This window comes from Haliotis rubra, unplaced genomic scaffold, assembly GCF_003918875.1.
Source record: "Haliotis rubra isolate DU_JTF1 unplaced genomic scaffold, ASM391887v1 Scf50, whole genome shotgun sequence".
Classification (NCBI taxonomy): Eukaryota; Metazoa; Mollusca; class Gastropoda; order Lepetellida; family Haliotidae; genus Haliotis; species Haliotis rubra.
In genome coordinates, this window is record NW_025767191.1 from 2,713,304 (window position 1) to 2,785,392 (window position 72,089).

At 39.2% G+C, this 72,089-nt stretch overlaps 1 protein-coding gene across 3 annotated transcripts; it reads right to left on the minus strand.

Annotated features, from left to right (window-relative positions):
- Positions 1 to 3,235: 3,235 nt before the first annotated feature.
- On the minus strand, positions 3,236 to 49,204 carry LOC124291837 (C2 calcium-dependent domain-containing protein 4C-like). Of its 3 annotated transcripts, none has more exons than XM_046728909.1 (4): positions 48,960 to 49,204; positions 10,128 to 11,588; positions 9,619 to 9,733; positions 3,236 to 4,128 (listed from the first exon to the last, which is right to left on the minus strand). In XM_046728909.1, exons 2-4 carry the CDS (start codon positions 11,562 to 11,564, stop codon positions 3,794 to 3,796), a joined length of 1,887 nt encoding a protein of 628 aa, XP_046584865.1. In that variant the 5' UTR covers positions 11,565 to 11,588; positions 48,960 to 49,204; the 3' UTR covers positions 3,236 to 3,793. The 3 variants fall into 3 exon arrangements, with proteins under 3 accessions (XP_046584865.1, XP_046584866.1, XP_046584864.1); XM_046728910.1 differs by lacking the exon at positions 48,960 to 49,204 and adding an exon at positions 19,092 to 19,314; XM_046728908.1 differs by lacking the exon at positions 48,960 to 49,204 and adding an exon at positions 19,325 to 19,909 and having other exon boundaries at positions 3,237 to 4,128.
- Positions 49,205 to 72,089: the final 22,885 nt, after the last annotated feature.

Consider the following 72,089-nt stretch of genomic DNA (forward strand, 5'->3'; position numbering starts at 1 on the left):
CATCCATACTGGGGATCATTGAAAATGTCGTCTGCTAGCAAGTAAACAAAGGGGGATAACTCTTCACAAACTAATGAAAAAGGATTAACGGAGTTGTCTCTCTTGAATGAAACCAAGCACTTGATAGCTGGTCAAGGTTGTTTATACTAGAAATCCAATGAAACATATTCCTAAAATTCTCAATCATGTCTGGTCATACTAGATATTGTTCAGCTATCTAAAGATATAGATTATAAATTTCGACAGAATCATTCAGCTGTACCTCTTTCATATTACCGCTATGGTTTAAGAGACATATTCCACACGAAACAATCGTGGTATGGTGATTTCAAGTAGTCTGCATATATCATAAGTGACGTTCTTTTTCTTTAGCACCTGTTTGTGATGGGAACCACAGGTGCTAGCAGAATTAGTTCCCCTTTACTCTAGCACCTGGTACTATCACTATTTCATTGTGATTTATATACACATGCTCGTGAATAGTGCAGAATATGATTATCATTATGGAAATGGGTTCTGCTGCTTATATTAAAGTAACATTATAGGCCATTATTATCATCTCGACACTAGATGCTGGAATCGCACACAAGCTACAAGCTGAACAGGTTTCATGCCACATGTATGCACTGAAAGGACAGGAACGTGATGGATGACGTGTGATACACACAGGACTGACTGACGGACAGAGGTGAATTCACCTGCACTTTGTCATTCATTGGCGTGTTTCACACATAGCAGCCAAGTGGAGAATGGAACCCCGGAATTCTGTGCTACATGTACGCACGCACTCACTAGGTCTGCTGAACTGAATCATGCATGAAGCGATTACTAAATACGTCAGTTTGTATAAGGTATTTAGCTCTGGTATGTGATTGAAGGTTGCAGTTCAAGGAAACGACTTTCCGTACATATAGCTGCTCTCCAAAGCGTTTAATCAGATCAAAGAATTACAGAATTACACATCAAGTCGTACAACGGTGGCCCACTGCTATTTCATCCATAGCAGGACATCCGTTCCAGTTCCAGATTCGACCACGTTACAGATCTCGTTTTGTGAGCACCTTACGTTCATGGTGACTTTGTAGAAAACGTCAACAACATGAATCAACATATACTTTACATGAAATGAGGAACAGCCAAACTAGGCTGTTTGTTTTGTTTGTTGTTTAACACTGTACCCCGAAACATTCCAGTTATATGGAAGCGGTCTGTAAATAATCGAGTCTGGACCAGACAATCCAGTAATCAACATCATGAGCATCGATCTATGCAGCTGGAATAAGATGACATGTCAACCAAGTCAACGAGCCTGATGACCCGATCTTGTTAATCTCCTCTTTCGACAAGCATGCCAAACTCTGGACTGGCAATATCTGTGTAAAGCTGAATCTATGTGCACGTCATATCCTTACGTGCTCATGCACTTAGGTGTATGGAGGGTGAACATAAACTGCTTATTGCTATTGCGTGCTTTGAGAATGTATCTTCGTAAATGAGCTGGACTTGAAAAAAAATACAAAACATTTCCGACCGAAGGAAGTCTTATGTACACTGAACTTGTCAATAGGAGGCAGTCATGGTGGATCATTCAAAAGGTGACAATTTGAAATGAGAACAACTTCTAGGGCTGCATGGTGTGACCAGTATACCGCAATACTCTTTTCAATCTTGCAATATCTTTCATGATAACCGGTATAAAGGGTAAAGGAATGTAAGACGGTTTGTGACTTTCATTCGCAACTGATGTTTCTCTGAAAGCAATTGACAAAAAGGCATGCTGTACATACAATAGTATATATGTTATATATAAAAAAGAATCCCTAACTACTCAACCTAAAACTGAGATCTTTTCCAAGCATATATTTTAGGACTTGATGTGTAGAAAATAGGATCTGATTGTGCGATCATTTTCCTTCCTAGGTATGCATTCTTGGATGACCATGTTTCCGATACTGAGACTAACGGCAAGTTAAGTAATGAAGGTTCTGTTGTTACGCTGTCTGTAGTCTGTCGGTAGTATGCACTTTATTCGTGTAGACTTTGATTTGATACAAGACCTAGAACTTGTATTTCACTAATTCAAGTCACGAAAACACCCAGTCACCGTGATATCCACAGAAACAAAGCTACCTGGTTGTGTATTTGATTCCAATGGAACCTGTGAGCTTTGAAATACTGTACTTCAATACATTCTTCATAGTTTGGCTCACACGTTTTAAGGTATCTGTTGACGCTAAAATAAGATTCTACTGTAGTTACAGGTGATGTGAACGGTCTGTCTGTCTACATTACATTATCAAACAAGAAATTCATTAGTCTACATCTCCTCGTAATGTCATTGGAGAAATTAGATGGAAATCATAAAACACGAAAAGTAATCCAATATAAAGTGAAAAGGGATCACATACAAACTTAATAAACTACACGTAACATAAGTGTTTAGGTGCGTTTTTACATATGTATTGTATACTATATTTACCGTATGATGATAGATATGGATCATGACACTACATATGCACTTACACCATCCAACGTTGAGAGTCAAACAGTACCACCCTGGTACGGGTATGCAACTCTTTTGCAACCATGGGCACTTTGACGTACATTTTGCGGTCTAAATTCAACACACGAATCAATAGATAATCATTGGAGGAATGGGACGGCATTGTGATGTGCTGTATTTAATTTTTAATATCAGTGTATATATCTGTACAGATCTCTGCACTTGTGAAGATCCGGGTACGAATTGGTCTTCAGCAACACATGCTGGTCGTAAGAAGCGACTAACCGGATGTCATCGTATCCCAATGTTTGTGATCACTGGATCGTCTTGTCAGTGAACATATATCTGTACACATTTCACCCGGGATCTGGTGGTCTGTCTCGCTAACCTGGTTGACATGGCAACGTATTGCAATTGCGTAGATATTGCTGAGTGCGGCGTTAAACAGAAAACCAACCATCACATTTCTGCCGGGATGGCGTGGTCAGTTTTGCTGACTTGGTTGACATGTCAACGTATTCGAACTGCGTAGATCGATGCTAATGCTGTTGGTCACTGGGGTCGGTTTGACATGGTTGACGCATGTCAACGTACTCCAACTGCGTAGATCAATATTCAGGGTGTTGATCACTGGATTGTCTGGTCCAGATTCGATTATTTACAGAGAGCTGGAATATTGCTGAATGCGGCGTTAAACGACAAACAAAAACAACAACATCTCTACATGATAAATAATAAAATAGTTATAACAGAGGATGACTTTATGAATATAATGAACAGATAAAGAAACATTGCCTGAAGCCTCATGACGTGCAATTCGGCTTTTACGTAAGTGAATTAAACAATAATACAAATGACCTTCGCGGTCCAAACATTGACATTTCATTGTTTCATCCATTGTTTCTGAATTTGTCGAATATATAGCATATGATATTTCGGGAGAACGCATTTGTATTATTAAAGTACACGTGTAATTATACTAATTATACTGTGAACCCAATATTTGTAACAGTGAACATTGTCAGTAACAAAACCCAAAGAGACAATCGTATGACAAAGCAAGCATTGTGAGTAGCTAAAAGAGTATATCATCTTGCATTTGAGTGATAGCTGTCCCTCTAAAACGAAGACGAGGTATAGGAAAATATCGCAGTGTAAGAACAGTTCTTACCTTAAGGTAGAAAACTTAGTTTACTGTTCACAATATTCATGTAGAAAAATATGAGAAAGCGGTATGATAAACCTTTGATACAATTGTTCGGCTTTTACTCAACTAAAGGCCGGGATACTTTAGTAGTATTCTTCCGCCGATTCCATAATGTAATGCCAACGAATCACCCCACAACCCATGTTCTGTGTAATTTCTCGCCAGTGGAGAATTTCGCTGTCTTCCGTTGCATCACACCCAAATCGCACTTGACCAATGACACTGTCACTTCGAATACGGTCATGGTCCAGGACTGTTACACAGACTGACATGCAACGTAGGACATCGGGTCTGACGCTGCATATGTCGAACGTCAACGCTTCTTTAAACACCGGATGGGACGTCTTGCGTCGAACGCGGGTTTGGAGACGTGTTGGTTCCTCACCAGGTTGGCTTAATTCCACTCGAACATAAGGATCTGGAAAATTAAAAAAACCGTTTGCAATTTATGGTTTCAGAGAGTGCTGTTGGGCATTATACCCTTTAGATAAATATTAAGACATTTAATTGGTTAATAGCCAATGCATATGAAACTGTAAAGTTTCACGGGTAGTATGAAACCAATCAATATCGTCCTGTTACAAAATGTAGCATGGACGATCTTGACATAATGCGACCTTTGGCATTGAAATCCAACTCACCTGGAGAAGTAATACATTATTATCCCTAAAAGTCCTTTTTATCACACCTTTTTTTCAAATATGTTACTTTTTATCTATAAAGTGGACGTAGATTGGTCCTAAAGATGTATCCTAAACGGTGGTATTATTTGAAATAACAAGTTCCTTAAAATATAGTTTTCATGTCCCTTCTAACATCGATCGATAATGTTCGTCTGCGACTTGCGTCACAGCTTATGACGAAACGTTGTGCCCCCCATACCTAGGCAGAAATATAAAAGAAACGGATGACAGAATTTGGCACCTGAAAAATCTAAAATGAAATTAATTCGTTTACACATTTTTCCAGATGCTGGAATACCCCGCCATTCTAAATGTTTCAGAGAACAGCAACATTTGGAGTGAGCATACTTCTCGCCGCTTTGAATAGGCTTTCTGATCATTATATATCGTGTCAGTTTTTTATGGGAAGTAAAACCGAAGTGAATCCTTACTTAGACCTTTATCATTTTGGAACCCAGGAGCACGAATATATTACAACATACCAGGGGTCATAATCATGAAGAATCTGTTATTCTATCAAAAGGCATTGGTAGGCCTAACTAATGTACAATGCCATGTAACACGGCAATTCAGACGGTTAGGTCACCTGTGTCAGGACATGATAATTACAAGGTCTGAATGGAATGGTTCAGTACTATATCGAATGTTTATTAAGACCTTTCATACATGGAACACTAATTTATTTGTCCCGTAGGCGAAGTCCCCATATTACAGAATTGCGAGCAATTGCAAATGTCAAAGGTAAGGTGGCCACAGTGACCTGTCCCTTGAGATATTTGCCTCGTTAGATGCCCTGTTAACGTCACAACTGTCTGGATCATTATCCTGAGGACGAAAGTACAAAGTACTTTCTTCTGCCCATGCCTTTCATCCATTTGAACACACATGGCCATTATGGTTGGGAGGTAGTCTTGAAATGATTTACGGGATCTTCCCACGATTACCTCATATACGTACAGTGTTTAAATTATACACGCTTCAAGGACGTTCTTTGATTAGTTTAATATGGGAATGCATATATATTTGATGCATCATCATGTATAATTCACAGACAATACCAGTACAAAAAAATAATTCTGAAGAATTTTAATAATTCTAAAGTGTAATGTGGCTGATAAAATTTGAGAACAATTTTGCATATCTTGACGCAAATGATATCTCATGTCTAACAACACAAAAATCCCTTCCTACATTCAGCCTATGATATTTATCGGTTAATGATAATAGATGCTCAATGAGACAAATATTCGAAAGTTATGACCTTTTGACATTTGAGGTCCACAGCCTCAAGAACATGAAGCTTGATCTTTATTTATAATTGACAAACTACAACAATCGAATACGTATCCTTATATTCTTTAGCTTTACACTGAGTTAAACTTGTAAATTACTGCAGTGGTAATGCTTCATTCCACTTCAAACCTGTCTGATATTGCACAATAAAGACGCTCGTTGTGGTAATATATCACGGAATGTTTCGATAAAACCATTCCGGTTAGTTGCCAGAACCCGCTGAAGCCTTCTACGTTGTAATCAACTTTGGACTTCTATTACACCTTAATTGGTTAACGTGCACCTAATGTTCGTATTTCTGTGGGCTAGAGTGACTAAACTTGACAAGATTTCATTTCAAGTTCACTTAAATTGATAGCGTCACTGCCAATAACTGCGCTATTCTTCCCTAGCATAACTAAGGGGTTCTGCCCAAAGACATAATCAACCTTCAAATTTCACAGAATCTTAGTCGGTTTATCCTTGCTCAAAGGATCACGGAGGGGTACTCCCAATCTCTACACTCACATATGACAGTTAATAATGTAAAATCTCACAATTACGGCAATGTAGGATGAAATCGTAGCCTCAAGGCAGACCGTGTTTCAGGTCGTATCAGCTGTAAACAGACCAAATAATTCGTCAAGGATAATTGCTTGGTAGTACTAGAGGCAGTGTTATCTATAATTGTGCCTACGGTGAGCATAAGGACGAATACAGCCTCTACAAGGTGAGAAGGACTCATTTCCATAGGATGTGAACACGAAAACCGTCGAGCCAACCTGACCGAGATATACACAACGTGGGAAGGTTTTCTGGACTTCGTGGAATCGATTTTTATTAGCTGATGGTCTGAGTCGCCATGCTGACAAATGGACAGATCCAACAGTGGACAAATGTGGTGCGAGCACGATAGCGATCCAGGCGGTATTTCAGATTTATAGATGTGTTAATATCAGCAAACTAATGGAAAAACTACCTATCTGTCAAAGGTAACCCAAGATGGCATTCCCAAAGCCTGAAAAGTATGACGATTGGATAAGACATTGTTGAAGAAAGTCATAATATTTCGTCTTAATTTGAAATCGTCTCCGTGGCTCAATTTTGCTTGTAATTTGTCCGTGGTTTGTTTTGTCATCCACAGATCAGCAATATTCTGTGCTAACTAATGGCGACCATTCACAAAATGGGTTTTTGAATAGACACATCAGGGTTGATGTTGGGTATTGGGCAGTGTAAATCGTTTAATATTGTTTATTGCTCTGTTGTCCAGAATCACCTTGACACTTCTCCACATGTAGGTCAACCACAGCATGGACATTAGGTTCTAGACTTGGGACAATCTCATATATGAATTCAATCATGTTCTGTCACACGATTTCGTTTTGAAGTAAATGAGATCATGATTATTGATACTTCTCTGTATTGTCCAAACTGGAACGTTGCATATTTGAAAGTATTTTACCACGAATATCGAACTGTTTACCTCAAGGCAAATAATTTATAGCAATCTGGAGATTTGCAGCTTGTCAATTGTCAACTACGGATTGCGTGCTTGTGTGAGAACTGTAAAATTGCCCCGTCATCTTATCGAGGGGAAGGTGGCCGTGTATTCAAGTCAGGAACGGATCTTTCGCCATTACTTTACAGTCATCCTCTCAGTGTTTCCGCGAGTGCAGATTAACACACGAGGTATGCTTCGTTTCGCAAATGTATGTTTGTGAACCTGCCATTTACACAAACCATGAAAGTGTTAGTATGCCAAAATGTTGAATATGCATTCACAGCAATGACTCATATGACATCATTATATACGGCATACCTGACACCGGCATATACGGTATGTGTAACATAGTTATATAAGGCATTCGTAACTTGATAAATGCGTTTGTAAAGATGCATTGTCAAAGTGCTAAGAGAAAACTAAGCCTTTGCTTCCGGCCACAATAAACATCTGTTCCTGTCAGCACATCCCCTCAGTAGATGGTCATTCTAGGATCCACAACGAGGAAAGTAATACAACTTAATTCAAAGGTGTACAGTCGAGCTTTCATCGAATATTAGCTTGTGAAACAACAAAAGCTGGCAAACAAATATATTATAATATGATATGTAACGTTCATGGATGTGCAGGTGTTCGTCTGGGAAACATACTTCAGCATCAGCATCAACCATTGCCATTCAATCTGATTCCTTCATGTCAAAACCTTGTTCGAGGTTTAGTTTCCCCTTGCTGTAAGTGGCCAGCATTCATCAAATTCAGCCGTCCCCCGGGGCTATGTTAGATCCGTCAGTGATCTCGACGATTTGCAAGCCATGCTCAGATTCCCTTGAACTCATAGATGTCTGTCCAGGGACTAGGTCGGCTTATGAAAACGGGGAACCATTTCACGACAACACTTACCTGCCTAACTATCAACATGAACTCCATCTTTATATTTTGTATAATTCAAATTCATGAAACATCTACTCTGAATATCAAGAAATATCAATAGAAGTTCCGAAATGTGTAAGCTGCTGATGGAAGCCCTACTCACGGTTTGATGTCATGCGAAATGAATAAATGATTTGAGAAGGTCAAGCAGTTTTTATCTCATAACTTCAAACGATTCCATTGCTTTAGATGAATATGCGAACAATCATGACCTTGATGTGCCAAATATGATAACGGTGTATCTTTTAGCTCACTACGCTTGGTTTGTCTTAACGTGTTACAGAAATTGGTTTTCAGTAACGAGATTGCAATTCGAAAACGATATCGCAAATAATAATGTCTCTGGGCATCACGCTGCGCTTGCACTTGCCTGGCTTAAGGGTCAATACATGGATGGTGTATGAAGCCAGTATATCAGACAAGCCGACACTGATCAATTGTCAGGAAATCACCACAAGATGAAATTAATTGTTTTTGTTGCCAAAATATGATGTCGCCAGTAATGTTAATTATGCAGCTACCTAAAATATTTCAGACAACAAATAATTGGGACAAATAACTGCAATGTCTGGCATACGTTATTTTCGTTGTAGATTAATCTATCAAACCTTATTAGGAATGATGTACCGACCCTCAAGATCCATGGATATCAAGGTACTTGCTAAATGGGCCTGGTTATTCTCTTGCGTTGACGTTTAATGTTTGACAGAAAATCTTGAAGAAAATGCTGATAAATGGTCTCAGGTTTTATCCCCAAAGTAATGTGCTGGCTGGATATGATGGAGGTGAAACAAACATGAGCTGTTCCAAAACGGCTCGTCCTTTCGGAGGATAACATTTATGTTTTGACCATCTATGTACGAGGGACATACCAAACACCCGCACGAAAAGTCCGGTTTGAACGTTGACAACATATAGCCTTGAGGGGAAAACGATTAAATGAAACGTCATTTAACACGGGTTCGATAGCCAAGTTGGCAAACATGTGTTACGTACAGCGAAAATGCTTTAGTTTTGCACACGGCAAAACCCTTAAATTCTCTTCCTCTTTGACAGTAGAGTCAGGTATTGGATCCCATATTTCAGTTTGTCAATGCAATTCTGGCCTTTTGGTTAGATTACCAAGACTGGTTGTTCTTTGGCGTTGACCTTCAACGGTAGATTTATACAAAAATACACATTGGCTGCGTACGCAGTACCCCGATTAACTGTATACATGTAGATCAAATATGATTGTCCATAACGACGTGGAACGGCTGTGAAACAAATGCAATTTGTAGTTACCCTGAAGCTATACTTCATCATGCACCAACGTTTACAGATACACAACTACCACTTTAAAGGTCACTCTAATCAGATTTAGGGAGTCATTGCTACCATACCTAAATTAGACATGAGATGTGGCTGCGTATGAATGCGGGTCAATTTCGAAATCCAACTTGATATCAAAGTGTAAAGGTGACTAAGGTCACACGATGGTTCCACAACACATTTATGTCAACCATAGGGCATTTGTTACCTGGAGGTCCTGTGATCTGATGATGTGGCAGACGTGTTGCTTGACCAATTGTCACCTTTAGCTGTTTTTGCTGGGCATCGATTTGCAAAGTCACTTGAAGATGCCCTAGATCCTCCTTGGAATTGAGACGAGAAATCAATGAATTCGCATATACAAATGTATAAAACCCCATCATTGTCATCGAAAATAAATATCATTTCACAGACCAGCCTTATCGATGTGTTCTTTATACAACTTAGAAATGATATTCACAAACGAGTGTCAAGTACGTAGAAAGGCTTATACTCGTGATGTATAGCTAAACTCTGTCTTTTCAAACAATAATTTGATTTAAAATATTATTTTAATGATTAACTGTTTTGTCAATCGTCACTAAGATCATCCCCTTGTTCTTCTTAAGCCATCTGCATTTTCTATATTTTGAATGTAATGATGACTTGTATTATTTATTAAATGAGAGTTTGATCAAATCGGGTTATTCTTATAAATAACAAATAACAGTGAATTACCTCGCCTTCCCGTTTCGGCTCGATGTCCCGCCACATCCGATTTTCTTGAAACAGATCGAATTTCCCAAGAGCCATGTTAAGTTCCCCCAGATACTCATTGGGCTTGAGATGTCCTTTGTTGTAGAGTTTAATTCTTAGTGTCATCTTCTGCAACACTTCAAACGACTGATCATTAAAGAAGATCTCTTCGTTGAAAACAGGGTCTTTGGAATGTTTAGTTATTTCCGATGTTTGTTTCTGAACTTTGCCGGGCATAAGATATAGCTTAGCAAACACATTCAGATGACAGTCAAGTCGATGATGTCCTCCGAGGTTCTCGCCTCTTATCAATAAAACTTTCAGTTGCCTCGTATCTGGCAAATAATGGAACGCAAATTTAAGCTCTCCAAATACAGGTTTCTGTTTCAAGGGGAATGAGCTCCCAGGCACAATGAGACTGTTTACCGAGGACGATCTAGCTTGACCGTCATTGAAGAAAGGGTGGTGAGTGGTAGTGGGTGAAAAGTCAGGCGAGGAATGGCGTTTGGCTGTAGAGCGATCTTTCGGTGACAGGTATGTCGTTCCTTTGCTTTGACATGTTGGAATATTTTCGTTTGAGCTACTATCCTCATTTGAGTCATCCATTCCATCACTAGATTTGGACTGTTCAGCCAATCCAGGTAAAGAAGACCTTCGCCTATAGTACTTCAGAGAGCGTCTGCTACTTTCCCTCCTCGGTAGATTATCCTCATCCACACAAGCAAAATTCACAACAGTAGGCCGAATGCTATGATCCACTGAGTTCCGCTTTAAGTCCTGGAATGTGGGGCCAGTTGTGTGGTCTAAAGAAGCTGCCTTTCGGAATCCAATTACTGGCATGAAATGTAAAGACGATAAATCACCTGTGTGAAATAAAGATTCCTTACGCCTAGTGTGGGGAACTTCTTTCAAAGTCGTGAAACCATAGGATGTGTTGGTCTTGAAATGGGACAGACTCATAGCTGCTTTCGACTGAGGATCTGCATTAGTATTAACATCCACATACACAATATTTGACAGAGACCTTGCCCCAAAAGCTTCAGCTATACGTTTGCTCTCATGTCTAGGAGAGACAGGGGCAGACCGAATATGAACTGGACTCTTGCTTGTTGGTACACCAAGACCAGAAAATGAACCTCTCGGGGATACCCCTGGACTTGTTTGAGCCGAACAGGGAAGGCTGTTCTCGCTTGAGTGACTGAACAGCTCGTCATCATTGGATATAGTGCCTATACTGGGATGACGCGAAGAGTCATTGGATCCAGGAATCACAAACTCTGGTATTGTTTGAGGAGTAACTATTGATCCAAATGATCCCAAACTTTCTTTACCCGGTGGTGAAAGAGGCACTTGTACATGGATATTCGGTATTCGGCATTTGTTGATCAACCAGTCCTTTATGTCTTTAATTGACGTCATGGTTTATTCATTCGTGGATAACATCTGAAATTAAATAAAACAATAACCAAACGGAAAGGAATGAATTTAAAAAGTTAAAATATCACCTTAAATTCTGATTATATGACATTGTTAAAGATGTAGTCATCGAATTCTTTAGGGTGTAAACATGTATTTCGAGACCCATATGAGTGAGTGAGTGAGTTATTATTTAACGTCACATCGGCAATATTGCAGCCATATCGTGACGAGAACATTTGACATGGAAATAGAATATATATAGATATTATAAAAACCTGCCGACGAAGGACAGTAAAACTACTAGAATATCACAATTTGAAGTAAAACTAGCGTAGAAAGTTAAAACAAATAGCACTATTTGGACAATACAATATAAAAAAGTGGCTAGAGATCGCCAACAACTGAAGGGAGATCACCATACTAGGGACCATGAGACCCATATGAAACAGTATCGTTATGTACGAGGATAACAGCTTTTCTTTTCACGTCCATCAAGTGGATTGGACCTTAATGCATACTCGTGAAAGTAATGATACAAAGACAAATATATGTAACACAGAAATCAAGTAAAACATGTAATGGCTACAATGTTGTCACCGAAAAGTATATGTCCTTCAACAGAATCAAAGGAGGAGCAGACGCCTTTGGCAACGTGTGTCATTGCCTGAACAATCTTTTCATTCACAGACAACAAAGGGGATACAGAAAGTGAAAAGTTAAGTAAGAATTTCATACTGTATATCCACAGCGAACGCAATGTGCTAACTTCGTTCATTCTGTCAACTCCATCTGTGTATTCTGTGTAGAATGAAGACGAATGATGAAATTTGTAGATAAATGGTGACAGGTGCCTTCGACTGCAACAGTTTTAACAATTTCAAATATGACCATTTGGCTGTTCCTATATGCTAAATAAAGAAGGTATTGTGAAGACTATGGGGGATTTGTTATGTAATTGTGTGTTTGCATAAGAAATATCGAGATCCGATAGGAATAGAAGTTTGTCTGGAGCATAATGAAAATCATTCAAAACATCTGCATGTCTCCACACAATGCCCTTGAATGTATTTTAAGTTGTGTAATGTATACTTTATGAGTCATTCAGTAAGTGTCTTTGATGTGTTATACATGGGGCGTTCAGGCACAAACCTATGTGGTAATTACACGTTGGAATGGGTCCCCACAGACCTATTGTGATCATTAGAGGTGACACAATGGATCAGATGGTCATTATGGAGTGATTGATTGCATGTCATTGTAATCTGTCCGCGTTTAACATTCCACATTGTTACCACCGGTTTATTTGGCAGAGTCACGATTGTTCACAGGGCCACAGCCGTATGGCTGAGTGCGGTGAACCACTACAACTAGACAAATGATACAAATCAGGAACAGACTAAGTACCCTGTAACTGATGATATCTCCCCTCTTAGGAGCTCGGTAAGGTTCCCCATAGAGCTGTTATCATTAGTTTCGTTTTAAGAAACCGAAATAGTGTAGATCGGATGGTTAGAGGGTTTAGTCTGGCTGATTGTGTCTCATTGTACCTCTACTACATGAATCTTTATCCACGTTATTAACCACTTTCATGTTCTCACACCGAGACGAGTATCTCCCTAATGCCCTAATATTTTACAATTGATAAAAGGAATGTCAAGGGATAGAACACGTCATAGTTAAAATAGCCAACATACGCTTTTAGCTATTTGACAAATGACAAGAAAACTAGAGCTTAAGCATTAGACGCTGAATCAAACTGTTTTTGTTACACTTTTTCCATTGTGAAATGAATTCACGAACAAGAATTTAGCCATTGGCACAAAAGGACCCAACGTGTATTCATTTGTCAGTGTGAATCTGCAATCTGATATTTAACAATCTTAACTGTCTGTTACTTTATCTGTTTGCATATTGCACAGTTCACTCTTTTCGTCTGGGTTTACTGAACACAATCTAGGAGCAACCTCTGTTTTCGCAGACTTGCATAATTGATTTCTTCGTTTGAACGACATGAAGTCCGAAAAAAGTAAACTTAATATCACTCAACAGAAAATGAAAACAAAACTGCATCGAATTTGAAACGTCAGGTTCACCACTTTCTACTGCAATCTCACGTAGTGTACGTTTTCGAGGAGATGGATGTAATATACCTGAAAGAAACTATATTATATTTAAATGACATTCCCATTGGCGAGGCGGTGCGGTAGCCTAGTGATTAAAGCTTTCGCGCGTCACGCCAAAGACCCGGGTTCGATTACTGGTGTCCCCCGCAGTGATATTGCTGGAATATTGCTAAAAACGGCACTAAACCATACTCACTCACTCCCATTGGCGAAATGGCCGCCTCCGTGGTGTAATGGTTCGAGCTTCCGCCCGGAGAGCGGAAGGTCGCGGGTTCAATCCCCGACAACGTCATACCAAAAGACGTTAAAATATGGTACTTGTTGGTCCCTGCCTGGCGCTCGGCATTAATGGGTACAACAAGGACTGGTCGGCTCGGAGTCAGTATAATGTGTCTGAGTGGGTATTCATGCTTCACTGCGGAGTGGTATCTGAGTGGGCTAACACTATAAAACCAGCTTCAGTCTGGGCTAGTGCAAGCAGCCGCACATACACATACACACGCATGCACGTCGTCATATGAGCGAAATATTCTCAAGCACGACGTTAAACCCAATTTCACCTCACCTCACCTCACCCATTGGCGAAATCAAGTTGCACTGGCTGATGCAGATTTGAATACCTTTCGCAAACTTGTATTGACAATAATAGTCAATGATGTAAGTTCTCGCATTACCAAGTAACGAAAAACACAGTCAGCGTTACGATAGCTTTATTACACTACCCGGAATAGTTTACCTACCCATGACATGCTCATGTAGAGAGGACGCTGAAAAAGACTCTTTGATGAAGTCATAACCAGTTAAACTCGTGTCACAGGCCCGTCTATAATAATTTTTCCTCTGTGTAAAACGCTCCATTCTTCTGCATATATAGACCTGCGAAATTTACAAATGTCTTTGTGGATGTATGTATAAAAACATATATGACTGTGTTTGTTATTGATTCTTAATTCGATGACGAAGTGCAGCTCAGGTACGGCGACGAGGTACATGTTTGCTGTATTCGTGGGTAATGATATGTAATGTGAATTAAGTTAATCAAGGTGCCCCATAGTGAGTTCACAATATTTCTTTTTTAACAAAATTCAGTATCGAACAATGGCTCTTCTTAATAGTATATGATGTTACTATTCTTTTGCATTATGTCCAAACATAACGTTATAGTATTCCATGTATATTTCCTCAACCCCCTCCTTAATGTTCCCTGGGAATCATCAATGACAATATCGATTATAATTCTTCTTGCTAAACTCTTCATATCATCTCCACATCAATCATTCGTCCTTCAGACTAAATATATATTTCCAAAGGTATTAAATAGAATCTGCATCTTCCGACAACTGAAATGCCAAGCTCTATCTTCATCACAAAAAACTCATATCTAGTCGCGCCATACTAAGCCATTCTTGAAAGGCATAATCCATGATGTCTTTCATGTGATTAAGTTCTCGCAACCATCTTCCTGTTTTACCTTGAGCTTTATCTATAACCCACGCAGATTACCCCAAATGTGTAACACCAGCTGTCAACACGGCACAAATAGTGATATTTCATTAATAACCTAACATCTTTTTACACGTTAATTTGGGCTTCAGGGAGTAGAGCAAACCCACAGTTTTACGTAATGACAACTGGACCTAACAACCTCCTATATATTTGACGCTCTCCACAATGTTATAATGAAAGTCTCTGTGAAGTAGTGTCTATAGATATAGTCTGATTGCCTTATCAGTGACGTGGGCATTGTCCCGGGGGAGAAGTGGCTAAACTTAGCATGAGGCCCAAGAATATAATATCATGTCTGTGTGAGACTGGTACAGTGCAAAGAGATAATTGGCCCAGACATTTGAAGATGAAGGAGGCTAATAGCAGGGATGCCACTAACATTCTGGCCGAAGCTGGGTGGGAACTGAGCCCACGGGGGACCTTTCTACCACCGGTTACCCCGACTGATTACGCATTATTTCCAGTGAGCATGACGGTAACGTAATCTACAAAGTGGATGTCATTTTCAATAGCGGAAATCACGACGCGACAAGCAATGTTACTTAACACTGATCATTCAGTTGTGTGTCAATCGAAACCCTTTTAGGTGATTAGCATATTGTTATACGTGTGGTCTGTGTAACAGCTGGGATTATAAAACCTGAGAGAAGAGTATTCTCTGACTACTGGCAACAGCTGCATAAAGTCAGTAGATGTGTGTTCTGATATCAGTGACTATAAAACAAAATTGTATACCTAGATATTAGTCGTGTGTAAAGTAGCCTACACGTACATGGTATGAAAGGCATTCAGTACATATTTTAGCCATTACAATAAAATCAGAAAATAATGAAATTAGATGCATAGGAAACTAAAGAACACACCTATTAATCAAACAAACAAGCATAAAACATATGGATACACGTTTGAGATAAAAGCATATTTCTATTATATTCTCAATGCATTTACGTGCAGTACATCGTCACGGCCCATGTAAACTATTCAACGAGTCACAGGTGGACATGTTTGTATTACAACGATTGTATTTCAAAGTGTATAACGAGCAAAAGCAACTTATGTTCGTTTTGAAAAGCAGTTATAATATTATATATAATGTCATGGTATCTAACAGGGACAAGTGTGGTAATATAATTGAATACTCACTTTAGGTTTGCCAATAATTCAAAAATGCAAATTCAACTTTTTTTAACACTCACTAAATATACCCTAGGTTTCATAAACTGTTTTATCTGTAGCAACCTGGCAATAAAGCACTAGCTTTCTCCGCCATCGATTCAAAGAACTCAAGGATAGGAATCAGGTTCTTGAAACACGTTTTTACCACTCAGCAGTTTATATTTTATTACATTAATTGTTATTAACAATATGGAACAACAAGTGCTGAGTCTCAAAGATTCGCGACACGGTGTTACATCAGTTCACAAGAAGAAGAGGTGTACTGGGTGTACTAGTCATGATGCTTCAACGTAATGGTTTCTGTACTAGTCATGATGCTTCAACGTAATGGTTTTTGTACTAGTCATGATGCTTCAACGTAATGGTTTCTGTACTAGTCATGATGCTTCAACGTAATGATTTCTGGACTAGTCATGATGCTTCAACGTAATGGTTTCTGGACTAGTCATGATGCTTCAACGTAATGGTTTCTGTACTAGTCATGATGCTTCAACGTTATGATTTCTGTACTAGTCATGATGCTTCAACGTAATGGTTTCTGTACTAGTCATGATGCTTCAACGTAATGGTTTCTGTACTAGTCATGATGCTTCAACGTAATGGTTTCTGTACTAGTCATGATGCTTCAACGTAATGGTTTCTGTACTAGTCATGAGCTGCGTCGTTATTATATCACTGTGCTTCCGCTACTCTGAAAAGGACGAATCAGTTGTACTCTATTTCAAACAAATTTGTTCTAGGGTCTTGCGCCAGAACAGATCAACTCCCAAAATCACAGCTTTGACAAACTCAAGTTATTGTAAAATATGTCAATAATATACGATCTTTGACAACAGAGGCTGGGATCGCAAAATAGGCATGTCCACGAAATACTGTCACAACCAGTGTTAGTATTACATGGACGGGCAGGAACATTTTTTTTTACATGCCCCTGTGGTTTTGAGATGCATGCACAACAATTATCTGGATCTCTGGTATTATGTCAAATAAATGAGTAATGTCTATCGGGATTGGATAACTCTTTGCAGATACTGCAGGATACAGTGTTATTCAAAACTGTTTAATACAAGTGCATTGTCATTAAACACATGATCTTTTGCCGGATGAGAGATAGATTGAAATGAAATCAATATTTTCTTAATCACCACGGAGAAGAGGAATGGAATATAAAGCCATATCTACAGTGAGTGTCCGGTGTCTTTATCAACCTGGATAACTCGGTCGATTAGGGTCAACGTGGTGCAACTGACCTGGGCCCCGTTCCTCAAAGCGATCGTAGCGCTAAGGTGATCGTAACTCCCATACTTTAACATAGACTTACGACTGTCGTAGCGCTACGATCGCTTTGAGGAACGGGGCCCTGTCCTTCTATCGCAAGGTACACAAGGTCAGGTGATTTGTCACAAAACGGGAAGCCGTCTTGTATTATGTACAAGATATCAATCGGAAAGTTGGACGGTAACGAGCTGCTTACAGCAATACTTGTATGTTGCAAAGATAGAATAAACAAATCACCTTCGATGTCTGTGCGAAAAGAAGTGTGTTATATCTCTTACCTTTTCCTACAAACATGTGTATCCATGTGGGAGATACGTAACAATATCATGTCGAAAAGCGCACGTTAAATCTCCAAATCATCATCATAATTACCATCATCATCATCATCACCATCATGTGTACATTGAAGCTTGATTATGTAACTTAAATAGCATTCGTTTACAACACTGTCATTATCATTGTTTTGTCATGTACCAAGAGCCACATTTATACCACAAACACATGAAACACAAATGTTGCGCTACCGATGGCACAGTGGAGTGGAGCCAAACAGCTTTGGGAGGATGTACTGAATAAATGTTCAACTTCTCGATCTGCCATGGTATGATCCTTGGTCTATCGTCACGATACCCGTGCTCAAAGGTTTGGCCGACAACGACAGTCATGATCAATGATATTTAAGGAAATTGTGTACAACAGGTTCACAAAATGTTACAAAAGAGTTACTTTAGGTAAGTACTGGTTCGTTTGGATACCGGCCCAATATCACACTTTCATAATCATAATTACATCATCATCATCAGCAGCAGCAGCAGCAGCAGCAGCAGCTCAATAAGAATATGTTGAAATCTTGACACGAATATAACTTATCTATCAGGTGCTGCTTTTATGTTATAACCACATTCCGTACATAATGTATTTATGACATACGTTTATAGATATTAAAATTTAATATTCATACTGAACAGACACATCCATGGTAATAAAGAAATGAAGTTTGCAATGAAGATACAATAAATAAATAAGACATTTTAGAATGTAATGAATACTGTCTGTCTTCTACATATTCAAAGAATCTACATGTTACCAGAGCTAGTTATCAAGCATAGTTTGCATATACAACACAGGATAATCAGTCTTGACCTTGAAAAGTGATTTTGATATCTGTTACAAATTCAAAATAGGGTTAGATACCCTGTTATTTCCTTTTTGTAAATAGAAGCGACAAAACCCTTTCCACATCCAGAAGAAATCTCTGTCGACAGCAGAGTCGATTGTACAACTGTGAGGATATCATGAGTATATATGAATATGAGTTTCGTGAACACCAAGCCGTTCTTCACACTGTTCCCACACACAACTAAGTCTTGTGAAGTAAATCGCAAGAAACACAAAGGAAATGACATACTTCGTAAAGATGCTTAAACTCGTAGCAACAACTAACCTCTCGTTAAGCGTCGAGATCTATCAAATCTGCAATCTCAGGCCAGATAAAGCTATTACTGTCGTGATAGTCCTTGACTTGTCTGGCATTTAGCCTGAAATTGGACAACTGTCATCCCGGACACCGGACACCGGAATCCGGTTACAAGACATGTTTGAACAGGGAAACATAACTACAAGCACGGACTTCTACTGATGCAGGACACGCAAAGCGTCTGACACACTGCTACTTACCCTCACAATTCAAACTGCAAATTGCCGAGGTTGACAAGTTATAACGTCTGTCATGTTGCTGTTTCGGTAATACCACAAAATTCAATCAGCTGGCGAGTTGTACTGTCATGATGTTAAAGAGATCCAACGAAGACAATACAGCGGCTATGAATGAAGTAATAATCAAGTATTGATATTCTCCGGTGTCACCTTCTGATTAGCCTCTGGATTACCACTGGTCTATGAAGGGTTCCTTGTCTCAAAGGGTATAAAGAAGGTGTTAATGAGCTGCCATTGTTCCTGTCAAATTGTAGATGCCGCAGGTGGTCTCACTCAGAGGTGCAAACCTCTCATTTCATACCACAACTGATGTCCGTGTAATTCTGGCAATCAACCACATCACCGCCTCGGTAATCAAATCACTCAATTTGCCAGGTCTCCTGAGGTTCACAAGCCAGTCAGTAAAAAGTCAGAAGGATTGGTTGGCGCGATGGGTTACAAAATCATGGCATATGCACGCGCAGTTTAGTACCCAACTTGTTACGGTCGCATGTAGTACGAAGGCGTGTGACAGAATGACAGATTCAGGCAACCTGCGACCTGTCCGCTCAGAAGGCTGATGGGTGCCAGTATTGATCGTGGGCACATTAGTGGGCTGTTATCACATGGTGCCGGGCTTGGGCAATTTTCGCTATACAGCTGACAAACAATTCTCCTTCATTTGTCATTTGGAATATTAGTCACGCCGTATCAGTTTATCTCTTATTGTAATGTCCTTCTACATAAACATTTTCACAGGAGACAAAGGCTGTTTCTATTGACTGAAAACAGTCCAAACGTGATAAATACAGTTTATGTATTGCACCAGCCTAGTCGATGTTCTGTCATATCTCACACGTAGTATTAGACAGTTTGCAGGTATAAAGCTAATTATACATTGTGCAACCAACATACATGTAGGTTCGAATTGAATTAAGCTTTCATATATCTAATTTGGATTATTGCGAAAGGGGTGTTTGGTTAATGAAGGTTGTTTTATTCTCTTATTAATTAGATAACATGGGCCCACACAATGACAATTGTTCAATACAGAAATTGCGCAGGTAACACATAATCAATAATACTGTTCATAAATTACGAGGAGCATTACTGAATGTGTGACACAAAGCCGTGGTGTTCAAATCTTTTTAGTGGTATTATTTTACAGCATTAATGAATATGAAGTTTCAGTAACTGAACAAAATATAATAATAATAGAGTTGTTATTTCGATCGACATCAATATCAACGGACGAATATTTTTAACGACATTAACTGATTAGAACTGCCCGAGCTCGTTCATGTTCCAGGGATATGGTTACAATATTCCGTTTTAATTGTGTATATTATTACGCTCGTTAATATCATGAAGGTGATTTACCGCAATTGTGCAGAAGGGTGTTGGGTAAATCAGCGAATTTGAAACTAGACCCGATACCATGTTACATAGTTTATGTCAAATCGGTATTATTACAATGCAAAATATTAAGTCTTGCAATCAATATCTCTAAATAGCTGTGTTATCGTGGTAGGTTATGTAACAGACATGTGGATAACATGCTTCTCTCTCGCACTCACTCAACACAAAATACAGCCTATGACAAACAGAACCTTTTCTTAAGATCTCAAAGCATCCTGAATGTTTAAAGGAGAACCCTCCATGCGAACATAATGCGCATTATTCTACTCACCAAGAGATGGTGGTGGTACTTGAAAGAAAGTAAATGTCAACCCATCTCAGCCAGAAGAGACTGCAATGATGGCTGCCAGCCTCGTCGCTGTAAGTAAAGTCTGGTGCAGACAGCTTGCCTTGGTCAGCAATCACGTCCTTGACCACTCCAATACTATCGGTTGATGGAAATGGAAGTACAATGATATAATGTGGTCATCGACGTGACTGAGTACGGTTTTACGCGCTTTTAGCAATTTTCAAGCAGTATCATGGTTGAGGACGCAAGAAATGTGTTTCACACATTGTACCCATGTGGGTAATCTAGGTAGTCGGTGTGACGAACGAACGCTTTAACCACTTGGCTACCCTACCGTCCCCTACCCGTCAATACTGGAGATATCCCATACAACAAGCTAAAGGTGCAGAGAATATACCGTAAACTACAATAAAGACCATGAAATCAATGCCTTGGTGTCCAGGTTGCTTTGGTTTTTGTTACGTTAAGTATTCGAGCCTTCGGGGTGACTGTGCCATCTAAAATAAGGATTATCTCGCAAATAATGTTATTTTCTAAAGCGGACTTGAACTGTCTAACTTGACTGACTGAGTGAGTGACTTCAGACCTACACCGCTTTTAGCAATATTCCAGCAATATCACGGCGTTGGACACCAGAAATGTGCTTCACACAGTGTACCAATGTAGGGAATCAAACCCAGGTCAGCGACGTGACGAGCAAACCCTTTAACCATTTGGCTACCCCTCCGCCCCACATGTCTAAATTGAATAAATTCTTGTCGGTGTACATTGAAGCTATTATGCAATTATGCTGTCTTTTTAAGCCAGTTGCATGAAGTGTGTATGACACTTTTTATAGCTTTATACATATGTACAGAAATATCTTCCGTCGTTACGCCACATTACGTAATGAGTATTTCTGGTTCACATCTCTTTATCAAAATACGTGGGACTTCCCAATCCTGAATACTTGAGTGAACACGCTTTTGTGAATGCCTATACCGGTGTCGATGCACAATGAATCAATCGTCTTCTCATGCCCACATGTGGGTACTTTGGAAGGCATTATTCTACTTATATGTGATTACATCATTGTACTATAAGTATACCAACAGCTGCTACATGTATCTAGTACAAAATATCTAAAGTAGCAACGTGGCAACCCTGATTCGCCATCATCTGATGTCATCACCGAAATCACTAATTCGTTTACAAAATGTTCACCACTGACATATCAACCTAAGGTAATCTGTTTCGGCGGAATATGTCCGAAATATTGCCGATGTGACGTTAAATATTAACTCACTCACTCACTGTTTCGGCGGTTAATCGAGACTGGCTGATTTCTAGCGGTGATGTTATATGTTACGACATGTATATCTAATATGTCAATGGAACCTGTATAAAAAGTAATACATGTACTTGGAGACATAGGTATTGTGTATGCCACATTCAGCAATATTTAAGCTAAGAAATCGTCGTCTGTAATTAATCTAGTCTTGGTCAGACAAGTCAATCACTGTCAGGAACTTGATTATTTACAGACCGTAGTCCATCATATATCTTGATTTCAGGTGTGTACGCGGCAAACAAAAACACAAATTAAACATCTAAAGGTACGGATGTTTAAGTTTTTGTTATTTGTAAATGAAACGTAAAAACATGAACCATTACATAACAAATACAAAGGGGTAAAATTGATAGGTTAAGAACACATCGCAACCTTTCCACCTGAGCCTTTAGCAGATAGCTGGACAAAAATGTAGTCCATGGTTATCTTATAACATACATACATACATACACACACACACACACACACACACACACACACACACACACACACACACACACACACACACACACACACACACACACACACACACACACACACACACACACACACACACACACACACACATACATACATACGTACATACAAAAGAAAAATCGATAACATCAAAATGGAGCCCAAAGCAATTCTTAATGCCAGTCAAGAACTGAGTCAATCCAGATTTGAGATGGACTCCGTTCATTCTTCAGGGTCTGGGAGACAGCCTCAGAAAAAGAGCTTTCTCCAACATTAATCTGACTAGCGTTAAGAATATGGAAATACTAACAACCAATTTTGTATTTCAGTTGAATCTGGTATTGAGCAGTATTCGTGTCACATCACTTAATGTAAGCAGCGACATGTCCATTGCACACTTGATGCATAATGGCTTGCAATAATAATTCTTGTGTTTAATCTGCGCTACTGCACACACAAACAATATCGTGTATCCACAGTAACGGATGATGTGCCACTTATCGTGAAGTAAAAGAGCAAAAAGGACATCAGATTTAAAGTCACCAACACGAAAGTCGATTCAGCATTGTGTGTTTTACTTGACTGCCAAACAAAATGTGCTTCGGCGCCATCAATGTCATCACGAAAAGGAAATTCAATGAATTTGAACAATAACAGCTTTTGTAACAGGCCGTATAATTTGTGTGGGATGAGGGAAATGAAGAGAACTAATCAATTAAATCAAAAACTGGTCATACTGTCAAATAACATCCGTTATGATCATCAATATACCCAGAATGATTACCGATGCAATTCACCACTATTTTGACAACACATTTCCGTCCTGGTGAGGTTACCGTTTGTCTTGAGTTTACATGTGTATCCAACGGGTGTCACTTGTTGCACAGTTTACGATAGTGATGCATTAACTGGCATGATGACATGCCTGAAAAAGGACAATGGATATTTTCATAATGGAAAGGCATATATTTACTGATATCATATCGGCAGGTCAGAGGAAAGATACACGGATCATTCCGCGTTACTTCACTGTAGGGAAAGATATGAAGATCATTCCGCGTTACTTCACTTTTGGGGACATAAAAATCATTCCGCGTTACTTCACTATGAGCGTGAAAAGTGGAGTCTTGACGACTATGCCGTGAAAACTGAGGATTTCAGCAAGTTCAAAACCACAGTACTACGTACGTTGTCCTGGGCGAACATAACTCCTTTTAGTGACCTTTCCACTATTTCATAATATTCTCACGCCGTTTCCTCAGCAGACTGACACAATATTGTCCATTAATGATCTGACCTTTTCTGGTGTACAAGGGGCTTATAAAAGTTCTGACTCAAACCACGATGCGTTCTACACTGTCAGTATGAAAGTGATGACGGCGATCGGACACTCATTATGATAACTGATTGACCGATAAGGGAATGTGTCCCAGCAATAAGGAAACATGAATATGAATGAAGTATATCAGATGCCATTAAGGCTTTGAAAATAAGAATAAATATGTGAGATTGTCTTTACTTGTACTTGGGAACTTCAGACTCGTCAAAAGTCAAAATCTAAGATCTTTATTATGCACCGGCCTATATACATATAACATATATACAATCAAAATATATGGGAAACATGATGTAAAACCATTAAGAGTTTAACAAAGTCTGTCTCTTATTATAAGCGGGATATATGAATTTGCATAAATTTAATAATGGTTTATTTGAAGCAGAAGTTAACAGGCTTTTGAACATAAATATATTTGGAATACGGTTGTAAATATGTGGAAAATAAGATAATCTTTCATCAGAATAATATAATATTGCATACTAAAAGAAAATGGAATTCATCCTCTATACCGAATTTACTAACAGGACATGTGCGTAGAGATGCATCAATATTTAACCATCTTCCTTCGTTTATTTTTAATCGTAATAGGCCTGCTCGGAAGTTTATAAGAATATTACGATATTTGTTTTCATGTATAACACTTACATATTTTTCAGGTTCTAGTAAACTCTTACATTCTCTATACAAATTGTAGCATGAACTGTTGTCGAGAGTACAATGCCAAGATTGGTAAAAGATATTTACACATACATCTTTAAAACATCTAAGAAAATCAACCTTATTGCCTACACTTTATGCTAACCATACAAAGCCAAAGCCATGTGAAAAACGTAATTACGAATATGAGAAGCATAATTATTTTGCCCAATGTTATCTAAATATACTGACATGTCATATGATTTTGGGGGTATTCTACCAAAGTGCATTTCTGTGAGTTTTAAACAATATTTAATAACTCAACATAAGGCATTTATATACAAAGGATATCGTCCACATTCACAATATATTATAACATTAGGCGTTTGTAATCCTACATTTAGAAATCTCTTACATGCAAGCAAATGAACTTTTTCAATATTCTCATAGCGGCTAACCCCCCATACTTCCGCACCAAAAAGTAAAATTGGTTGATAATCGCCCACCCTTTCTAAAAACAACAATATTGGTTTTATCGGGGTTGACTTCAAGTCCCCATTTATCAGAATATGATTCTAAAATATTCAATTGTTTTTGTAGTCCCGAAGCAACGTCAGATATGAGAATGACATCATCTGCAAAAAGTAATATCAATATCTCTCAAAAATCAGGAAACAGCGTTACACCAAATTTACCACTTTCTACAATATCAGTACACAGTTCACCAATAAAAAATGAAAAAGGAAGTGGAGTTAAAATACACCCTTGTCTCGTGGATAATGGATCAGATCTGTCTGGAACGCATGCATATTAATGCACATGTATGACTATTGAAATTACCATGCCGATATACAAATGGATAAGTATTGAAGTGTGGATTATGAAAGTAGTAAGTAGGTTATTTGTATTTCCCAGAGGGATTTCTCACAATAACAAACAAAAATGCAATATAATGGAGTTGTCATTTGCCTTATTGCAAATTTAAAGTGTCTTCTAGTGATTGTCTGAAATCCTCGAAAGGATTTGTCGTAACCCATAATGTGAGTCTCATGACTGGAAAAGTGTTGTAAGTATATAGAAAAACAATGAGAGGTTTAGAGGCTCTAGTAAAATGTTCGTGAAACATTCATCTGTCCTTTCATCATACTGGCATGTCTTTCAAAGAGCATTAATTTAATCTCGCTTAAAACTCAGCAGCAGCTATTTTCACCCTTTCAAAGAACTTTTTTTATGTAGAATCAGCATCACAACAGAGAGTTTTCGACCCTTTGATCTCCAAGTCCTTCGCGCCGGATTATTTAGTGTACCGTATACTATACAGTGATTACCCTGCTGCTTTCAGACCAATCAATATATATTAATACATATCGACTATATATCGAATAAGTTAATTGCTTATTAGAACAAGACGTTCGTCCACAAGTTGCTCAGGATTGACAAGAGAAAGACCCCGCGATAGGAAGCTCAAAGTCCCATAACATTCAACTAGATAAGTCAATACGCTTGAAGAGGGCTGAAGCATTGGTTTCACTTCCAGCTGATGAGACACACACATTTTCATCAGTGAAATTTTATTTAACTGAATTTGTTAATCTGAATATGTTTTAACGCCGATAGACCTAGTTGGATTAAACCCAGATTAACTTAAGCTTTAGGTTTAGCTATGACGTATCGTCGTTTATAACGGTGAAATAGCCAATTCCCGACCACTGTTAAATTTGGTGTAAAGGAGACCAATGGTACTGGCTTTCATGTTTCATATTTAGATGAATGTATAAAGAGTCAATGGCTGTGACAATAACTCTTTGCAAGACTGTATGGCAAGAGGGATGACTTCATTTGGCCAGTTTCATATCCTTTATCGAGGGCAATTGTCCAGCAAGCCATGCCTTTGGTATCTAAATTTCACAACGTTTGAAAAACATTGTTTGAAGATGGTTACACAATTAAAGACGTCAGTGAAGCGGTAAAAGGCTTGTTATGGAAATCTGGGGACAGTTACAAATATGACGCATCAGTGAAAAAACCGATGTCTGATGCAACTCACCTGTATCCTTACTATTTGTTGGTGATAATCATTCATTAAGAAATGTTATAGTCAGAATCGTAAAATCGTGCCTGCGTTTAGCAAAGATTACTTACAACATTTATATCGTGTTTTTATTTAAACGTGTTTCAGTTATATCACGTTCATTTGTTAATGAAGAGAAGAGGACTGGTCAAAACTAACAATGGGGTTGATCACCCGTTAATGGTACAGAGAGTCAACTACTGGAGTCTCAAATTAACAGTTCTCTGGATAAGCACATCTTAATGATGACGACGAAACCAAGTTAACCCACTTTGAATATGTCACCCTCATCAGGGGTAAATGGGAATTTTCTTCAGCTGACTAAATAACAGTCGCTGACAACGAGGATGATCAGGATGTTGTTCTGGTGTCATCACTGTCAGGGTACAATATGTTGCAAGAGTGGGATTTAATGAATTAATCAATTACATACTTCATGTGTTCTATTTATTTTGTCAGAACCCACACACTCAATACATGGTCTCCTCCTCGGGACTTCAGAAAAGTCAGAACAGCTCTACACGATATGCGCCAGTAGATCAGGAGACCTCGTTCGTGTATTTCATATACATGTATTTGCAATGTTTGTTTTTTGTACCGTCTCTCATAGCCCTTTTAGGGCGGTTTCTGTACGTGGTATGTTTTTTTAATTCCCTCCCCTTCTCCCTCTGCCTTCTGTCTCGCTCGTTCTATTCCCCAGTGGTAGAATCGAAGCAACCGTGTTTCAATCTACTGCAGGGACTCACCCGAATTTATCGAGCATCACCCGCCAACTGTCCAAGCAGTGCCCACTCCCACATGCAAATTCTCTTTGATCTTAATTTAACTACCTGATCTTACTAGCAGAATTTCACCGTCACGGTAACGGATAATTAATTTATGACTTTGGTGTTGCCTGCCATGTTCCTGGTCGTACAATGAATTGACACTGGAGCCAATGGTATCCCGAAATCATTACGAAAGGAACGGGTCATATCATCACGTCTTTCTCAGTATTTTTCACATGTAAAATTGTAATACTACACGGCAAAGAAAGTTCAGGTGGTCCTGGCAAAGTCAGACTGGTGCGGCTAATCACTGACTCGGGGTCCTTGCCCCTCCTATACGCAACCCAGGCAGCGGATGGGACCTCTCCCAGGAAGCACCGCTCAGGTGAAGTCAGCAAAAACGTGAGGTATATGTGTAGCCTCCTCATCACTACGATTTCTGTATTACCGAGAGTGTCAGAAAGGCTGCGATTCTGGTAGCAAACCCGGGTACTCTCCGGAAGTCAGTCACTAGAATGGGAAGTATCAAACCATAAGTACCCAGAACAGTGGGGGCGAGGAAGACAACTTGAGACATAGTGTGACAGTTCGTGAGCGAGGTTGGCAATTTTGCCTGTTCCCCCTTAATCTTGTGAACCATGGAAGCAAGAAAAGAAACAGGGATATCAAATGTATCGATTATTTCATTGAAATATGCATTATATAATATAAGGATGTTACATAATAGGACAAAGTCAGTTTTTTATACTTTGGTACCGTCTAAAAGTATGCGTGCCTGTTCCAATGAATTGTTATCCTTGTTCCTATTTTTGAGTCGTACCATGGTTCCTCAAAGTCGAAACCACACGCATGGCGACCTGATACAAGGATCGAGCCACACCATTATTCATGACCCTTAAAATAGAGTTTGTGCCACTGACAATCAGTGATACCAGCAGTAGTAGTGGCAGTAGGAGTAGCGGCAACAGCAGATTGCGTTTTCGTTTGCATACCTGTGAGACTTTGTGGTATTAACTGACAATGTATTCAGCAAGGAAGAAAAACAGACAATTGTAAGCAGTTTTTCAGAAGTGTTTCTTGGCACCACAGTGATGGTGTTTTCCTAGTGTATACATGTAATTCAAGAGAAAATTGCCTTGAGCTATGTGGGATTAGGCAAGGTTATATACGTGAGTAGTATCAGGGATGACCGATCCTTCCTACTACCCTGATCATAAGTCGATTTTCCCTTGGCTGTATATTGGACTGAGGGGTGCATACTGCCAGGAACAAACCAGGAACGTGGCTACCTGCAGCTTGATGATGGCGAGGGTGATGCACAGACCAATTAGCCTTTCCACTATATAGAGCTTAGAGAGTTCACCCTCTTCCTGCATATTCTTCCTGTTATTGGTTGCTTTCAGTGGAATGTTGCACTGTCAATATTCAATGCTGGCCACAACAATCTGCCAGACGGTGAGAATTCTCTGGCAAACTTCCGACCAGCAAATTCCAGCAGTCCTAAAGGTTCAACGAGCATTCCCAGGTTTCGTAAAACAAATAGTCAAAACAGTTATATATACTCTTTAAAAAAGTAGGGGGAACCTGAACTTTCAATTTGGAAAGGGAATATAAGTGTTAACAAACTTTTCAAAGATAAGGTTCTTGAGAGGCATATAGAAGTTGGTATTCAAATATAACAAGATATTATGGATGTCAAATTCTTCTTCAGCCAGGAGAAGGAGAAGTTGACATCCATAATATCTTGTGTTATACTTTTCAAAGATAGACATCTTATGAACACACCACCATTTCTCTTTATCACCACCCCTAAAAACACCGCATGGGATGCACGTGCACCAAGCAGTAGCCCCATACATTGTCATTCTTGATTTTGCATCACACAGTTGTTAGTGTTTGTTTCTAGCCGTTCTTTTCTTCTTCTTTTTTTTTGTGAAAAAGAAAATCGTACACATGCAAATTTCACGCCATACACCAATCATCTTTCAAGAGCGATGTGAAGTGAAGAGGTGATGCACTCTCAAAAACATTCACTATAATCATATCAACATTGATTGACTCTCATATGTATCCAAATGTTTCAATCGTAAATTAAAAATGAAGCTCCCGGATACTTTTTGTAGAGTATATATTTTCGTACTGTATCATGCTTTGTGGTTTTCTATATACACGCGTGCATGCGTGCGTGAGTGTGTGTGTGGAAGTATGTCTACGGGTGATTCCGGCTCTAGTAACATCTTGAATAAAGTCACAAAAAAAGCAACGCCAGAATGACCACAGATACGGTCATTGGGTTATACTAGATGAAGTAAACCACTCCAACGAAGTTTTTCACTAATCGGTAGGGTCTGCCCGTGCCCAGCAGAAAGCATATCTGTGCCGAACATCTCACTATTTAAAAAGCAACATTTTATCAAAGTTGCGTGGTCTCTTGTCAACCTACACCCGTCAGTCATCTATAAGATGCTGCCTTTGTTGTACGATGCTCATCTGTGAGATGTGTGCATGGATACACACAAATTATTAAGAGGAAATATTCATATTCTCCAATAGAGAAGAAAGCAACTGAGCAGATGAGACTTCATTAGTGCCCTGTGTGTAATTGAGACTCTCTTCAATGGTCGCTATAATGATGCTATTTCATTGATCGAGATATCAAAATGCTAAAACCTGAGCACAGTAATGAGTTAGCTTATTGACTTCCCCCAACCAAGTTGCATAGCTTTATCTCTGATTAACATAAGAATAAACACCATTTGTCGTTGTATTGATACTTTTGAGTCATCAAATCTGCATTGAATATACAGGTATTTAAGCGGTATTTTTATAGATTGTTTGTCCATGCTCCCACTCAAAACACAAAGATAAATACTTTACGTCTGTTAGTGAATGCATCTTCTAAGCCACTAAGTACTTCTTGTAAAAGAAGACTATCCTGTGATGCTATTTTACGTTTATCAAGACTCCGAAACATAGCATGACACTTTACTAACTCAGTACTTTTATCTTTCACCACTGCACTTTTCCCCAATAAGAGATGTACAGAAAAATATCAAAGTCATGCAGAAGCGATTACCGGTAACAGCGACGCATATTCCCACGATAAACGATAATGTGGCAATACCTTATAATTCAGGCATTCTTGCATTCGTTCGTTAAGGGAAATAAAGACTCAAACGGATGAAATTTGATGAAATACTACTAGTAAGATCAGAGAGCCACAGTGTAATCTGGTAGTCTTCCATTTCCATCACCCGATAGCATTGGAATAGCAAGGACGTGATTGCTGACCAAGACAAGCTGTCTGCACCAGCCTTTACTTACTGCGATTAGGCTGGCAGCCATCATTGCAGTCTCTTCTGGTTGAGATGGGTTGACATTTACTTTCTTTCAAGTACCACCACCATTTCTTGGTGAGTAGAATAATGCGCATTATGTTCGCATGGAGGGTTCTCCTTTAAACACTCAGGGTTCTGTGAGACCTAAAGTAAGGGTGTGTTTGTCATCTGTTGGATTATGTCGTTGCATATCTCATTTAAAAAATCCACACACCTGTCAAGTCACATATATAGCCATACATACATACGTACAGACAGACATGTTCTGAACAGTATTACCAATAATAGTTTCAATTCATATACTTTTCACGTTTGAAAACATGTTTTTGATTAGGAATGAGGGCTGTCGCCTAGTCAGGCCGAAACTAGATGAATCTGCATTTTGCTTGTATGAACCATGGACGGAGGCGTGTCTCCCACCCAGCATTGGGGAAAGATTCTCTGACAAATAGCATACATTTCATGAAATTCAAACTGAATAGCCTACAAAATAGAGAAGGTAAAGGACTACTGACCCAAAAGCAACATTTGATAAAAAAATGTGCATGTGTTTTCTAATCACTGACTAACAAGCAACATTTGATAAAAATGCACGTGCTTTCTATTCACTTACTAACAAGCAATATTTGTTAAAAAATTGTGCATGTGTTTTCTAATCACTGACTAGCAAGCAACATTTGATAAAGAAAGTGCATGTGCTTTCTATTCACTTACTAACAAGATTTCTGATGCTCATAAGTCCCCAAAGACGTTTCACAAAACTATCACAGATGGAACAAATGTAAATAAGTGAAGTCTATTACTGCAAGTAAGACACACAACTAAACACTATGTGAACAACTAGGCCATCTTATTTAAATCAATAGTCCATTCAATAAATTCAGGATATAAATACATGTTTCTCATGATGCATTTTTGAAAAATGGTTTTGACATTACTGATATGTTGGTTTCAGATGAACAAAACCCAAGAGTAACGATGGCACAACATGGATACATCTCCGTGAGACATTAGTTGGAGACAGCAAATGCATGGATACCATTTTGTAGGTTGTAGTTTCCGTATTTTCTTTTAGCACTTAGCATCAATATTTGCGCAAAGGACATCTTTTTAAAGAAATATGTCTCACCCTAATGGATGCCTTGATGACATGACACAGTGTTGGCGAAATAGATTAAAAGCGTTCTAAATCAATTGAATTACGTTACAATAATTTGTATTATGTATATATAAAACAGTATCAGTTACTATTAGACGCTAAACTGCTTCCTGCCATGGTGTAAAAAGTTGAATTAAGATTAAATGAGTTGAAGTAAGTTAAAATGAGTTGAAGTAAGTTAGAATGAGTTGAATTATCATGATACTTGAAGCCACATCTTTTTAAAGTTTTCAAAGGTTTTACGTTGGGATAGTTGCAGACACACCCTTATGGATTTGCAGTAGGCACAGTAATTATTTGCAAAACAAACTATTAAAGTTATTGTCGCTCTAAATATAGTTTAAATTGTGAGCTTTCGAAATATGTTTTTATTTTATTTGTTCAACTTTGGTATATACCCACGACAATAGCATGTTGAATTATATAAAAGCTTCCGAAACTGGCCACAAAAAGAAGGTTTTGAAGAGTAATGGGTTTCAGAATTGCACTTGAAAGTGTAACACTGTTGACGTTCGGTAAATGAAATGTTCATAATGCATATGTGAGTAACCAATCCACGGCGAACACAACTGACAAGATGACCACGCTATCACTTCGAGTATGTTTTGTCTCATAGCGTCTGTACATTCAAAGCTAGTGTTATAATTCGTAAGAGCGGTGTCTGAAACATCAGTCAACGTAATCTGTTTCACACTGTCGCAATATGAAGCTAAACGTACCACAGCTCAAGATACATATTTGGCTAAACATTACTCCTAAATATCATCTCTAACATATATACCTCGTAACGTTGCCCTTATGAATTAAATTACGAATATGTGAAATTTTATTATTGTCCATATAGACATAAGTGAGTGTTACCATGGACAAGATGAAATTAAATATATTTAAAACTTACACTTGATTAGATTGCTATGTGACATTTTATTATTGTCCATATGTGCATATGAAAGCACCGACAAGATGAAATTAAAGCCTAAACTTACACTTGATTATTGTTGTTTTAGTTATATGTAAATATATGATGCCTAATGTCCATTGTTTTGTTTATTTATTTCTCCATCAAGCAATATTTACCTAACTGTATCAGTATCCTTTATATGGCCGAATCTATGTAAACTTCTGACTCATTCACTGTTTGTGCCGCCGCTGTATTTGTCTTATATCACGGCGTGTCTGCTTGACGTGGGAGGAAATCCCAAAGTGATGTTTGAGTAAGTGAGAGAGGTTTGACGCCGCTTTTAGCAATAATCCAGCAATACCAAGGCGGGGGAAACCAGAAAGGGGCTTCGCACATTGTACTCATATAGGGAATCGAACCCGGGTCTTCGTAGTGACGAGTGAACGCTTTAACTACTAGGCTACTCCACCGCCCCAGTCCAAATAGAAGGTGAATAGCCATCTTGAAGTGAGATACACTTTCCTAAATTGGATTTCAAATCGCAGTGAATGAAAATTTGCCAGCATGAAATTTCGAAGTCTTGAATTTACGGTTTTGAAGTTTTGTAATGTTCAACTTTAAATTGTGGAAAGAATGAATACGTTTCTTTATGTGCAAAGATTGAACATAGACCACAGACCATTCATTGTAATAGATATAATGACTCCTTATGTTATTCTTAAGTAGCATTAATTTCCTTTAAAATGCACGCATATCTGTAGTCCACACATTTTAAACTGCCTGTTTCGGGCTGTAGGAATGCCAATCAAGATTCTCTGGTGAGGGCACTGCTGGCCTTGACCGTAGCAACGCACGACATCGGGGACTGGCCATCTGGAAAGTCTCATCCGTCTTGAACCCTCCATTAAATCACTGCATTGACGCGTTTATCAAATATTAACGAGGTCATATTTTGGACTATAAGGAATGGTCTCTAATGAGCTTGATTTAGGGGAAAGTTTATATCAAGCGTACATCCAGTATCGATGGCGAAGAGGGTGTGTGTAAGGGTGACCTTTATTATTCCCCCGAAACGCGTTTTGCTGGATGTATTATTTTTTACTCCATCCGTCCGTGCGTCCGTCTGTGCAAATTCGTCTTTTCGGAGCAGAACATAAAAACATTTCAATATGTCTTCACCAAACTTGGTACATATATAGGTCCGGTGATGGACTGGTGCCTTTTGGTAGTATTTTGGTAGATTTCTGAATGAAATATTTTTTGCGTTTCCATGGCAACAAGTTTGACTTCGGCTGAAATTGGTGGTAATGCCCTTTTCCGGTGCAGAACTTTGAAACCTTTTAATACTCGCCTTCTACTTTGTGGGTATTCAAGAACCTAATGACATAACTCAACAGTACCACTCTATTTCCAGTATCAACATTACTGAAGTGCATCAACCGTGAAAGCACTCAGTCAGTCAGTTGATACAAGCATGTTAGTATATGATTAAATTACATTATATATATATACTGAACCGCAAAAGAAACGTCACCTTTCAAAGCCAAATGCGAAATTTTGTTCTTGCAAGTTGGTGTTTTTATTATGATTGTACCGTTTTGTTAACATGTTTTCCAGTCCAAATTGACAGTTATTGCAGTTATTATCAGTGTGATTCCTGATGAAAAAGCGTATCGACCAAACCCACCTGAAAAAAGGCAGACGTGGTAAAATGTTACGTATGGCATTCGTGAAAATGAAAATGCACGTGCATATCGTGACAACCCTACCAATGAAAGTCCCAAACTCGCCTGAAATCATTCTTATTTTGACACAATCGCAATGCCACGACTTACGAGTCAGATTTCAGAGGAACCAAGCCTTGAGCCGATTGCATGTTGGCCAGACTGTACAGAGGGTAGCCAACCATTGTAATTTTCATGTTAGGAGCGGCAACACCCCACTTACAGCATTCAAGACCGCCACAACGCATCCAGTCCGACAGATTGTGGGCAACCATCTGCAGGATCGCTTCCCCAGAGCGACGGAAACAGCACGCCAGACCATTGTGACTCACAACAGACTCACATTAGTACCGATACAGTTCTTCGACGTTTGCGCGGATGAAACCTCTGCTGTCACAAACCATATCGTGGTCCTGTCCTCACCGTTCGTCACCGCCCAAACCGTCCACAATGAACAGCTCAGCATCGAAATTGACGTTATCGCAAAGGAGAACTGTGCTTTTTGCTCATGAAAGCTGATATTGTGCTTCGACAGCCGATGATAGACTGAGAGTACGGCGAGGGCGTGGGGAACGGTTTTCCAATGAGTGTATTGTTGAAAGAGACTCGTGGGTTGGTCCAAGCAACATGGTGTTGGGTGCAATCGGTCTGAACCAGATAGTTGGCCCTGTGGTGTTCCAGAATCTCGGACGAGGAAATGACGTGACAGCTGCTCGTTATATTGACCAAGTCATAAGACCCCATGTTTGGACGTCACAGCAACCACATCTTCCAGCAAGACACCGTTCGTGTCCACACTGCCAGAGCAACTCTGGACTTCCTTAGCCAACACGACATCCAAACCCTACAATGGCCTGCACTCAGTCCGGACTTAAGTCCAACAGGACACCTTTGGGACGAGATTCAAAGAAGACTGAATGACATCCAACCAAGGCCGACAACTGCGGCTGGACTCGATCAGGCATTTCGCAGAGTATGGACTCAAGTGCCTATGGCCTTCATTAATCGGCTAATTCATTCCATGTACAGACGATGCAACGCCATCATCGATTTCCATGAGGCCACACATGATACTGACTTTGAGGTATCCTAATGATACCATATTTGGTGATTTTGTTTGTGTGAACTCTAAATGTGATTCCCGAAAATGTGTTAACCATAATTGTCAAGTTTGAACTCAATCCTCCGTTTCGATTGTTAATTAGAGCGAATTAAAGTGTGTGCTTTAGTAAGCCTCTATCGGTGCGCGTTTCTTTTGCGGTTCAGTATATGTTTTCGTTAGATCAATGTGAAGAACAATCTAACATCTGACATAGTCATAACTACTAGACATATTCATGAAGAGTATTTTAGCATTGTTGGGAATTTAGATGACTCACTCACTCACTCACTCCTTAAGCACCAAAATCACTCATTCGCTCACTTAAGCACCAAAACATTCTGCTTTATGACTGCGGTCTGTAGGTAATTGTGTCTGGACCAGACAATGTAGGAACATCATGAGCATCCATCTGCACAACTGGAATACGCATCAAACTATTGCTGGAGTATTGATAAAGGCTGCGTAAAATTATACTCACTCACTCACTCACTTAAGCGCCACAACACCAAAACATTCAAAATATTAACGTCACAATCAACGTGTCCTCTACTTATTAGAGTCTGACAATTTCAATTTAATTAAATCCTCACAGCTACCCATTGTGTCAGAATGAATATTTATAACGTCATAATGAAAAATGAAAATCACTTTGGAGACAGACAGGAAAATTATCTTTCATGTGTGTGACTGACTAAAGTACGTTGAAGTAGCGTTATTTGTCTATATACTAGGTACATCTATATTGTATACCTATTCTCGTCCGGGGCTAATCAGAGTTACCTTCAGCCGCGTATTGATCGGAAACTTTCATCCAATGCGGTTAATGTGCCGATAGTAATTTCCTCCAGCTAGGTAATGCCAAACACAAAGAAATGCTTTTGCCAGAGATGGTAAGTTTGGGTGCATTCCGATGTATGATTCATATTTAATGGAGTCTCGCCTCAAAGAATGTGCAAGGCCAAGGTCGAATTGTCATGTCTTAAGCTCGTCTCTCTAAACCTACAGGATGCAACAGGATTTGGAGGTATACTATCCATGAACATATTTAATCTAATCGCCTATTCATCAAAAGTCACGCATGACAAGCATTGTGAACACTTCCAAAGAAATTTGCAGCGTATGAAATTCTTTAAAGGCATTTAGAAGTTGGTGTAGTAATACAAGACAAACCTTATTGATAACAACTTCTTGATCAAGAAGTTGTCATCCATAAGATTTGTCTTGTATATGCAGCGTATGATGAAAGCAAACTATTTCAACTTAATGCAATTCCCCTTTGTACGTTCTGGTGGATACAATCATGCATTAACGTCTGCGACTTACAGTCACACGATCACAAGCAAATTGTTTGAGACATTGTGCCAGTGTCTACAGTGGCAGTGCCTACAGAATTCGTTGTTTTACTATACCCTTTGTTTCGGGCTCCCATTTTGTCTAGTTATACTGTAGGATCTCGGAAAGTTGTTTTTATGAGTTACAAGAACGTTATTATTTTTCAGACTGGGACATACAAATAAACGTAAACTGATAAGACGTGGAGAAGAATGTCGATGGGCATACAATTATAATCCATGAGTTCAAAACATAAGATTCTTATTCCCGTCTTAAGTTAATAGGACGTTTTCTGTCTTGTCAACTAGACACAGCCTAACTCACAGATTATAATGTATTACGATGTTGCAATAGTTCAGTCATATCCTATTCATGCTGTTTCAGACACACATAATCTGGCCTTGCAAAAACTAAGAAAATACTGTAGGGAAATACTGATAGATCACCCTCCAAGAAAAATAACTTTCTATGTTTTCAATGATCTGTTAATTGCCATCGGGGGACCTTCAAGGACCTGTACAAGTCTCATTAAATCAACAATCGATTCCTCGGCTCATTCAAAAGGAGCAAAAACAGTACGTAACTAAAACGTAACATCGTTTTGTCAAATTCTTCACACAGCTCTAGACGTGAACACGTGCACACTCACTCGAATCGATTGTAACTTTTGGTTTCAAGAAAACTTTGACGAAAGCAGCATTGATAGGGTTTGACGGATGTTTGTACTCGACAGCGGAGAAAACGTAATGGAACATTCGGCACTTTCTGTACATTTTATGTAGTCATATACGAAGTGAAACGGAGTAAATTTGAAAAAGCAATCGTCCTTGAACGCATGACATTGATACAATATGTTCAATGTTTGTTTGCTGCTTGCAAGAAATGTATTTTAGAGGAAAGGAAATGTTCCAACGCATCATGGGGTAAAGTTACAATGATTAATGGACAATGGGTTTATGTTCCTGAGACATGGACGTCACGACATCACGACAGTATCTAAATATGTACTTTGTAAACGTCATCGCAGGCCGAAAGTGGCGTAGGATCGGATGTTCACAAGTCAGTTTTGGGAATGACCATCACAATCAGTAACTTGATTTCACAACGGCCCTACATTTACCATAAAATTGATGAAGAAAAGTAGTGGGATGTCATTGTAGATCTGGAAAACGGCTGTTGGAGCTGGAACAACGTCACCAGCAGGTTTGAAAGTCGGCATTCATGACCTTTCACGTCACCCAATACATGCTCATTCTGCGACAGATATGGCAAAGCAGCTGTACATGTGAGGATGGTCCGTGGTCAGATTAAGTCTGACATGCAACATGTGCTTTGCATAACGTTTTATTGATTCTTTTATATAAATAAAATACAGCATGAAAACTTCATTGCTACACGATCCTGTCCTCCTGTAAAATGACAACGGATAACCTGATACTGTACACCTATGAAATTTCCATAACCAAAGGTGTGGTGTGACAGGCAGTGGTTCCACCTCGACAACACCCATCTGACGTCAATAGGCACACCGACCGAGATCACTACTGTCAAAGCGAAACCTGGATGCATTTGTAAAGAGAATGTACCTCCTGTAACCCGAACCTCAGCCATTGTCATGAAGACTTGCGAAATTGGACGTACGACTAGATGTGGAGGCCAAATGCTTTTGTTTCTTTCATCGACTCCTCTTAGTCCTTGCACTAATTGGACGTGAGCCAATTTCGCAGGTGAAACAAACAAATATGATGATACTGGAGGACGCCAAGAACGTAGCCTGTGAAGCCACTACAGTATGTCCCATTCACGTGCACATTTGTAAGTGTGTAAATGGTCAAATAAGTATATGTACATGTATATTTACACCCCCAAAAAGTTTGCATATTGTCTGGACCACGTGCAAATATAGGTTTACATATGTGCAAATTTGCAGTGTATATACATGTTGTTATGTAAGCAAAAAGGCACGTGTGTAAAGATGGCAAACCAAAGCATAATGCAGACAAATTGTTACACAAGTGTTACGTAACATGTTATCTGACATTTGACAAACCAATAAGTATTTCTCTCCTCCGAAAAGCAAACTGTCTTTCCATTGAGGAATTTTCAAGATTTGTGTCTGATCTCGCTATGCATACTTTAATTACACACCCTTCTTCATTTCATGTGAATACGTATTTATGTTTTGAGGCAATATCGAATGGAAAAAACTGATGACAAAACCTAGTCCTACAAAAGAAACACAGTCTGATATAGCAAAGTCAGAACTGCTGACGTTCCATATTATGTGAGAATTTAGCAATATGACATTATTTCGGTGTCGTCAGGAGGCACACGTTTGTAAGAGCATCCTGTTCATCAAAAACTTTACAGAATTAGAAAAGGTTTGACGCCCACAGAACCTAACTTTGAGGCTCATTAGCCACTTCCTAAAATATTCTAAGAAGTCTTACCTTAAGTTTTCAAAGCTTTGAGCTACAGAATATTTTGTGGTTGCATTTATGATTACGGAACATGTGAAGTAATACCTTTATAAAAAAATATTAATTTTATCTGAAACTATTCCAATCAAAGCGACATCTTTTCATCTAAACATAATCTAAATATTGACTTCACGCCTTTTGCAACCACCATATGACGTCATAGCTAACATACAGAGTCTTATCTTTTTCATGAGGCTAAATTAACGAAACTTTAGGGAATGCTGGTATCTTAATCCAAAGGAATATTAGACTTCGTCGAACTCTTTTCTGGTAACAGTAAAGCAACATTGCGTTGACAAGTGATGGCATTGATCTGCACTAATATGAAACGTGCACTTTTTTTACTTGCACCTGTTTCTATAATCATACAAAGTGCTTGTAGCCATATTGATTCACACTTTCAATCTATATCCAGGCCATCTGCCAACAACAACAGCCGTGTCAGGTTTTGTTGGGTTTTTCTCTTTCCCAGTATGGTATTTTCTGAAACGCAAGCATTTACATCCAACAAAAGCACTTTATGACATTTCAGTTCATAATTTAGCCATCGTTTGAATCAACGTCCGTGTGATGTTCCCTTATCGATTCCACAAGTATTTCGAGTAAACAGTGACAATTTCCATGTAATGTTACATGTACATACTTAAAACAGCTCTGTGCGCTCAAATGGACGATTCTGTGGGCTAATCATCATTTAGTGTCAGAGTTGCGATCAAATCAATATGAACCAGCACAGAATAATGCAAACATTCCAGGTTTCAAGTTGCAGGTATCACGGTTTTGTTAAATCCAGCTTTATAAACGAGCTGCCAGGGTTAAGTGCTATTTAACATATGCTGATAGCCTTTGCTAGCTGGGATCTGGCTTCCATCAGGCTGTTTCTCTGTGTGTATATGTCACAAAAGCTCAGTATAAATCTTTTGCAGAGAGCATATATATGTACATGTAAGAACAACAAAAGTATTAAGACTGTTAAGTGTTGGCGTCCTTTCAGCGCTAATTAACTGTTAGTGCTGGTTTCCATTTGTTCCACCCGTGAAGATCCGGGTTAGAATACTGATCTTCAGTAACCCATGCTTGTCGTAAGAGGCGACTAACCGGAACGGGTGGTCAAGCACGCTAACTTGGTTGACACATGTCATCGGTCCCCAATTGATGATTGATGCTCATGCTGTTGATCACTGGATTGTCTGGTCCAGACTCGATTATTTACAGACCGCCGCCATATAGCTGGAATATTGCTGAGTGCGGTGTAAAACTAAACTCACTCACCCGCTCTATTTGTTCCATTGTTTAGCCTGCATCTTTGTTGTATTATTACTTTTGCTGTTCGTACATGTACATATATATATCCTCTCTGCCTCATACCATTCATTCCCGCCGTGATATTGCTGGAATATTGCTAAAAGCGGCGTAAAACCAAACTAACTCACTCACTCACCATACCATTCATTCACTTAATGAAGGAGGAAGGATTTATTTCGAAATGTTGTCTTTCTCATAATAAAGAAGTTGACATCCATAAAATATCTCTTCCTCAGAATAACGTTAATGCTTATCCTTACTGATCAGCCTAAAAAACATCTAATCATTCCTACATTTTTCATTTGCAATAAAATTCACCACTCCTTTGAAACAGGGAAACAATGTGAAAAATTAATAATCTTCTGTTATTAAACCACGTGTTACATGATAACATCTGTTCAATAATGCCAACATAAAAGGATAAATACAGCACGATGTCCCTGGACACGTGACATGAAACATCAATACGGATACTTGATATGTATTTATTTATCCGGCAGCTATGAGATGTCGTGGTTCGAATGTATATGAATGAATAATGCATGAAGGGTGTTAGTTCATAAGACGATATAGTCTTGTAGATAAAATAATATGTCTCATTAAATGCGCATAGATGTAAGTTTATTGATATTGATGTTCAACATAACCCAAGGGTGTTCTTTTTATCCAGAGAGCCAAGTTAACATATTGATGATATGATTCTGTTTGATGTTGTATTTTGTGACACAAGAATGATGAAGGGCATCCTGTTGTTAATGCATCTGTATCAGTTCATCAGGAGTCTCTCTGTTCAAAGTTACTGCCCTTAGGCGTGCCAGAAACCAACGATCGTGGGTTGGTCGACTAGTCGTATCAATACCTGTGTTCGTGGGTTAGTAAATGTCCATGGCCTGTACCATTAAGGTTAGGCTGACATGCCCTGATACACTGAAATCCTGTTGACTGCGACGTTAAACCAAATTTATTGATTGGCATGACGTAGAGGAGCAAAGTGGATAAGCTTCGGGTACATCACGTTGAGGACCCGGACTAATTTTCTTACATTCATAACGCATGAAGTCTATGTCAGGTATTGCTGAAAGTGGCATGAAAGCCATTTCTCTCACTCTTTACGAAATGTTCAAACAGGGTCAGAGGACATTTTTTGATTTCAGTACTTGGCTGTGAGACTAAAGTGGTGTGGCGTGGTTTGGTTGGCCGTATGCTCATATACGTGTTCGCCCATGTATTGATCCCGTCGAGTTATTGTTCTTCAAACTACATAGCGGCGATGCACAAAGGTATTTCATGAACAACTATTTGGTTTCTCGGCAACATAAACCAACCGATCTCACCAGTTTTCGTTTGGGTCAGAAATATGCAAATATATACACAAGTTGGTACGACTGTCGGTGTTCACAGACAAACATAGCGCTGTTCTTGTTTCTAGGTGATCGATTCAGAATATGTCAAACGTGAACAGTGAGTGAGAGTGAGTGAGTTAAAAGTCACGTCGGCAATATTTCAGCCATATTGTGACTGGAACAATTGCATTATAATTAACTTAAAAATGCCATCAGAATGTGTTAAAACTAATTGTAGCAGGACACAAAATCTGAATAAAAGTGTACGATACAAAAGTAAGAATGGGGCTATAGATCACCATCAAGAAGGGTAAGGTCACCATGGGGACTTACACTACCTCTGTTTCCTTCATGGTTCCATAGCAGGATCCAATCGGGAATATGAAACACATCCAATGTCTGACGGGGCATACTGTGGCACTATGTATGTTTTGGCAATGGAGCTATAAATTGCGAAACAGTTACTGTTTCGGGTGCTCGCAGACCTCTGAAGATTGGGGACTTTTTCCATGTGTAAACAGTTTGCATTTGGCCGAAGTATCTCAGAGTTGGTATGTGGTTTCAGTTTGTTACTGAGTGGAAAGAGTGAATTTACGGTATGACAAGCCAGGCACACTATAAATAAACATGACCTCTTATAGACACAGATGCCCCCAGATAAATGGCAATTACAACTAGTGTGTTGACTGATAGGTTGCCACGAAATTAAACAGACAAAATATGTTTAGGTGATGTATATGTCCTTTACTTGCAGTCACGCCATCGTCTTATCATTTTCAGTTGGAACTATATGTTTAGTTACTGCCCTCCTGAGGTCGTACATATTCATTCGCTCATTTCAGGAACATCATGTAATCTTATATGTGTCGTTTGTGAGCGATGAGAATAGTTTTTTCGACAACTGAACATGGCAATGACGTTAAATGAGGTTGTTCTGCATGATGCATATCCAGTCTAAGGAATAGCCACGATGTGTTTACTCATAATTCAGTATATGTACCATCCACAAACACTCTTGTGAGTTGTCCACCGCATGCAGGCAGCTAAACGTTTATATTCGCTTATTATAGTCAATATTTTATGTCAATGGAGCCGTGCAGATACGGGTTAGATTTGGTGTTCAGCAGCACATGCGTGTCGAAAGATACGACTAACATTAACATCGAGTGATCTGACTCGCTAACGTGTTGACGAGTATAAATTGCGCATAGATTGATGCTTAACTCATCGGATTGTTTGGTCCGCTGGAATGCGGCTTTAAGCACAAACAGTGGCACCAGGTTGCCATCAATATGTTTTTTATCTAATTATTTGCGTTTTAGGACACTTAAGACGTGTAAGAGTATGTGTATGTCTTTACGTGCTGCCTGGTTCTTCAACATTCATTTCTGTATTTACTGTAATCAACCCCTGTTTGTGATGGGCGGGTGTTCCTCAAAGATAATTTCTCTTCGTGGAGGAGTGAAACGTTACAGTGTTACTAACCTAACAAGGAAATTACGCCCACAATTAACCTTGTAAAGATACCTTGAAGTAGAACAGATGGCAGCCAAACTCGACAGCAAAATCATTACAAGGCATTAATGTCAGACATGTGTTCAAAATCATTAGCACCCCCACACAATCGGTCGCTCGTCACACTGGTTCCGGATTCGATTCATTACAATTCTGATGTCCCCTTTAGTGATACTGCTTGAATATTGTTAAACACGGCAAACAACCACACTCACTCAATCCTCTCTGTCGGTCTGTATGTCTGTCTGTGTCTCTCTATCTCGCTCTCTCTCTCCCTCACACACTCATGAAGACACCTATACCTGTGAAGATCCGAGATAGATTTGGCCTACAGCAACCAATGCTTGTCGTAGGTAGCGCCTAGCGTGAGCGGGTGGTCTGGCTTGTTGACTTGGTTGACAAATGTCATCGTATCCCAAATGATGCTGATGATGTTGGTCGCTGGATTGTCTTGTCCAGATTCGATTAACGATATAACTCAAATATTGCTGAGTGCGACGATAAAACACACACACCCAAAAAAAAATATATATAAAAAAACAACAAAACAAACAAACAAAAAACAACAACAACAACAAACAAACAAACAAACAAAAACACACCAAAAAACCCAAACACACAAACAAACCAAAACAGAACAGAACAACAACAAATGAACACCAATACCTATATTCAAAGAGGGAAAATATCATATCAGCGTTCCCGCTATCCTCTGGACTGACGTCACTGTCTGGTTGTTCAACGATTACATTATGTCATAACGAATGCATGATAGTTGTAGTCTGGATTTGATAGCCTCAGATCACGCCATCGTCCACAACTGTTAAATATCAAAGCAACAGTGGTGTAATTACAGATGTTATGAGTTCATAAAACGTTTCAAATAGACTGTTATTAATCCCAGAACTATATTTTGCGTCCTACGATGTCGATATTGATAGTCGAGTCTTCTGGACTGGCAAGTTTCACGAAGCTAGCAGAACCAGATTGTCAATGCAGAATTTAAGAACAAGGTAATGAATAGTATTTTTTGTGTTTGGCGTTTATGAACTTGCCTAATCGATCGGTTTGATGTAAACTGCTTGAGTTGTTTAGACTGCATGATTGGTTTGGGTTTGTGTAAGTAAATTGGCTTGGTACAACACTGGTTGAAACAGTACTCAAGTTATATCTTGAAGATGGCTTAAAGTGGGAGGAAAGTAGGAAATGATGAAGATCTTAGATGCTGTATTTCCTTTTGTTGAAATCCCAAGGCTATGGATCCTGACAAACCTAGAAACATTCATTGTAATGAGGACAAGCGTGCATTCGAACCAACGTTCATTGGTTTCTGGCAATGCTCAGCTGACGCAGCTCTGCACAGCGGGTAGAGGCGCATTTGGCGATTGGGTCACCATTGCTGCTGCATGTATATGTGCTGACGTTTTAAATCTACTGAGTCAAAAAAGAAACTTCACAAAATGTAATTTGAAAAATAATGAATAATTTTTCTCTGATGATACATCTATGTATCCGAAATGGGATCCCTATCTTTCGACTCTAGAAAAACGTTAGCAAAACCCACTCAAACCCATCCATTCGTCGTGCAAATGACGTTAGTGCCAAATCAGGTTTTGCACGTGCAGTCGATCACGTGATCTTCGCATCGAAGTTTTCTTCATATGCACGTGTTTACATTGGCCTCAAGAATTGAAAAAACACGTTTAAACCACAGTCCTAACGGTACTTGAAATGCCACGATTGTCAAATGTGCAAAATGAACGTGCCGTTGGCATGTTGCAAGCGGGAAGATCAGTTATTGACGTCGCAAGAGCAATGGGATGCAGCCGTCGTACTGTGTATGACTTGCGAGGTCGTCTACAACAAACTGGCACCACTTCTGATCGCCCAAGGTCGGGTCGTCCACGTGTGACGTCACGAGCAGAAGACCGTCAAATCGTCCTACGTCATCTACGTGACAGATTTCTGCCGGCTACACGAACCAGGGCTGACATGTTTAGAGGTCGACTGTCCTCACAGACCATTCGAAATCGGTTGCGGGCTGCCAATCTCCATTCTCGACGTCCATATCGTCGGCCAATATTGACGCCGTTTCATCAACGTCTGCTGTGGGCCCAACGTCACCTCCGATGGACCCAGAGAGACTGGAATCGAGTCGTCTTTAGCGATGAATCCAGGTTTACCCTCAGATTCGCGGACGGCCCAATGTTGTGTACAGGAAGTCGACAGATTCGGGGGCGGAAGTTGCATGGTGTGGGGTGCTTTCTGTCGGAACAACCGTTCCCGACTTCTGGTCATCCGTGGAAACCTCACAGCTGCTGCTTACCGCGACCAGGTGCTCACCCCTGAACTCGTTCCTTTCATGGCGGCTCATGGCCCAGGTCTACAGTTCCAGCATGATAATGCTCGGCCGCATACCGCGATATTGACACCAAATTTCCTTCAAAACGCTGGAATCAACGTCATGGACTGGCTATCGAGGTCCCCTGACCTTAATCCAATAGAGCACGTTTGGGATGCACTTGGGAGAAGGCTTCGTGGTCTTAGGAACCAACCTCAGAATTTGCAGGAACTTGGCGCTGCCTTGCAAGAGCAATGGCGCAGAATCCCCAACCACGTGTTCACAAGCATCAGGCAGTCGATGAGGAGGCGGTGTTTGGCAGTGGTGAATGCGCGGGGCGGCCATACACAATACTGAACTGAGAAATTTCGCATTTTTATTCTTGTGACTTGACATTCTGTATACCCATGTTTTGGAACGGCGGTGTAGCCTGATTGGAACTGATTATGGCACTGTCAGTGTATCGAGTACATCACACAGATCTCAGCAATGACATAATAACAATTTAACCATCTTACCATCTCTTGTTCTTTTATAGTGCCCTGAAGAAAGAATGTGAAGTTTCTTTTTTGACTCATTATAGTATTCAAAGAACTAATAAGTGTCAGCTAATGCTGAGGAAAATCCCATGTGCCGTAGGTCTGAAAGAGGTTTACCATTTCGTTGAACACGCGAGCACAGGTATGGTGCTGAAAGACCTATACACGGGGCGAACAGAGAATCAACCCAAGTTCATAGGTTTCTGGCATGCCCAAGGGATACAAGTCTCCATGGCGATTTGCGGCACCATGAACATCCGGGCCACCCGTGCAACCCTCATTGTAACGTTGGTCATAACAATTTGTGGCACCAACAGTAAGTGAGTTTTTGTGAGTGATCGCTTTTGCAATATTCCAGCAATATCACGACGGGGGACACCAGAAATGGGCTTCACACATTGTAACCATGTGGGGAGTCGAACCCGTGTCTTCGGCGTGAAAAGCAAACGCTTTAACCTCCAGGCTAACCTACCGGCCCTTGTGGCACTGACGGACCAAGACACATAACTTGAATGTCCACAGCGAAAACAAACAACTGTCTCTATGAATGGGCGTACAAAAGTTGTTTACGTTTGGGTGACAGTGCGTATAATTTGTGATAACATAACTTGGCCGTAACATACTGCTACAGAGCTTCATTAGTTCGTTTTAGATGTGCCACAACTAGAATACATAAATACACTACCTGTTGAGTATTATCTGTCCAATTTGATGTAACATCCCTGTGGTGATGACGTCATGAAGAGTAGGTGTGCCATATGTGTCGTTCTGTACATTATTTCCCCATTTTAAATAGATAAACGTCTAAACCTTCTCTTCTATACATACAATTAACATACCCAGGCAGAATGCCCCCATGTGCCAACAGCCGATGGCGCCATGATGACATTACACTTGTCAACCAACGAAGATGTATCACCTATGACAAGTAATGCCCACACTGTCTGGTAGAACATTCGCAAAAAATGAGTCAGCAAAGTAGGTCACACTAGGAACAATGCAAACGCAATAATCTCGAGCTCATTTTGAGTACTTTTACGTTGAGAATATTAGCTTTGCACTTCTTGGTGTGATGTGTTTTTGTTTGTGTGTTGTTTGACGCCACACAAAGCAATATTCCATCTATAGGGCCTGTGATCAACCGAATGAGCATTGATCGGGGCTTACCCATATATGTCTACGTGCTGTGAACACCTATAACCATGGGTCATCAAAACATTATAATGCACACAAAAATACAAAGATATGCACTTCGCTTTTACGAGCAAGCAGCCACACAGAGAGTCGTGATTTGCCATTGATAGACGACATCTTGAAAAATGTACAGGTAGCAATTGTACCGCGATAGTCACTTATAACCTACATTGCATGTTGATAGAGATAACCATATACATCTTTGTAACATTCCTAGGAATAGAAAGGAGTCAGTTCAACCATGACTGCTTTGTCTTGCATCTTCCATCTTCCATTGACTATATGAATTGTTTGCTGAAAAACCCCTGGCAGCGACGGAACATATTTAATACCTTTTGATTTAAGATCATGATAATATATACCGAGCAGAATTCTAACCCTTTCCGTTCGTACTGTATTTACCCTTAAACAAATGTAGTCGTCTGCAACGGTGAGATGTACCAAGATGAATAGTTTATCCGTTGACGAACGGGTATATTTGTATACATATTCAAAATGCTTTGGTGTACACTAAACATTCGTGAAGTACACACCTTTTCTGTGATTACTATTTTACTGATTAGGACTATAACCGCTCATACCAAGCCACGCAACACGCACAAATGATATATTTTTCATTATATGGTTGGTAAATGTGTATGCACCTGGATTTGATATCCTGAGTCGCCGAATTGCGGATACGCCTGCCAAGATGGCACTGGGCAAAGGCATTTAACGTAAATCACGATCATCACTCACACAATGTTCTCACTTTTAAGCAAAGAGTTCATGAAACAACGTTGATAGTTGTCCCTTTTCGAAATAGGTTTAAGCGCAATGACTCTGTGTGCCGCTGAAGAAACCAACCTTCGTGTGAGTATGGAACTTGTGATCATTTTAGGTCGCTTTGCACAACAGCGTCCAAAGCGCGATACTATTTAAACGGTTACATGTCAGATCCAGGTGCTCCAACCTGTACATAAGGCATGATTCCATGCCTCAAACGGATCTATAAGTCATAACCATAAGTATATTGTTCGCTAATTGTTCTTACTTACCTTAAATAAAGGTAAACATTTCATTCATATAAATGAAGATCCACGAATCAGTATCAGATGAAATCCTAAATGTTCAGTGTTGCCAGGAGAATAGTGAGTCTGTCCCTTGCAAACCTTCTTATCATGTGGACAAACCTTGTGTTCGCAATGTTTGCAGTCTCTTGAAGCAAATGTGTCACAGAACATAGCCGAAGATCATCAACATCAAGTGCCCATGTGTATACCAGCGTCGTCCGCGCCTGACAACGTAGACAGAGGCGACCCAGGCAATGTACACATGTGTTAGCCCGTCCTCGTTAATGAGATTTGCCTTGCGTTTGATGGCTGAGTATTGATTTGTACCACAGGTGACTACATATCTACGGCCCTGCAAAAGCCACTGTCATTAAGTCCAGGGAACAGTACGTAGGGAAGGTGCATGAAAGTTTGGACATAATGTATCGTTTTCATAGTTCTGACTTGTTAACCTAAATATATATAAGAACCGTTATCAATACAAATATTATCTTAGATGATTTTCACATATACTTATTTTTACATCTTTGTGGCATTTGGAGCAGAAAGGGAGCATGACAGTATATGGATGAACAACTTCTTTGTTACAGTGAGAGCGACGTTTCGGTGTAAGGTTCTAACACCGTTATGGAGCATAGTTATTGTGTCTGTTGTTTGAAGCCGCACTGTCTAAACTACATGACTGAATATGATTGTTTGGCTGGTTGGCTGGTTTGTTGTTTAACGCCGCACTCAGCAACATCACAGCTATATGGAGGCGGTCTGTAAATAATCGAGTCTGGACCAGACAATCCAGTGATCAGCATCATTCGCGTCGGACTACGCAATTGAGATACGATAACATGTGTAAACCAAGTCAGTAAGTGTGACCACCCGATCCCGATAGTCACCTTTTACGACAAGCATGGGTTACTGAAGACCAATTCTAACCCAGATCTTCAGGGGTTGACTGTATATGAATAAGCAAATATCCAGACAACCCAGCGAATGTCATCATCAGCATTAATCTAAATAAACTGGGACGCGGTGACATGTTTGTGTTAGTTTGATTTAATATTTAAAGGTGTTATTCCACTTTTGATGTTCATTGGTTTCAATGGGAAAAGTGAATGTATGTAAGGATAGAGAGACAATTACAATATCGATCACGAAAGGGTACTATATCACTTTTGAACATTGGCGACAAGCATCCTGTTTACGGAGGTGTTACCGACCTCTTCCCTGACGCTAGGAGCACTATACACCGGCAGTTGTTGCCACAAGCCACCACTCCTCGACCTTAACATTTGCACTGACCACTGGCAACCCCCAATAGGCCAAGTACACCAGGATACGTCCACAACATCTAGAGGTGATATTGGAGACTGATGTCACGTAATTCACCCCGCATATGCACTTTATATTCTTACAAAGGGCATTCGGGAAGTCAGATGTTGATTCATTTCAGTTGACAGTCTACAGATGTACTGGTACACTAAAGCTGCGTAAACTATTTCCATCGCATATTTCAAGCTCAGTTTGATGCTTCGAATATACTGATCAGTATATACTACCCATCAAAAGTTTAGACTCACTTGTGTAAATGTAGTCAACTGTTCTAAGCTAGATTTTGCCAAATATTCTATACTGTTTGACGGTGCTGTTTACACATGAACTGATGTATTGTAAACCAAATTCGTAACGTTGAAAAGATTATTGTCACGAGTTCAATAAATGATGACACGCAGTGAACATTGGCGAATTCTTAACAAACTTCACAGCCAAACGCAAACTGTTCACATGCGCGATATTTGCACATACTTTTCAGCAACTTGATGCATGATACTCGTGCAATTCATCTGCATAAATTTTGGTTGGTTCTCCCAAGTTATTGGAGAAATTCATCTTCGATGTAACCATACATATATATATTCATAACATATAGTATGAACAGAAATTATTGAGAATTTTAGGAATATGTTTAATTGGATTTCTAGTATAAACAACCTTGACCAGCTATCAAGTGCTTGGTTTCATTCAAGAGAGACAACTGTGAAGAGTTATCCCCCTTTGTTTACTTGCTAGCAGACGACATTTTCAGTGATCCTCAGTATGGATGATTTAGAGAAGAGGAAGTTGATTTTAGAGTATTATAACAAGGACATCAGATCAGCTAAAGTGATTTCAAGTAGAACAGGCATCCCTTTGTCCACTGTTTATCGTGTTTTGAAAAATATTGCAAATGGATATGGCACTGAGCACCAGGGAGGCGCAGGTAGGCCCAGATAATTGACTGTCGGTGACAGGAAGCGACTTAGTATTCTTGTTTCTAAAAACAAACGAAGGAGTTTAGTAAACTTAAGGCTGGATATGATTGGTGTGGCTGTCTGTAAAGGGACAATTAGAACTGAGCTGCATGCAGTGGGTTGGCAGAAAAGTCGAGGAATTCCATCACCGATCATGAAACCTGAACAAAAGGAGCGAAGGTTGAACTGGTGCTTACAGCATAGAAATGCTAACTGGGACAATGTGATTTTTCTTAGATGAAAGTTCTGTGTGGCTGTTTCCTAATGCAATGAAATTCTGGACCAAACAAACTGAAAAACCTTTGTATCAGCGCCCAAAGTACAGTCCGAAATTTAACGTGTGGGGTGGCATATCTGTGTTAGGGGCAACGCCCCTCTGTGTATTTGAAGGGAATATGAACAGTGAGCGGTACACAGATATTCTCGAGGGACGTTTACTTCCATCTGCTCACGTGTTCTATGGATATTTTTGGATTTTCCAGCAGGACAACCACCAAAACATCGCTCAAAGCATTCACAGGCCTGGCTTCGGACCAAAAATATGACATTATTAGATTGGCCAAGCTATAGCCCTGACCTAAATCCAATAGAAAATGTTTGGGGACTTATGAAGGAAAGTGTCAATAAGAAAAATCTGACAAATATTGCTGAAATGAAAGAAGAGGTGGTCCGATGTTGGGACAGCATGGACCACGACTTTCTAACTTCTTTGATCAGTAGTATGCCCCGCCGCATTGAAGCCTGCATTGCTGCCGATGGTGACTTGACAAAATACTAACTATTCACCTGTCTTTGAATCTGGAGTTATGTTCTGCTAATATTCACATTTAATAAGTGAGTAATGAGTGAATTTTAAAAAAAAAAATTACAATCTTTAAATTCTCAATAATTTCTGGTTGTACTGTATAGTGAGTGTTTTAAGTGAGTCTAAACTTTTGATGGGTAGTATACTAATAGTGCTGTTGTGACTCACTCTGGAATATATCAGACAATGAATCTGAAGTTTCAATGAAATCAGTCCGTTTCGTCTACACTGTTCCACTATCTACTTGTTTCCACTTTCGTATTACGGGATCCTTAAGCGTACTTTTATCAGTTCCCTTTACATTCAAAATACTTCAGTTTCCACTGCATATTACCGAGTTTTGTGGTTTCCTCTTGTCAGTTGCCTAAAGAATGTTGTGATATTGCCCACTGCATCGTAGGATAATCACGCCAGTCTCTTCTTCAATGTTACAATAGCTTTCAGGTTCCGTTGACTTATGCAGAATCATTGGGTCTGTATATGTCCTCGATTTGTATTCTTCTATACTGTTATTGTGCAACAGATTCTGTCAAAACCGGACCTCCCTAATACAGGATCATAATTAAAAGTGACACAATTACTGTGAGTGAGTTAAAATTTATCGTCACATCGGCAATATTTCAGCCATATCGTGACGAGAACAATTAATTGTTATACAATGTAATTAATGGTAAAATATGAAAATCTGTCAACGAAGGACAGTAAAAAGACTCGATTATCACAGATATGAGTTTAAAACTAGTAATTAACTCTAAAACAGTTTAACTATAGATGACAATACAATATAAAAACAGGCTACAGATTTCCAACAACTGAAGGTAGATCACCATACTAGAGACCATGGGGACTTAAAGTACATTTGCTTCACAATTGCTGTGAAATGTAATCTGTAACACTGTCTTAACAACACTAATGTTCCAGTCGGACATTGTGTGGGTATCAATTACAGGGTAAATAGGAATACACTGTTTCACGATCAGTCCGTTTCCTCTACACTGTTTCTGATTACGTCTGTTTCTTGATCACTTTCCCTTACACTGTTTCTTTACCAATGCGTTTCCTCTACATTTCTTGATCAGTCCGTTTCCTCTACAGTTTCTTGATCAATTCGTTTCCCCTACACTGTTTCTGGATCAGTCCGTTTCCTCTACAGTTTCTCGATTAATCCGTTACCTCTAAAGTTTCATGATCAATCCGTTTCCTCTACACAGTTTCTGAAGCAGACCGTCTTTTTTACACTGTTTCAGTATCAGTCGGTACTCTCTATCTACACTGTCAACTGTAATATGGATCTGGATAGTTTCTTCTACACAGGAGCAACCAGAAGAATACCTGCAACATACTCGCGTCTTGCGCGTAGCTCCTGACAACCAAAGTCACCCTGCTCCAGTGGCACAATGTCTCTAATTGGAATACCAGAAACTAAGTAAAGAGTTGCCTTTTAAATTTTCATAACGCTCACAAGCTAATACCTGAAAACGTCTGACTTGTGTTCTCAAATTTCATTCATATCCATCACATTCTGGAACATGACGATATTTGCAAACGTGATGTGTGTACAAAGCACTCGTAGCCTGAATTAAAAGGAATATCATCAGTAAGGTATAGAAAGCACATTAACTATTTCAGCTGATTAACATTTACTTTATGTCTGGCACGAAACATGAATTTGAAACAAACATATGGCCACGCTTCCACTTTTCCATTTGCTAGCATTAATGCATAATACCAATCAAATATACTGTAAATTCCAGGTGATTTGTTTGTGTGCTTAAGCGGCCAGGTGTAAAGCAAAGGTAAGATTGTCTTGCACTACCGGAACATAGGAGTGCAAGAAATTAGTTAAAAACGTTAAACATCAGTGCCAGAGAATTCGGACTTCATAGATGACGCTAATAAGATCTTTCTCTCTGATAATATATCTGACTGTGCGTATCGTCTTTCTTACAGAGATTGTCTTCATATGAAGTTATTACACTAGATACTTTCAACCCTTATATCAAAACGACAAACATTACAGATATGCGGAATTGTACATGCACTGCTTCCCATGGTGACGACTGTTATCTGTTTTATTGTTTTCATTGCATTCGCGTTCAATCTCAAGAAACAAACGTTCGTAATCGCTAAATCATGGGAATCAAAAGATTCCCGTCCTTTTTCTGGCTTAAATCATGTCATTATTGATTTAGATTTTCGTAAAACCTTTGAAAAATTACCCGTACTCACGTCAGTTGTACTTGCACAAAATGACTGTTCAGAACTGCCAGTGAATCCCTGGTTTAGCATCAACTGCCACATCAATAGCGTGACTTCGTGATAATAGCTCAATATCCAAAGTGTTTATCACATTTTTATCGAACGTTGAACTATTTGAAAAGTAATCGACCTTTGTTGCTTGGTGAACACTTCACTGTTGCGTTCGACGACTAAGCCTTCAACAAATATTAATGTGAATGGAATTAAGGTGAATCCTGTAGCAATCCTTCATAAATTGATGTTGTAAATTTTATCGTTAGTCAAATATCACATGACAAGCCTAGTCTTGGCTTTTTGCTATAGTTTCTTGATAAACCTCAGGTGGCATTTGCTTTATTATATAACCTTTGAAAATAGTGAAGCCATGTTTTTGGTTACCAGTGACAAATGTCCTTTTGAACAAGGAACGGAATTTGTCTTTAGGCGTGTAGGATAGTGGTGAACGATGGTTTTAACAATAAAATGTTTTGACTGAATTGAATTTTTACTGTGTTTTATAAAATACTGTGCGTATCAAAGAAAATGAAAACTTGAGCCAGATTTGTCCCTTCCTCACCTGCCATATAGCGGCACTGTTTGATATTATGCCATGTTATAGGAGCAAACAATAATGGTACAGATGCGAACATATAATGGTTATACTATCCTTCGAATTGTCAGTTGGAACGAATCCCCAGCAAATATTTTAATCATGCGATTTGAAGGCCGCACAGTTGTTCTCTAACTTGTGCGTATAATGTTACGATAGTAACCTTGCGTGGAGGAATAGGATTTCATCTGGGAAAGAATTTCTCTTTCCACAGGATCAATACCATCACCATGGAAAACTACTGTATGTTTCTGTGTGAGTAGGAAACTCATGCATGTCGTGTGACAACTGTCACTGTAGTCTCTCCACGAGGAAGTAGCCAGTGACGGCGATAATCTTGGAAGTGCCGTTCATCATGCTGTTAGCCTTCTAATGGATGCATACGTCTTAGTTGACACACATAATGTCTCTTTTTACTAACAGCTAATAGCTTCTCATTTTCATTTTCCCATTTGTTTCATGGGGTTAGTGTTGTCAGTTATACTTAATGGACGTTCTGTCGATTGTCCGATGATTGCTGCCATAACCGTGGTAGCATGCCAGATTGAAATCATTTGGGATGTTTCCTCTGAATGGCTTCTGGCAAAGTATATTTGTATCCCTGATAAAACTTCAGTATTCTATCAAATAAGGTTCACAGTGAACTAACTTCCTTTGACATTAGGAAGGAATACGATCTCTATTGATCTATTAGCCATCCCTGTGAGGATATGTATTCAGTCATAATGACGACTGAAGCGTCTCAAAGGACCTGAAGTTGCTTGAACCTTTGAACAAGTATTCCTCTATGGGCATGACCTCTACGCGGGCGCTTTGGGACAGTTTATGTCAGGCGTGCCTACGAAGGCAAATCTGGTCATCAATACCAGTATCAACATAGTGAACTTTGTCCAAGGATATTACAGTTAACATCTGAGAAAAACAGCTATCAAACCTCAAAAGTAAGACATCAGGAATAAAAAGGAAAATGAATGTGAATTCTTCGTATATTTGTTCTTTAGATCGCTCCACTGCTTTGTGGTGACCAGCACTACATAAAAATAACAGTAGTATATGTGTGTGTAAGATACAGTTACAGCTCAGTACTTTGAGTCGTGGGTGGTCGAAGTGAAATTAGGAATATTATTAGACTCTCTTATCTAAAAGTTCAAGGGAACATTTGGTGAATTCTATAAAGAAGTTACAGTTGTATGTTATCCGACAACATGCGAGTATCGTACACTCTGAAACACATCAAGTATATTCATTTTACAAAAAATAAAGCAAATATATAGCCAGATGAAAGCATCTAGTATGATTTCAACCGTTGATTACATGCAATATATATTATTTCATTCGCAATTGTGCCTCAATGTAAGACCTTTGGGCGAGATATTAATGCTACAAATTAGTTGGAAGAAGTTAAAATTAGTCATGATACGTGCATGTATTCTTGTGTGTAATTACAATATAAAGAAACATGAGAAAAAGGCTCATAAGAATACTCTCCCCATGGGCAAGATAGTTTCATGACGCCATGAATTAGCCAAATTAAGTTACAATTAGTCGCATGTTGTGTCATAATTGTGATAGACAGACTTTCAACATCAAAATAATGCGTTTTGAACAAGAATACATATTCGCCCATCGGCGAGATATTTAAACAACGCTCTCAATTAGCCAAATTAAGTTCAAATATGTTGAACTTGGTGTCATGATACACGTAAACACACTTTCATAAGTTTGCAATAGCCAAACATGAGTTTCGAGCAAGAATATATACTATAGGTAGATGTTTTGATATCTCTTTAGATTTGCGGAACAAAGGTAACATAAGTTGAATTTTGTATCATCATACATGTAGATACGCATAGACACGCTTTCTTTCATTTGCTATTTTCAAAACATGTGTTTTGAGCAAGCGTAAATATTCTCCCTTATGGTCCAAATTGTTGGAGCAATGGGTAAGGAGCCAAGGACGAGGTAGTTCAAAATGTGCGTTTTCGAAAACAAATTGTTTCATGCTTTCGGTCTTAGCATATATTCATAATAATAGCATGGTGAAATTTGTGGAAATTTTTGTGGGAGTGCAGAGACTTTCTGGTCAATTGGGTTTCCCGAATTAAATTGTTGCGTGTTCAAAACAACTCTATTTTAATGTATTTAGCGACGTTTCGGTGACTTTCCGCATATCGTTGTCAAACTGGATATAGTAAAACCAAGTAATGAGAGGCATTCTACACAACATGATGTGATAGGCAGCAGCAGCACTATATATTGACAACAGTTTCTGGATAAGAATTAGCGCACGGATAATTACACGAAGCCAGATGTACAATAAAAATAATATATATAGCACACGGGTAATGAAGCCACAGCTACGGTACGGATTTAAAAAAATACAACAAGCTGATTGGATACTAATTAAAATGCCTATTTCTTGATTAGATCTTCGTAGGCAGACGGGATGTAATACTCTTGATCCCTGTTCATCAAAGGTTTGTGACATTGCATTTCAATGGCTTCTGAGGGTTTTCTCCATGTGAAGTCTCGGTCCAAACACTGCCTATGCCGAAGCAACTTCTTAGATCCATAAAAAATCATTAAAGCCAGACATCAAGAATGCCAATCATTACATTTAGCACATGATGCGAGTCTGGTACCACACACAAAAGTTAGTGTTGACAAAATGATGAAAGTCATGACAATGTCTCGGTTGAATCCCAATCGCAAGTAAACCATAATTTCTATGCAAGTAGTACTCCTATCCTACAATATATGCGGTACATGCGGTATATGCTAGAAAGCGGTAAAATATTCTATACCGAAACGAGGCTATTATGAAAATAAAGAAGTTGATCATCCATACAGTTTTGTCATCTCTATACCACCAACTTCTAGAATGCCACTCAAACAAATTATGTTGTACATCGTCAAGATGTGATATTGCAACACAAGAGGATAGTTGCGGATAAGTGTTGATGAAATCTATATTTCACTTGACCATTGCACTATTTATTCCACTTTGCCTAACTGATGTCATCTTATTTGGGAAGTAGTAGCAGACAAGAAATCAAGAAAACCAGCACTGACATGGTTCCACGACATTGGAGTAAATCGGTTTGTACCTACGCATCTTAATAAAGAGATGTTGCACGCATTCACAGTATGTCTCTAGGTACTCCAATCACACATCTACTAAAAGCAATCACAACCAATGATTATTTGTAGTGTAAAATATCAGGAAATTAACCTGTTGTTGAGATATGACCCATTGTCCTACATTTTCGCTGACGCTGAATGAGTGGGCTATACCGTTGGAAGCTTGATTGTACTGACAGTCTGTATGTCTGATGTTAAACAATGTCATTGCTTGTTGTTGCGACTCTGACGATCTGTGTTTCTGACATTTAGCCAATCATTGTCTGTTATATCTTCACTAACAGTTCTGGTATTTCATGTCGAGGATGACAGCGCTGAAGTTGTACAAAACTGGCATATTACATCCACACGTGTCCAAAGGTTTTAACCCCTAATCCTCACCCAATGAAAGTGTTACAATGGGCAAGACAATACTATTCATAACCTGTCGACGTTTTTAGCTAGAAGAATTCAACACTCAAGCCTTTTTCAATTTTAACTTTGCAATAATCTTTAGTACCTCCACGACAGAACCCCCAAGATACATGTCTGACGAAACAAAGGGCATATGAAGTAACACATTTAATAAACTCTGCAGGCCTACGCATTTTGCCTGACATGAGAGCACAGCCTAATATCAATAAACGTGAATCTAATATTACATCGTCTGATGATGGAATTATCGATCAAATTATATGGGTTTTAGGCATTATCATTTACTTTAGAATGCACGCATAGATTATCAATAGATATCTGAAGGTCATACACATGCTTTTTCTGATGACATTATATATGCGGCAAACTCCCCTTGAGATCACCTTAAATTAGTTTTCCTGAACATGATTCTCCTCCTAACGTGGACGTTTTTATAATTATATTGTGAGTCAGCGTTCATGCTTGTTTTCAATACTGATTGTATCTTAACACTGACATTAAGAGAAAATATATAATAAATAAATCACTGTGGCGCTCATCCCACACACATGGGCTATGGCAATCATGGTTATAGCTCAACTTCAGAGGTCGGACGTTGCCTCCAGAGTCAACAGCAAGATAAATATTTGTTATTTTTTCACATAAAGGACGGCTGGCTGTAACAGTTTACATCAGTGTAATGAGACAGTCGGGGGTTACCAGACTTGATTACTTTCACAGTGTAAATCACTACCTGTTTGAAATGGTCTTTTGTTCACTGCCAGGTATGTCATCAAAGTCGTGGTCCCGAACGACTAATGATACCTATACAAAGATCAATCAACTCTCGGCACACTTATGTATTGTCCCTGATCTGAAAAACGTGGTCATTAGTTCCATAATTACTGCCTGAAACCCGGGAAGGTCGCAATGGCAATCTCTAGGGGCCGATTCCTCTGTCATATAATCAAATACATACGTCTACGTACGCCTCGCTACGTAGGCCAACTGAGACAGTGAGAAAAATACCATAGAATTAACCGAATCTCGTAAGTTATTTTAGGACTTGCTTCACTAGCGTTATACTGCCAAACAAACCAAAGAATAATCACAACCTGACAACTAAAGCCATGGAACTGCACAATAAGTGCAGTCGACAGCAACACTTCGGGTCGAAGGTTTTGTCGCAGCTATGCTACAATGACACATGCTATATTTCGGATATCACTTTCTCAGTAAAGTACAAATTCTCTTACTCATGGATTGATGGATTCCAACTCAAACTATTTCTATAAAGCATTATGTTTTTCATAGTTTTCGGCCTAGGGAGCAATTTCAGTGTACACTGGTCACAGTGATACATAACATATGTGATCTTGAATGCAAGTTGTCAGACTAACATTTTGTTACGTTGTGATTCTCTGGTTGAAACTAAAATGTTCACCGGTAAGCAGTCCGTAAAAGAACTACAAAGAAATATGATGTAATTAACAATTATTGTATTCAACAATTAACTAAAGTCACAATTCAATACGAGGGTACCACTATGGCAGCACAAAACAGAGTGGCAGTACAAATACAAAGATAATATAATACAAGAGCAGTGATTGTACAAATAAAGACTCTGATGGTAGTGCAACTTGCAAGAATGGTCTAATCAGGATATAATGATCAAATACAATCCTGGCTTTCTGTTAACAGGCCCGTGAAGATCCAGGTTGTAATTAGTCTTCAGTATCCCATGCTTGTCGTAAGAGGCGACTAACGGGGTCGGGTGGTCAGGCTCGCTGACTTGGTTGACACATGTCATCGGTTCCCAATTCTGCACATCGATGGTTGGCGCATTATCGATTATGGTAACCCAATTGCGCAGATCAATATTCATGATGTTGATCTGGGCCTGACTCGATTATTTACAGATCGTCGCCATAAAACTGGAGTACTGCTGGTTGTGGCGTTAAACAACAAACAAAATATAAACCATAAACTGTATTCTCAGAACATATAATCGTGTTCATGCAATGCATGTGTCAACTGAAAATAGGAGTTCGATCGGTCAGGCATCCAGACTTGAGTTGTGAAGTCCGGCCGTCCACATTTTCATCCCAATTCAGTCAAACCCAGAAGGTGCCTCCACACAGTCATGAACTCTGTGCAGGACCGAAAACATCAAACGTCTGATGAGGTCACGAGGCAAGCAGTTCCATTCGTCCTGCAGAAAGTGTGTCAGCTCTTGTCTGGTTTAGGTTGATGTTTGTCGACGTCTAAGTCGCCTGTCCAAGATGCCCTAGAGAATCTCTATCGGTGACAAATCCGAACAGCATGCCGGCCACGGTAAGGCGTCGACACTGTCAGCGTCAATAACGTTTACAATAATACCAGCTGTGTGAGGCCTGGTGTTGTCGTGCTGGTGCAGAACATCTCATTGTTGTTGCTAAAGGTAGGATAAAAAGAGGATATAATTTCTATCATGTAAGGTAGAAATAGGATATAATTTCTTTCCAACGTAAGGAACGACTTTTTGTAGGCAACAGGCAGCTGCGAGTTTATCAAGCTGTCTGCCATCAGTTCTAAATACTAGTATACAGAACCTGCTTTCATGCGTTGCTAGTCCCGACGCTGTCACCGTCGTGCTGAACGCTTCCATCGTATCTCCTGCGTCGATGTTCAGAGGCCAACATCTGTCCTCTCAAAGGTCGGAAGATCGGACACTTCCGGTAATTGTGAGTGTGCTGATCCGCCGGCCCAATACATGCACAGCGTATGACGTCAGTATTGGGAAGTGAGTGAGCTTAGTTTTACGCTACTCTCAGTAATATTACAGCTAGCGGCGGTCTGTAAATAATCGAGTCTGGACCAGGCAATCCAGTGATCAGCAGCAGGAGCATCGATCTGCACAATTGGGAACCGATGACATGTGTCAACCAAGTCAGCGAGTCTGACCACCAGATCCCGATAGTCGCCTCTTACGACAAGTATGGGTTACTGAAGATCAATATTCTAACCCGGACCTTCACGGGTAGTATGGGGAAGTAGTTGCAGAGGTACCAGGTAGGTACATACCCGTCTTCCCTTGGTCTGCTGAACCACGGTCTCCTTGTTCCGAGCTTGTCCAATATCCGACCAATCTGCCTGATCTTTTTTAGAAAGTTTTCAACGACAACACGAGAACTGCCAAAGGTAATGGGTAACGCGTTGCCACAATGTGTATCAAATCTGTATCGCTCTCGTTGTTCTGGTCTGACTCTTGGTATTTTAACATTCTTTTTTCCATATAATGTGGATGTCGTACCGTGCTACTGTACAGTTTTTTCACCTGAAGCAGAAAGAGTTTAGCAGGCTGCAACTTTTGACATTTCTTGAGAGCCCTTTTGAGAGCGCAACAGAAACTGCAATATGAATTGTGTGTTTGTAAATGTAAAATCAATAACATTTAGCATTACACGCTGTGGGATACAAAACATATTGAAACATAACCGCTCATCATACACCATATTATATGGTGGTCTATTTCTAAAGATTGCTGAATTATTGATTTCACCATCCTCGTTTACATATTGGATTATATCACACTTTCAGCAAAAGAGTCTTGAAACCTTTCTTCAAATTAAATCAGGTTTGAGATAAGATCAATCCACAGACCCACCATATTTATCCCGTATCTATCTTCGAATGTTCAGGTAAAATCGCCAAAAAGTAAAGCAAGTATAGTCTGAATTTTACATCTCATACCATTACACTTCGAATATCGTTGGAATGGAGGGAAGGTTTTCTTTGGAGGTTTTGGTTTCAGTGAACAATCCATGTGAAATGAAATGGACTCTTCGCTGCTAAAATTTTTGTGAAACAACTTAGGTCTAGTCTACTAGTCTACAAGCAGGCGTATATATATGTACACCAACGACACCATGGGCACCGACTTTTGCTCACTTTTTAGCTCACGAATCGGAATATCTGCTTGGATTGGTAAATAGAAAGCTGGCCACAAAATTTGACTGAAGTTCAGTTGTATCAATGATCTAGTGACCTTCCATAATAGTCACACTGATGCACTCACCCGTTTGCGTTATATCTGCATAAATAACTGATGAGATAAAACACTATCTACATGACTGTATGACAAGAGGGATGACCTCAACCTTCGAACAGCTCTAAGTCCTCAGGGCCCAGCCTTGACAACTTCGTGTAGTGGCGCCGAGCATGCTCGTCCTGCGCTATGAAACAAAGCATGATCAAAAGTTGCTTGATCAGGATGAATTACCTATAGGCTTTTGTCTAGGCGACACTGTAGTAGCGAAAAATATAAAAGGTATCCTTATAGACAGGAAACATACAACTTCGAATGATTATACCAGAAATACCGACATTACAATGTGTAATGTTACACTAAGTGATAAACGAGATTCCCGAATTCCAATAATGGTTCTTCACCTACGCATTGTAGCAATAGATACAAACATTGCATATGTAATCTAAGAAACATGTTCTCTGGAACAGACACACATACATGTAAAAATCACATTTTTCAAAGAACTATCTCATTATAGTCTAGGTGTATAATGTCGTCTGTCTGAAAGCAACATGGTATCGCTATGAAAGTTCTTAATGGCATGAACATAACACCGTTGCATTAGGTTTCTGAAACCAAGTACCATTAATTTAAAAATCTGGCATCAAGAGAAACGGAGCTAATGGTTATTTGCGAAGCATTAATCCTTGGCATCAACTTACAGAAAAATAGTCATTTCAAAGAATTATCTTGACTATTCTCCGCGGCAGGTGACAACTCTACATGTATGAAAACCCGTTTAGAGCCAGCGTTAAGCAGGTCCCTCATATTAGGTTAATGTACAGGACAATGGACGCAGCATGGCGGATGCAGAAAAATATAAACCTGTCAGTCCTCAATTCCGAGACATTCCTCTGCTGCTTAGATTATAGAGCGTTTAGGCATCGTATTGCAGAAAGGATTTACCAGGAACCAAATTAAAGGAAAATGTAAAAAATACAAATAAACGCGAAAACTGAACTGGTATTTATTGAAGGAATAGGACCAGAGTTTCTTTGTTACGACCACACGTGAAGATTCGGGTTAGAATTGATCTTCAGCAACCAATGATTGTTGCTGATTTGGTTGACACATGTAATTGTATCCCTATTGCGTAGACCGATGCTCTTGTTGTTATGTAATGTTATGAAACCAAATCATAACAATGTGTTTTGCCTAGCAGTATTTATCACAACACAAAAAGCCTTCGAGCTACAATGTATTTCACATAATAACAGTGCTATATGGTCTATTTCAAGTTATACAAGGAAAGACGCAATCGTACTTTTTTGTCCTATAGAGTCTTTGAACGGCCTTTAGAAGTGATACACATAAAGGCAAGAATATATGGATGTCAACTTCTTTATTTTGAGGGACACGACGTTTCGGAGTATATTTTTACTCCTTCATCAGGTAAATTGTTACATCATCATCCATGCCTGGATTAATACTCCACTTGTCCATCCACCTTACCAACTTGGTGCAATAAACTAGTGGCTTCCCTTGTTATCTCCTCACTGTTGTTGTTTCACATGTGCATATATAGCTGTTTGTTTCCCTGACTTTCATTCACCTGATGAAGAAGTATGAATAGTGACATCCATAAATTCCTACCTTAATCGTAACTTTTACTTTCATTATTTCGCTTGATTTTGTTTTCATTTCAAGCGGCACAAATCGCAGTCTAAATAAACTTTGGCTCAGTATTATTCGTTACACTGCTATACTGAGTCTAACAAAAGCTAGTAGATGGTAGCGTCAGCTAACCGTTTGGACTGACCAATAAGAACACAGCTTACCAAATCGCGAAAGTTAACATTCGCACATATCGTGTGAACCTTTACCTCAAAAACTCGAACGATTCCGAATGCTATTCTCCGCACGATCGCTTCCGATTGATACACATGGAGGACGTTATGAGTAAACAGTCGCTGAAAATATCGTTTTTGTCAATATTCAAGGATGTCATCTTGCGGAAATATAAGTTAATAGTAACCATGTCATTCGAACCCCTAAGCGTATATACTGCAGGTCAAATATCTGTGTTTTATGCGGATTTTCGTTTGCTGATAGATAAGGGAAGAGAAAATCCAAACATCCAGCCGAACCCTAACAAGTAGTCGTTGTCTGATTGGTTAAACCCGTTCGGCCGTCTCGCGTTTGATTGGACCGTCATTGTTTGCTCTAAAGGTTACCTGACGCGACCTTCTACTAGGGTGTGTTAGACTCAGTATAGCAGTGTAACGAATAATACTGAGCCTAAGTTTACTTAGACTGCACAAATCGTCAACGTAGTTCAATGCGACATCTGCTATCTGCTTGACTCCTTGATGCAGGACTACAATCCTCAAAAGATCATAACAGGAGCTAAATTCAGAAGGAACTTCACAGAACCATACGTCACCCGAGTAAAAGAAAAAAATGGCATTCCCTTCAAACCACACACAGTAGCACAAGAGTATCAGATAATTCTTAAATAAACATATCTTACCTAAATGTTTATGCTACTGAAAAATCGTGATAGATTTTGAAGTGTTTTCATGTTTCAAGTAGCATTAATTTTGAATCAAACAAGAATGTTACCATCTTTGGAAGAGGAGACGTTCTATGTTTCTGTTGCTCTGATAGCTGTGTTGACTGTGGTTGGTGAATGAGTATGGTTCTACACCCCTTTTAGCAATGTTGCAGCAATGTCACGGCGGGGGACTCAAGAAATGGGCTTCAAACATTGTGCCAATGTGGGGAATCGAACCCAGACCTTCGGCGTGACGAGCGAATGTTTTAACCACTAGGCTACCCCACATTCGTTGTGTTGGGAGAAGTCACGACTCAACCACTGTTACATATAGCCAACAAAGTCATTATTTCTGCTCAAATTCTGCAGAACTTAGAAATAATACAGTCTAACAATAATACGTGACAGGAATATATTCCTCTCTGGTGTAAGCAATGATGTGAAATTTACTGTATTGTGAACTTATTTGATTCAAGCGTAATCTGGAAACGTTTAGAACATCTAAGCAAATCTAGCATGGCATTTACCTTTTCAGACTGTATTTTGACTATGTTTGTGAGCCAAGGCATGGCTTGAACATCTCACATTGCATGATGGAGATGACATTCATCAAGGACATCAAGCCTCCGCTTCTTTTTTGAGGCTTCATAAGGTGAATTGTATTACATCTGATTGTCTTAATAACTTTGTAGATATAAATAAATGCTATTGTACCTCATATTGCTATTGCAGTTACACAAACATGTAGTTATACAAGTATGTGCTGCCACTCTGTCGTGAACTGCAAGAGAAGTTCATTATCCATTAATTTTAAAACCTGGGAAATTAAATAAACTCATTGCATAGCATTTCTGCGTTATTTGGGCTTTTTTCAAAATGATTTCCTTTGTGTATAGATTAGCTTCATATTTCAATTTGAAAACCGAACGGTAACAACTTAGGGAAGAACACAATCCAGCTTTTTCTGGTTGAGACCCAACAAGGTTCGAACCCTTCTTCTCTGAGCGAATCTCATACTCGCCTTTAGAAAACGTCAGCGATCTTTCATCTTACATATTCAGGTCTCTGACAACTGTTAGCTTGGGGCAAGTACTTTAAGTTCCCCCATACAAATGTAAAAAGACTAACGGTGGCACAACTACTGCGTTTATGTCTGCCTCAGTGGTTGCATGAATATGATCGCTAACTTGGTTAAGAACTTTCTAACATTTGTAACGTTTTCATCAACTCAAAAAAAACATCATGCCTGCAGACGTTGTCTTGTGTATTTGCACCGTAAATATATACTGGACAAAATAAGTTTGTATTTTTATGATAGATATGTTATCAATGTGTCAATGAATAAATACATCATTATTCATAATTTCAAAATTTACATATATTCCTAACTATTTTTGTCCAGTTTATGTAAATTATAAAAAGCCTGTCAGTGAAGTGCCTGGCGTGACCCGGAGACTGATAGAACCGGGCTCATTCTATCACCTGTCTAGCTGACTTCAGGGTCGGTCAGGTCAGTAGGTGTGTTGAACAAAAGGAACACGGTTCCTGACTCCTTTGCCCTCAACCACCATAATCCCTTCCTCCCCAAACAGAGGGGCGCAACCCACGGCAAACAGGTCGCCCAATTCGGTCGCCTTTTTACGATCAGCAATGGGGTTCTGTGGACACATTCTACCCGGGGTGCACTCGGGGGGAGAGCTGTTAGCATTAGACAGCACTCACCACGAAGAGATTGCTCTTCACGACTGCTTGACTTTGTTAAGAACTTTCTACCATTTGTAACATTTTCATCAACTAAAACAAACTTACCAAGCCTGCAGATACATGTTGTCATATGTATTTGCAACCTGAAACCTTTCTACATACACATTGTTGAGGATGTACTGTAGACCCATCGTAGTTAGGACCTATTCCGACACTTCTCTTAAGTAGGTGTTTAAGATAACTGTAGGTTATCCAGACAGATATACACGTATAAGTAATGCACGTACTAGAGTTGTATAGAGTATCGAGTTTTGGAAATGTGTTCGAACATGAATTAAAATGTCTGCACAAATCTTGTATATCTTGGTATTGATTATCAGTCCACACTAAGTCCACCCTAATTCAGACATCTAACAGACTGAGACCATCTCTATCTTACTATACTTTCTTGTGATTGACCTAGCAGTAACACGACCCCGCTTTCGTATCAGTGTGTCCTTCATTTTCGTGGTATTTGCAAGAGGAGCAGGTGAAATGAAAGGTAAGTGACACTATTAAAATATTTACGGACGATCATCAACTTCATAATTATTCCACTACTTGTATTTGTCACTCAATCGTCTTTGTTCGGGATAACGTACGTCCGCATCACCCCGAGTTTGACATAACAGTCGACAAGAATGAGGATAATGTCATTACAGCATGTTACATGTTGATAACAGGACAGCGTCCAGACGGAGTGAATCGTTGAATATTTGGACAGTACAGATGTGCATGGCTAAGACTCAATAAGTGGCGTAGAAGAAAACATCTAGGAAACAGCTCGTTGTTCAAGTATCGAGAGTAGTATCGATGTCAGTATGTTATCGTGCACTTTTGTTGAAAACTAAAGGATAGGTGAGTGCTTGAGTTAAGATTTTAAGTCACATCGGCAATATTTAAGACATATCGTGACTGTAAACAAGTTGTGAATTCACCATAAATACATATAAATAATAAAAACCTGCCGACGAAGGACAGTAAAATCAACTAGCATATCACGGTATCAATGAATAAAACTAGCAACTCTCTCTAAAATTGGATTTCAAATTAGGACAACACAGTATAAAAATGGGCTATAGATCGCCAGCAACTGAAGGTGGATCACCATACTAGGGACCATTGGGACTTACATTACTTTTGATACCTGCATGGACCCTAGTTGGATTTACAATATCCCTTCAGCTCTCAGCAATTGTTGACAATCTAGCCGTAAATTTAAAGAACATATATGCTACGATTAAATATAATAGTAGGTGTAAATCTACCTAGCAAACAATCAAACTATTTGTCGTATTAATTCCTTAACGACTTGTCACACAATTGGGGCCCCTTGCAAATGCGGCTTGACAACTAATTCATGTGAGCCACTAAGTTATTTATATCACCCAGTCATGATCGTTTGAGCTAAACCACTTATGACGGCTCACTTGATAGAGTATGAAGGTTCTGATGCTATATTCACGACAACACATAGTCCCCAGGCGACAATGATGAATGAAAAATCTCTTACCTTTCCATTGCCCATGTGGACAATGCTATTTACATGTGATAATACGCATCGGGGAAAATGATTTGAAAGCACTGAAATGAAGCGACTGCATACTTTTAAAGAGAAAAAAGAAGCCTGAACGACTGCCATAGGATGACAGAATAACTTAAATAACATAAGATCAATTCTCAGATTCAGTTAGTGACAGGCCTATAAATTGGTATATAAATGCTTACGAAGTTATAAAACAAACATTAAATTTGAAAAACTTTTTTTTTTCACGATAAGGACAAACGGATATTGCTTACAAATATTTAACCCATACAAAATGCTAATTTAAAACGTAATTAGTGTCAATGATGGTCTGTATTTACTATATTTATTTCACAGTATATGGTAAAAAAATGCAATTAAAAGTTGTTGTTTTCCGGTAATATATTCAACATAAGTACATGTTCTGTAGTAATATCTCCAGGATTCAAAGGAATTCGACAGTGTCTGTAATTACCTTACAAAAACACTTTTCGTTGTATATAAGATAAATTGTGTGATCATAAGAGAACGTCATGTAGACTTACAAACGTAACCATGCAGAATCAACACTTTCACATTATCTATTGATACTGCCTGCCTGTCTTGACATGTCTCTAACGTACCGAATTGATGCCAAACGAAACATGCAGTATTTCTCGAAAGCAGCTGATTAACTTTCGCATGCCTTACAAAAACAAGTTACTAATATTTCAATATTTGCATATTTTTCCATGACATTTTACTAAACTGTGCATTTTGTCAACTAAAAGAGATGACGTGTAATGACATTTCCAAGTCGAAACTGAACACTGGTTTCAAACAGCCAGAATAGGTGATTTGTCTCGCTCGCTAGTGCGTAAATCCGGGGTTCATTTCAGCATGGCGAAATAGCATCCAACATGAAGGTTATCAGTTAAACAGTCGGTTTTTCACTTACATCAAATGAAAGGATGCGTGCAACGAATGGAAAAAGTTTGGGAAAGAGACAAATCTGAAAGTTTTTATTGGATATTAAAAACGCTATACCGGAAATTGTTTTGGCTGTTCTTTGGAAAATACCAATTAAATTTTCCTTTGGTGATGAAACTAGTGAACAAAAGCCGTACAATAATCATTCTGTTTCAAAACCAGTTTCACAAAGTAACTGTTAATGTATTTTCAAAATATACATTGATTTCAATACATGTTTAAATTTGTTTCTACAGATACACACAATTATGTGCCGTGTTGGGTGTTCTGTTAGCGTTTGATATAACTACGTATTTATAAGATGCAATGTACCACGGTTCCACGTGCATCTAATATGAGGAAAAACTTCTGCACTGTTTTAATGCAATTAATATTATATCATCTGATGCTGTTTTAGATACGTATGTCAATATTGTATTCGAAAGGTATAAATTAAGTATTTAAAGTTTTATAAATTCTTGATTCAATGAAAACAAGACGGGAAACTGAAGCACACGCTTACGTTTTTCTCTGAACCCTTATACACAGAGCAACATCAACATTAGTTTTAATGAAAAAAGAACGCCGATCACTTTGAACCAAAAGACCACGTCCCCTAATACATAAATACATCTTAATTTAGTTTATGTCTACTCTCCGGGGACATTTAGGTGTGTAGGGTAATTGGTATCCTCGACTCCAACATCAATTACATTGTGTACAAGATAGTAACAGCAATGCATTTCTAGTAACATTGCTGACCCAAAGTCCACGACGTATACCCTGACCCAACTTCAAGACGCATAACATAGACTGTTGCTCATCTTTCCTTTATAATGCAGGCTTCTGCTGTGTTCAATGTAACTATCCCATGACTCGGGAATGCGATCAGTACCTGAATTTGTTCAACTTTGCGTTCGGACTGGACTTGTTCTTGTGTTCTTAAAATACGGATATGATTATCAATGTGCACATGGAAACGCGGGGAGTACGGAAATACAGTTGGCTGCTCCGTGGATCGGATGGTCAGATTCCGTCATTCGGTTGTATGTCAAGGTACCCCGACGTTGTGGATTGTTCTCTATTATTCGTCATTAATTTGTCTGGTCAAGACCAGGTTATTTACAGTCTGTTGTCATACAAACAGATTATTGCTGCGTGAGACTCTAATCAACAAAGTGAGTGATGCTAAACGCCGTCAGATAGTCAAACACGGGATTTCATAAATGAACAACAAATCAAACAACCATGACAACCGTCTTTTTCACTTAGCGTTTGTGGTACGCATATGTCACAGAGGACAGATTCATCCCTGGTGTCCATACAGGATACACACTGCACTGGATAAATACTGCAAAACATTTGGTAACGTTCATAATCGTTAAATATCCTGCTGATGAAGTGACGTTTCATGACTCAACTATTAGCAATTTAGACGAACTGTGATGGAAAGTTGAAGTCATCCCTTTGTGATGGAATCTTGAAGAGAAAATTTTGTAACTCTAAGTCATGTAAATCCATAGATCTGCCTGTAGACCTCTCTGGTCTATTGTATGTCTAGTTTCAGTGGGATAATCAGAGGGAGGAAATGGTTATTGGACAGCTATCGAACGATATCAAATAATTGATATACTTGTAGCTTAAGTTTAACCGTTTTGGCCAGATGATCTTGTTTGATCAAAGGAATGTGGATTCGTATGCACACAGAAAAGGATCACCAAGCAGGGGAGTACAAACTGGGGCATACTTTCTTCATGTGTGTCTTAAACCCACATTTTACAGTGATTTTATCAAATGTTGAGGATATGTAATGTGTCTATAGTCAGTGGAAGAAGGAATTAAGTGTTTTCTTGGAAACATTTCGTCAACAACATTTGTTTGGTTTTGTTTATCCGATTTGTCTCAACTACTGTCTGTGAATGTAAAGAATGTATTTCCATGATTCTATTGAGGACTATGGTCGATCTTTGAGACAGGTTTTTGATGGCACATTTGCTGGACGCAGTAGTGTTTGGATTATTGTGGAACTTTTGAATCCCGCCAAAGATGAATCAACGTTACACGGCAAACGTTGATAACACTGAGACGGACGGACGGACGGACGGACGGACGGTAGGTAGGTAGGTAAAGGTAGGTAGGTAGGTAGGTAGGTAGGTAGGTAGGTAGGTAGGTAGGTAGGTAGGTAGGTAGGTAGGTAGGTTAAAGCCAGACACAGCAATATTCCTGCTATATGAAGGAAGTCTGTAAATAATCGAGTCTGGACCAAACAATCCAGTGATCAAACATCATCACCATCGATCTACGCAATTTGGATTCGATGACATATGTGTCATCAAAGCCAGTCAGCCTGACCACGTGCACCCGACCCCTTTAGTCGCCTTTACGACAAGCATGGGTTACTGAAGATCAATTCTAAACCGGGTCTTTACGGGTAAACATTTAAACATATTTTGGCAGATGCCTTCATCCGCTTACATACTGGCCGTCGGGTCTGGAAGCAATGAGTTTCAAGCTCTGATGCTCCATTGTGATTATTCATGCAACGAAATACGTCCAGAAATTGACAATTGTCACATTCGATTATATACAAGATTATATTTCAACACTTATGACATGTGAACTTACATTTGCATCTTTGTTTGCAAGACTTCTTCAATATTTTGGTGGTCACGTTTGCCGGGAAGACTATTTATACAGTGACAATGAATTTGACATCATATCTGTCACATTTGACTATTTATACGAAGATGAATCATTTCAACACTTCCCTTATGACATATGCACTGACGTTTGTTTCTCAGACTGCTCTCGTTATTGTGAATGTATCATTGAGAAACGTGTATGGAAATAATTACAACTAGAAA

Excerpts from the sequence above, each read along its gene's own strand:
- LOC124291837 (XM_046728909.1), bottom strand. The coding sequence starts at position 11,564 with ATGACGTCAATTAAAGACATAAAGGACTGGTTGATCAACAAATGCCGA. Across the intron at positions 9,734-10,127 it reads AGCCGAAACGGGAAGGCGAG|GAGGATCTAGGGCATCTTCA; the intron begins GTAATTCACTGT and ends CTCAATTCCAAG. Across the intron at positions 4,129-9,618 it reads TCAGATCACAGGACCTCCAG|ATCCTTATGTTCGAGTGGAA; the intron begins GTAACAAATGCC and ends TTAATTTTCCAG.